This window comes from Hyaena hyaena, unplaced genomic scaffold (assembly GCF_003009895.1).
Source record: "Hyaena hyaena isolate Hyena2069 unplaced genomic scaffold, ASM300989v1 scaffold_626, whole genome shotgun sequence".
NCBI classification, from domain to species: domain Eukaryota; kingdom Metazoa; phylum Chordata; class Mammalia; order Carnivora; family Hyaenidae; genus Hyaena; species Hyaena hyaena.
Genome location: NW_024081259.1, coordinates 771,922 through 844,010, shown reverse-complemented (window position 1 = coordinate 844,010; position 72,089 = coordinate 771,922).

Here is a 72,089-nt window from a genome sequence, read left to right as displayed (position 1 = left end):
CTCCCCTGCTCATGCTGTCTCTTTCTCTCTCTCTCAGAAATAAATAAAACATTTTAAAAATTTTTTAAATAAAAAATAAAAATAATAAAAATGTAAAACCAATGACTCTACTTTTTGGAAGCATCTGCAGTGTTGCTCTCATTCAGAGCCTGTCAGTCTTGATAACATTTGCATTTGGGGTGGGATAATTCTTGGTCTCCTTTGTTGCAGAAGCTGTAGTATAGAATGTCCACCCATAAATGTCAGTAGCAACTCGAGAGCCTGTACAATTAAACATGTTTCCAAGCACTGCCCAGTGCCCCCTATGGGACAAAATCACCCTAGGTGGCCATCACTGATTTACATGAGGGTTTTATCCACTGTAGGAACTCATCCTTTCATGTACACGCCATTTCCAGGCTTAAAAAAATTCTGCACTTTGAGACACTCAATCTCCTATCTGGAGAGCCCTCATCATTTGCTACTTTACCTTATGGACCTATAATCTGCTCTTGCCTCTTTCCCTGCCAACCAGATACATTTTTCCCTCTTACGAAATGTTCATCCCTTTTCTGCTCCCAATTATTTGTGATCACCCACCATGTTCCCTTTCATGGTCTCTTCTCCACCTTCAACTTTCTCAATCCCTTAAACTCACCTTTTTTTTTTTTTTTTTTTTTACACCATTCCTAGGTTTCTCATCTTTGTCTTCAGCTTCTAGGTGCTTTGTACTGGGTCAGTCCCCCTCCTATCAGTGTTACTTCCCTTCCCTTGCAGGTAAGAAATTTGTGAAGCTGTGTGGTCGTGGATTTGCTCATGTTCACATCAGTCGTGAGTGCAAAGGCTGGGACCAGGGCCACATTCCCTACTTCCTGGTGGAGAATCCCTTCACCACACACCATCAGGTTCTCCCATGCAAACAACGCTGAATCAGAGAGTTGCTCCAAGTGGGAACAGATGCCCCTCAACCTAAGCATGGGTTCTTGCTTCCTAACCAGAGGTTATGTCAAAACCAACATGAAACTGACAGGTGGAAATAGCACCCCTCTTCCATTAAGATTCTCCTAATGGTAAACACGTAGTACCTGGGTCAAGTTGTGTCAACAAAGTACATAAAGCCATTCACCTACATTATTCCTCAAGCTCCTCACCTCTAAATTAGAACTGTGGCACCTGGCCCTCAGTGCAGTGTGAAAAGTAAGATCAATGTTAAATAAAGGTTATTACTTAATTCTAATGATAGATCAAAAATATTCTTTTTCTGGTTTCTTCTCAGCCACTACACTGTGTATCATGGGCATAACATGAATGACCGAGTATCAGAACCCACACAATGTATTCAATTAAGTCCAGGGTTACTGGAAGCCAGGATTTCCCTGATACACATCCTCAGTGGAAATAAAGTTGTTCCCTTAAATGGCTGTCAAAGAGAAGCAAGGAATTTAGGAAAAATTTTAAATACAATGGGAATCATGTGTCCCTTAACAGCCATTTCTACTGCTGTTATTTTCTTGATCCCAAGTGTGTGGGGTGGGAAGGGTAAGTCACAATCTCCCCCAAACGAGAAAACAAGGACAAACAGCCCATGCTTGCAATCACTTCATTTTATCTCTGACTTGGGAATCTCCTTTATGACACTTTCTGGATTCGCCAAGTATGGTACTACTTCTGTGGATCACTGATAGCTATTTTTCAGCTCGTTTGCTTCATTGCAAATTTTCACACACTTACACAGAAGGTTCTCCAGGGTCACAGTCTCCTCTATACCCCTTGTCTTGGGAAATATTTTTGTTCTCTACTGGAATTAAACTGGTTTATGCATGAATTTCTTTTAAGCTTTTAAAATGTTGATTCGTTTTCAAGAGAGAGGCAGAGCACAAGTGGGAGAGGAGCAGAGAGAGAGAGGGAGACACAGAATCTGAAGCAGGCTCCAGGCTCTGAGCTGTCAGCACAGAGCCTGATTTGGGGCTCGAACTCACAAACTGTGAGATCATGACCAGAACATGCATGAATCACTTAAGACAACAACCTGGGCCCAAGTGCCTTGAGAATATTTTCTCCAGGGCCCTCTTTGTTTTAGTACATTGTCTTATTTTAAAGCCTCCAATATATCACGGAGGCAGTTCTTGATTCCTGTGCTCAACAAGTAACTTCCCTGCTGTGACCTTCCATGCAGGAGGATCAGGTATAGCCTCAGGAAAGAATGCACGAGCATCATCCGACTCCAAACCATGATTTTTCCCACTTTGCCATGTGACTGAGGAACAGACCCAGGTGGGTTAATCCCAGGCCTGGGTGCTTCTTAATCTGGTCACCAGTTCTCTTCTATGGCTAGAGATCTTGCGAGTTATGCACAGCATGCTTTATGATGCTCCCAGAAAGCAGCCATGTGAATGCTGCACATCAGCAGTACAACAGGATGTGTGTCTGCAGGCATGTGACAAAATCAAGAGACAGCGAAGCGCATCAGAGGACTAGATGGGCACAACTGTAGCTGCCCATTTTAGAACCCCCTTCTAACTTGCATTAACTGCCCACCATGTCTGGAGTCTTGGTGGGAGGCAGGGTCTTCACTCTGACTCATCTGTGACAGCTATGTGGCCTAGAATCAACAAAGAAGGAGCACCTGTTTAGTACTTGTGACCTAGGAAGCATGTTGCAAAAAGAGAAATTGTTCACAGAGTTGACAAGTCAGCCATGGGTATGAATGATGTCCTAGGGCAGCAAAGTCACATGTGTCCCTTAAAACAACCTTTCCTGGATCTTGACCCTGGCAGTGTCTTCCTGCTCTATACACACACTCAACCTTGCTACCAGTCTCCTTCTCCAATCTTCTGATCAGTTTTGTGAGTGTTTCAATATCCTAATAAATACCTATCTCCAACAGGCTGTGGGTACTTGACCAGGTCATCAACCCATCCTCATTAATGAACTAAGACAATAATAGTATACCCACCCATGAGATTCATCTTAAGAATGAAATGAGGTGCTTCTCAAGTGCTCGGCACAATGTCTGAGACAGTACATCCTAAAAGTTACCTGCAATTATTTCTTTTACTATTCAAGCCCTCATTTTTTTAAATTTACATATATATGTATATATGGGGTTTCTCTTTTGTCCATATATGTCAACAAAAAGCAATTTAGAGAGAAGATCACACACCCCTGAAATGTATTCATACATCCAGTTATATAATACACATTAATTTGAGAAACTATTGGGCTTTACAAGGAGGTACCAAAGTAAGCAAAACACACCACAGTTCCTTTCCTCCAGGCAAAGGGGGTGTCAATTCAAAAAATCTCACCTATTGATGCAGGGCTGTGAAGCACCCCCCTCCAAAAAAGGCAGAGAGATTGTATTTAACCAGGCCAGAGAGGGCATCCACAAGGCAGAGTGGGGATCATTGAGCTGGGATCCCAAGAATGAATGAATAAGCCAGCAAAGATGGATAAGCAGAGCATGACAGACCAAAGACCACATGGCCGAAGACCTGGTGCTAAGAGAGAACATGGCATGTTTGAGAACACAGAAGTGAGTGCCGAGGGGACAGTGGTGCCCCATAGGGCTGGGAAGGCTGCCAGGGCCAGGGCCCTGCAAGTGAGGTCAGTGTATATGAAATAACCTAAAAGCGATAAGAAAGCCTGGAAGAAGCCAAGTAGTTAGTTTGCCTTACATTTTGTCTCTGAGGGCGCCAGGGTGGCTCAGTAGGTTAAGCGTCGATCTGTTGACTTCAGCTCAGGTCATGATCTCACAGTTTGTGAGTTCAAGCCCCACGCTGAGCTCTGTGCTATCAGAGCAGAGCCTGCATTGGATTCTCTCCTTCTCTGTTCCTCTGCTCCCCTCTCAAATATAAACAAACATTAAGAAAATAATAAAGTTTAGGGGCGCCTGGGTGGCTCAGTCAGTTAAGTGTCCGACTTTGGCTCAGGTCATGATCTTGCAGTTTGTGGGTTCCAGCCCCATGTCGGGGTCTGTGCTGACAGCTCAGAGCCTGGAGTCTGCTTCAGATTCTGTGCCTCCCTCTCTCTCTCTGTCCCTCCTCTGCTCACACTCACTCTCAAAAATAAACAAATGTTTAAAAAAATTAAACAATAAATAAGTAAATAATAAAAAAATAAAGTTAAAAAATAAAAGAAATGTTTCCTCTGACCACCATCAGAAAAATGGGTTGGAGGGAGAAATAAATGGCTGCAGGAAGATGACTTAGGAGGCTAGGAGAGGGGTCCAGTTGTAAGCTAACCAGAGGAATTAGGGACAGGGTGTTGGGAGAGAGAGAACTGGATTTTAGAATATAATGTCGACCAGAACTCTGGGCAGGCTCATCATAAGGAGTGAAGGAAGGTGATGAGAAGAATGTTCATCTCCCTCCAAGATGCAGGATCACTGTGCTTGAGGAGAGAACCCAGTACATTTTACGCTCAGGTACTTCTGAAATAACAATGCTCCTAAGACATTAATATGTAGCCTGCTTCAGCATTTATCTAGTATGTTCATATTCATTTTCTATTTCATCCTCAGGGAGCCGCAAAAGAGCAAGATAAATGGCCTGTGTCTAGATGACAAAGCTAGTATGTTAGGAAAAGGCAATGAGAGCCTAACATCTGTGCTTCCGGGTCCAGGTATGTTCTGTTACACACAGCTGACATTTGTCCCAATCTGAATGCCTCAAAGCATCCCACCAGATGTCTGGGGCAATTTCTCCTCTGGCACTGCTTGGCTTTCCACTAAGTGGATTGTATTCAGTGAGCATGGGTGTTATCTGAAATTCCCCAGGTTTCCTGATACCACAGAGACCCTAACCAGATTCTAAGTTCTGCATGCCCTCTACGAAATGAAGAGAAAGGAAGAACTTGCAAGGTAAACAACCCAAAAGAGCAGGGTTTGCAGTGAGTGTTAACCCACTGTTTTCCTGTAAATACAATAAAGATCAATGTCCACCAGTAAGTAACACAGCAAACTTTGGGATCAGAACAATCTCTATCACTTCCAGTTTCGCCCCTTACTAGTAGCAGAATGCTGCACAGAAATTCTGAGTTTTCCTTGAACCTGAAAAAGGAGAACACTATCAGCAATCTTTTAAGCATATTTTAAGGATTAAGTTTGATTATATACATACAGCTCCTTACAGTGGCTTCCAAGACCAAAGTCTCAAGAAATGGTAGTTAAAATGAGGGCTCACATCTTTTGTGGGAAACCAGGGTTCAACCAAGAACTGCGTGTCACATGGACAAAGGACAAGGACAGGGAGAGAACATATCCAGTCATTTTGAAAGAATTTGGGGAGGTCTCAGGGTCAGTTATGAGACAGAGAAAGAGGCCTCGGAGTTTCTGAGGGACCCAGAGTTACTGATTTTGTCTCCCCTTTCTTCGGGTACCAATTCCTACACTATTTGGGGCTATTTTGGAGACACAGAGCCAGAATCCCCAGTCCATGTGAAAGAATTGTTAGTCACCACAATACAACCTCTAAACTGGACAGCCTACACAGAGATCAAAAGATCATCTGGGATAGGTCTCACTTTTTTTTTTTTTATAATTACACCATGTCAACATAGGCTACTGTATCAGTATAGAAAAGAAACAGCCTTCAGAATTTCAAAGAACCTGAAACCACCACTGTCAATAGGCATTACTGTCATTTTTAATGTTTGTTTATTCATTTTGAGAGCCAGACAAAGAGGCAGGGAGAGAGAGGGAGAAAGAATCCCAAGCAGGCTCCACACTATCAGTGCAGAGCCCAATGTGGGACTCGAACTCACAAACTGTGGGATCATAACCTGTGCTGAAACCAAGAGGTGGACACTGAACCAATGGAGCCACCCAGGTGCCCCTTGACATTACTGTCATTTTTATCTTCTGATTACTAATCTCAAAGTAATAATCTTTGAGGCACAATAATCTATCCCGTACTGATTGAATTAATTTATCAAGGTAGAAGTAAAAACCTGTATTCTCAATTGTCTGTTATAGTCATTAGCTAGAAAGTAACTTGATGCAGCAGCACATAAAACTACAATATTAAGATTTCTTTAATAATTCAGAATCCAAGCTTTCAAGATTTATTCATGAATTCATTTCCACAAAATATTTAATGAGCATAAAGATACCAGGAATTGTGTTAATACAAATTAGCACTAATTGTGATAATACAAAAGAGTAAGACGTTATTTTTGCCATCAAGGAGCTCCCAGTCTAGTGGATAAAATAGAGACTTGGAAATGTTTAGTTACAATACAACTCATTTGGAATTTTGCTTTTGATTTTTTACTATATCTGGCTCTGTGCCCTCTACCTACCTTGTAAACACTTTGTAAGTAACAGAGTAAAAGTAACTTCATCTCCGGGGCACTTAGGTGGTTCAGGGGATCAGGCATCCAACTTCAGCTCAGGTAATGATCTCGTGGTCCTTGAGTTCAAGCCCAGTGTCGGGCTCTGTGTGACAGCTCAGAGCCTGGAGCCTGCTTCGGATTCTGTGTCTCCCTCTCTCTCTGCCCCTCCCCCAATCGTGCTCACTTGCTAGCGTGCTCTCCCCCCCCCCAAAAAAAAAAATAAATGTTTTTTTAAAAACGTTTTAAAGAGTAACTTTATCTCACCCTTTAGCTCCTGCTATTGATTCTAGGCTAATGCTTTCCAAACCTAGGTCTCCTGCCTGAAAAAATAATAAAAGCAATCCTCCAAGCTTGAAACAATGTGAGAACAGGAAACATTTATTTGTTTTGTCTCTTCAAAGTTCCACAGAGTACAGCCCATACAGCACATGCTCAATACAGGTGCGTTGAATGAATACATGCATGAATAAATGAAATGCAGTAACTGGAGCACCAGGCAGGAAAAATGCACAATGGGTCTAAGCCTTCAAGACCACAGACTACAAAGCCTAAGAAGTTTTGTCTGGGGTTAGAACCCATAGATTCCAGGGTTATCTCTACTAAGTTGATTTGCTGGTGCCTTTCTTGGTGTTGGCAAAAAACTCCTTCCTCTCCATGTCTAGACCATGTGAGCCACAATTTCCAGCCACTGAGTAAAACACGTGGCCAACAGCTTGGAGGAGCGGTCTTGTCACCCGATACCTCCTAACTCAAATAGCTGATAGAGAAATATCTGTGGAAACTAGACCAAATGTATGGTACTAAACATTTGCCTTTTAATATTAAATCATTTCCCTAGCACCTGGCTAGATCACTCAGTAGACCATGAGACTCTTAGTATTAGGTAATTCCTTTATATCATTAAATACATATATATATATATATATATATATATGGAGTGCCTGGGTGGTTTAGTTGGTTCAATGTCAGGCTTCAGTTCAGGTCATGACCTCACAGTTCTTGAGTTTGAGCCCCACAATGGGCTCTCTGCTGTTAGCTCAGAGCCCACCTTGGGTCCTACACCCTTCTTTCTGTCCCTACCTCGCTCGTGTTCTCTCTCACTCTCTCTCAAAAATAAATAAGTATTAACATTTTTTTTTAAAAAAGAACAAAAGAAAAAATATACATTTGGTCCATATTGAGCCTGGTCTAGTTTTCCATCTTGAAGGGACAAGAAAATGGTCACCTTTTCATACCGAGAGAGGGAGAAAGCAGATGCGAGGCCCAATTTTATACTATGAACATTAAGTCTTTTCTATCCATTATACTGTTTGTGACATTGAGGAGAGTCTTTTTAATGTAATGAAGATGAAATCAATTAATGAATAGACAAAGAATATATGAAGGATACCTGGGTGTTGGAACAAAGTTTCATGCAGGAGGTCACTTATCCAGTATATGAGAGGGAATTTTAACTCCTCTTTCCCTCAGACTCACAACATATAATAGCAGATCCTTTCCAGTCATCTTAGCTTTCTGTGTTAAATAGATTATGCATAAAACTACCATGTATACAAAATGTTCCATTCAAAGTTGTCACATGTACTGGTTGCTTAATTTTTCTGAAAGTATATTTATTAGAGTAGCCTGAAGCCGACTTTAATTTTCAATCCCAGTGGCAAACTTAAATAAACCTTCTGTGTGGTCCTGTCATTTGTCCCCCTAGATAAAAATAAATTCTATCTACTTAAGTTACATCAGATAGAGATGGGTTATCCTTAACCCAGGCTACACAGACAATCACCTAATAAGATTTTAAAGAACATTTAATAATTATTATTATATTATATTATGTTATGTTATATTATATTATATCATATTATATTATATTATAATTACCATATCATATAATAATTATTGTCTGGGCCCCAAACCAGACAAATGAAATTAGATTCTCATGGAATAAGAACTAGTCATGGGTATTTTTTTTAATGCATCCCAGTGCTTCCAATCTGGCATCTGCATTAAAAACCACTAAACTCCTCTAGACCTCCTGGCCAGACTGAATGCAGGTGCTAAGCGATGCCTCTCACACTTTAGTGGGTGCACAGATACCCAGGGATCTTGTGAAAATGCAGATTCTGAGTCTGTAGGTCTGAGCTCCAGCCTGAGATTCTGTTGTGCTAACGAGCTCTCTGTAGTGCTAATGACATTGCCCATGGGTCCACATGCCACACTTAGAGGAGCTAGGTGCTAACCCATTCATGAACCATGGCCTCTGCAAGCAGCCAAGGAAGGAACAGTCTCTGTAAGGACATCCTCAGGGGGACATATGGTTGACACATACTGAAATACAGGGTCATTTCAGTTGTTAATGAAAGCCTTTTGTCCAGATTGCAAAAGAGCCTTGCTGTGAGCTCCTCTCCCCAGCTAGCCTGCACCTTCTCTCTGGAAGCTTGACAGGCCACCATCAATTCAGCAACTCAAATGTTCATGCCTGGCCTGAGAGGGGACCTCCAGGACTCTGCTTCATCAGTGATGGCTTCTTTTCCATTCTGATTAGCCAGAGCTTTTGCTCAGTTGGCTATTGAATCTTTCAAACATTACTCTTGAGCACCATACCAAGATACAACCCCTAAATGGGTCAGATGGAGAAAACTGTACAATTGCTGTCTTGAAGTTGTGTTAAGTTGAAAGATGACCCTTCTGTCACTAATGTGGGTGATTTTTCATAAAAGAAGACATGAGATCAGCAAGGCCCCAGGACAACAGACAGGTTAAGTGAGAAAACAAACGATCGTGAGTTGAGGGTGAGAATAGGATCTAAGAAATAGGCAAAAATAACAGTGATTCATTATACAAGCTCATAACGAACAGGGAGACTGAAAGAAAGGAAAATCGTGGGTTTTGTTAGAGGTTCTGGGAACTGAAAAGTCTTGTTTTACTATCCTCAACATAAATCAGAGGCCCACTAAAAAATTATTACAGATCATTCATAACCTATTATTATATGGCTTTGCCTTGCTTTTACAAGTAAGTCATCACAAAACACCACTGCAACAATCAGTTCCTATAAATCAAAGTGGAATATTTAAACATTTTTATGTTGATAATCATGTTCACTTAATTAAAAGAAAACAATTTTCCAGAGTAGTTATAACTCAGTGTCTCTAATATGTAGAAATGGGTAGCTCAGTTGGTTGAGTGTCCGACTCAATTTCATCTCAGGTTGTGATCTCACGGGTCATGAGATTGAGCCTCGATTTGGGCTGCAGGCTGGGCATGGAGTCTGCTTGAGAATTTTGAGAGAAATTGGACAAAATCCTACATTTTTCCTTTCTGTATCTGTTCTTCTCAGTCCAATCAGAAACAAAATTAGTAACAGTAAGAAAACATGAAGCTAATGAAAGATGTGTGCCTGGGTTCTAACAAGACATATCTGAGAACAACAATTTTGAGAATCCTTGACAATTCTACAATGCCACTTTAATAGAATAAACCTACTTCATAGGTCCCTTGTCCTAATGCTGAGTATTCTCATTAGTTTTAATTTCTAATGTACCTATGGGACTACTAAGTCATTTCAACATATTATGTGAAAATTGTGTTGTTGTTTTTTAATGTTTGAGTGAGTGTGTGTGTGTGTGTGTGCATGAGAGAGAGAGAGAGAGAGAGAGAGAGAGAGAGAGAGAGAATCCCAAGCAGGCTCCGAGCTGTCAGAGAAGATTGCAACGTGGGACTCTAACTCCTCAACTGTGAGATCACGAGCTGAGCCGAAATCAAGTCAGATGCTCAACTGACTGAGCCACCCAGGTGTCCCAGAAGGTTGTGGGTTTTTAAAACACTTTGAAATCTCTGCATTAGGGTTGACAACTTACACTTGCAGCCAGTCCCCTGACACTTCCGAGCACAAAGCTTTAACAACTGCATCTGCCATATGCATTCTTCTGACTAATCTTTGTTTTACTTACATTTACCTCAAGGTGTACTTTCTCTCCACTTTATGAAGCACAACAGAATTGCCAATGCGATTTCTCACCTTACTGTTCCTTTTTCCTGTGCATCTCAATCAAATACTGTGTTATTCTTAATGACTTTGACAAAGGAGGCTTCTGAAACTCGGAAACACATATGGCAAATGATCTGTCTCCAAAAAACAGTTTTCCACATCTTTCTCTCCTCTCCTGCAAGGGGCAGCCCTTCGCCACCCCCTCCCCCTTGCTAGCACTTCTAATATCAAGGCCTGAAAATCACTGCTACCATATGTCAGAGATATTTGATCTTTTTCTGTCTAAGCCTGTGGTAGGGCTTACAGTTCACACTGTCTGCTATGTCTGATTCCTCCTCTGGGGAGTCTGATTTCACATTCTAACCGCCCTAAATAGACTTTAGAGAGTGGGCCTCCTTCCTAGTCTCAGAAGAGAACACTGCGAGGAATAAAAATACATAAGCAGTGTCCCCCTAAGTAACAGACATTGATCTCTAGGTGGCCAGCTCAGCTATTAGACCATGCTACAGCACTTCCTCCTCTTGTGTGATAACCAGCCTCGAATACAAGCAAAGTGCAGGATCAGTCTTGCCAAGCATGGACAGATGGGGTACAGAAACAGGTATTTCCAGCCCTCTGCTTATTGTAGACAGACATTTCTGCAAGGCCTAAAAATGGGAAGTTTTTCTAGTAAGGCTAATAGCAAAATGTTTTTTAACAATGGAATGTAGTAGAAAAAACAAAATTCTGTTTGATCATGGATCCAGATCCCAAAGACACACGACATCCGTGCAATGTGTCCAAGAGCAATTTTCATTTTCCCCTCCACTTGGCTGCTGACTGATGTTCCTCTTGGCAGTGGGGAGGAGGGGTGAGGGAGGGGGACTGGCAGGTGGTTTCCCTCCTACTGCCATGTGCAATGAATGACCTCGTGATGGCAGATGAGATCTTTGTGGATGCTGGTATGAAATGTTCTTGCTAGGTCTTCGCCCTCACAGAGGCTCATTTCACTGCACCTTGCCATCTTGAAATTGCAGCTCTAGTGAATAAAATCCCTTTTGTGCACATCAGGAAGCCCAACTACCTCCCTGTACAAATTTTAAAGTGTATATTTTCATCCCCAGGCAAGAGAAACTGACTGACCAAGGTAGTATTCAGGAGAGACCACGAATGTGCAAGAGAACACACCTCCACTCAAGCCAGAGGGCTCTCTGCCAGCACAGAGATGAGATCATGTCAAAGATAATAAAGAAAATAGCTGGGTCTTAAGGACAGATGGCCAAGTATAATCAAATTGGTTGGGGAGTGGGGGGAGGTGGGTACTAGAGAGGCTGGCTGGACCTGCCCTCAACTAGGCTTTTAGAGTCAAGGTCACTTTGCACCCTACTTCCTTCTTCCTCCCCACCCGCCTCACCAGCCACCCCTCAAGCAGTCAGTACTGAAAGGTACAAAATATAGGACCAGGCATTTTCATGTAGAACAGGTTTCTATTGTTCCCCAAGAATAGACAGCAAAGAAAGCAAAGAAGGAAAGCACGTGACTGACCCTTACTCGGACAACACTCACTTTATCTATTTTTTTTTTAAATGTTTATTTATTTCTAGGAGACAGAGAGAGAGACAGCGTGAGCAGGGGAGGGTCAGAGAGAGAGGGAGTCACAGACTGAAACAGGCTCCAGGCTCTGAGCTGGCAGTCAGCACAGAGCCTGACGCAGGGCTCGAACCCACGAAACGTGAGATCATGACCTAAGCGAAAGTCGGACGCTTAACCAACTAAGCCACCCAGGCATCCCTCACTTTATTTTTGATCAGTGTCTTAGAAGTATGACCTGTGATAATAAAATAGCCTTTTTCACAATAAACAAGAAGAAATGAGCTGACTATAAAGCCAAGCTAACCTCTCTCTTCACCCTGAATGTGGCCCCTTGGGAGGCATAAGTAACAAGAATAACACGAGTGCTCAACGTTTTCTGTTTTAATTTGTGTTGAACCGCCTCTATTTGTCCAAGCTACTTCTCTTGGAGAAGCAATGGATGTCAGAGCAATTTGTACAATTCCCTTATCCATGGGGGCCAACTGGGGTAAAATGTTCCTGGAAAGGAAGAAATGATTTAGAAGACCAGAGAGATAAAGAAGAAACAGAAAAGCAATAGATACTATGCCTATTCCTTACCACACACATAGATCAAAGGAACAAGACTTTCTAGGGACTTCCCCAGAGGGACATACAGGCACGTTTAAAGCCAAAATGCATTTGCATTACTGTATTCTTTTTATGTTTACTACATCCTCACCTTAAGACCTACTTTGGTGGGTACAAGTGGTGATAACAAAGGAAATTGCCGTGGGTGACAAGATCGCTCTATCACATCAATCTCAAGTTCCTGAATTTCCATGTCAGTTACTGGATATCATAAAGCAATAAATTGGCATTTGTAATGGGATAGAGCCTCCCTAACATCTATAGGAAGAGATTGGGCTGGCCCATAATCGAGCTATTCTAATTCCTTTGATAGTTTTCTCTCTCATCATATAATAACCAGATGAACCTTTTACACACTGTATTCTTAAACTCTGGGTTATATAATGGAATATTTATATATATTTACCAGAAGAAAATACAGTAGGACTTAAGACTCCAAGGACAGAACCAGGTCATTCTAGGCAAGTGGTCACTTAGTGCAACCTCCTGAAAGACACTCCTTTGGTCTTCCCCCTCGTTGATCATTCCCTGGGACCAATTTGGTTTAACACAGTGTTCCTGTGCTCACATTTTTTTTGCCTGTTTTTGCCATGTGCTTAGTAACACACTTAAAATGTCAAGTCAAAGACAATGCACAGATATATAGAGCAAGGGTCAAGTCAAAATGGCTTTAGAGGCCAGGCAAGCAACATAAATATGTGAAGCAAGTCAGCGCTGGTGAGGGTCCTTCCAGCTCTTGGAGAACATGCACAGCCTCAAGGCTTGGAATTTCAACTGAGCAAACCCAACTGATCGTGTGTAGATGAATGGATAAAGAAATGTGGTATGTACACACAATGGGCCATGACTCAGTCATAAAAAGAATGAGATCTTGGGGCACCTGATAGCTCAGTTGGTTAAGTGTCTGACTTTGGCTAAGGTAAGGATCTCACTGTTTGTGGGTTCAAACCCCATGTCGGGCTCTGTGCTGACAGCTCAGAGCCTGGAGCCTGATTTGGATTCTGTGTCTCCCTCTTTCTCTTCCCCTTTCCCACTCATATTCTCTGTCTCTTTCTCTCTCTCTCTCTCAAAAATAAATAAACATTAAACAGATTTTTTTGTAGAATGAGATCTTACCACTTGTAACAACATGGATGGACCTAGAGGGTATTATACTAAGTGAAATAAGTCAGAGCAAGATGAATACTATGTGATTTCACTTGCACACAGAATCTAAAGAGGCAAATGGACAAACAAAAGAACAGAAACAGATCCAAAAATACAGAGAACAAAATGGTGGTTGCAAGGTGGAGAATAGAGGTACATTCACAATTCCCATTCTAAATAAGTAAATCACAGGGAATGAAACATACAGCATAGTGAATATAGTCAGTGACATTAGAACAACACTGTATGGTGACAGATGGTAACTATACTTATCCTGGGAAGCATTCCTAATGCACAGAAGTGTTGAATCACTGGGTTGTACACCTGACCTAATCAAATACTGTATGCCAAGTAAACTTCAATTAAAAATTTAAAAGTAACAAAATACTGAAAGAAAAAAAATTTAAAAAGCCACACACATGAAAGCGCTGAAAATCGGCCAAATCTTAAAAAATAAAAAAGCAACACAGCAGTGACATCACTTTTGCCCCAACTGTGTCTAAGAAGCCACAGGCTATCAATTTCAGCAAAATGACGGGAATCTCCTTCACATCCGTGCCCACAATGGCACGTTACATCATTTCAGAACATTATCTATTCACTCTTTGTATGTCTACTTGCTGTGTGTGACTATGCTAACTCTGTGTTTTCTCAGATGGCATCAGACCATTCAAATGCCATCAGGCATTAAGAAATAAATAGCAGGACAGCATATAAGAGAATGTTCACATGTGACCAACGCACATTGCCTCAGATGCCTTGACAAGGAGAAAATGAACTGATTAAGATTTGTGTAGGTTTGCAAATATCACAGTGACTCAGGACATTAAATATGGAAGTATGTAGGAACTAGAGCTTGAAGCAGAAGTATGTGCCCCCAAAAGGCAGCTGCAAACTGTTGGGTAAGGTGGCTCAGAAGCTGACATGAGTTTCAGTGGGACAGAGAATTTTGGACAGTCAGGTCAGCGAAAATGAATGGACTCTGTTTATAAGAGAGAAATGCATCATGGCGCCAAGTCTGTAGGATGAGAGAGAATCGCTGATTTTTCTGTTCTAGGACGACAGTGTGTCGAAGTAAGAGAAGGAGAGAGCAAAGCAAATCTGATGTTAAATCAAGACGACGGACTTGAATTTATGAGCAAGGAAGACTGAAACTTTAGAAGTGGATGCTTTCAGAAAAGAAGTAAATCCTAAGGAAAAGCCAAACTATTCAACAGCTCAAGAGCGGATGGCTTCAGACAATCTTAGATACACTTTAAATCACATGCCTTATGAATATTCAGATATATATACTCCAACCCCATATAAAAAAGTTAATTCTTTTTTCATTTCCACAGGAAGCTCTTTTTCTCTCCGTCTCCCCCATTCCCTTCCCAAGAAACATATGCTTATATCCACTAATAAAAAGTGTTCACTGTTCCCAAGGCATGTCAGCCATGAAGCTGGGCTTCATAAAGATCTTCCTAGTTGTTCCCCATATGGAAAGATCTGACTCTACTTCCTGCATTGAAAAAAAATCCATCAAGTTCTTACAAATGGCATGCTCGTTGTAATCCTTACACCAGAGAGCATTAGTCCTCCTTTAGATATGCTGGGGGAGAAAATCATCTTATTTCGCTTTCACCCTAACTGTCCCAAGATTAACGTGTCAGAACCACCCCGGAAGCAAAGTGCAGATCAGGTTTTGTCTCCAATCCCTGCTTGGGAGGGCTGTTTCTAGGACATCATAAAGCTCGGGTTAATCTGTAATTTAGTCTAGAGCCATGTTGTAACTTTACAGGTTGTGCCGCCTTGAAAGTGATCCATGAATCCATGTTTGAACCATAAACCTTAAATGTTGTACATCTGCATTCTAATCTAAAGCAGCTTTAAATACAGCAGCTGGCGGCAGCCTATACTTCACCATGCCTGCCAAGGAAGCCAGTCACTGGTGTGTTCCCAGCCATGGAATTATTGCTGCTTCTAACAACTGAATTCACGGCGCTTCTTAACTTCAAGCTGATTGGTTTACTTGGCTGCACTTGTGTTTATTTCTTTCCCAGCTTTTGTTATATTTATTTGACAGCCTCTTATTTGGCATTTTCTTCAAGGAACCAACAAGTCAACATACATAATTTCATGGGCTCATTTTGACTTTCTGTATAGTATCAATATAAAAGGCAAACTGCATCTGGGTAGTATTTAGAGCTGTGATATGTCACCTAAGGACAGGGAATTAAGTTAGGGTAATCACTCAGCTCTAACACGCTCTGCTGTACTTAGGTATCGAAGCACAAAACACGAGGCATTTTGCTCCTCACCACTCTCTCTCCTTATCTTTCCTTCTTGTTACTTTAGGTGGTTAACTAGATTCCATATTGTCCTATTAGGCAAATCGTCTTAACAGATCTGTTCTCCTTTCCACCTCCATTTCCTCTTGTTAACACAAATAGCTCCTTTGCTGCACTGTTGCTTCTCTGATGTATCCCACACAATTCCACTCAACTCATTTTCCTATCATCTGTTTTGAAACCCTTTCCTTGAGAACTCCCATGGGCCCCTGACTTTCCCGCAAAGTAGCTCCTTCCACAATCTTCCCAATCTCACCAAGCAGGTCTCATCCCTTTTGAGACTCACTCCAGCCACACGCGAACCCTGACTCTTCACTGACTCTCTCTTCAATTCCCTTTTGCTAATTCAATACAGCCTCACTTCGAGGATAAATTCAACTCAGTCTGCAAAGGGTTTCCAGGATCCTCAGATATAAGCCTATGAGCCAAGAGTCTCATTCCTATTCATGTTCAATAACATTATCTAAGCACGTTGTACACGTACCTCATGTAGGAATCACAAAATACCTACAAGGAAAGCATTATCCACCATCCTACTATATGGATGAAGAAACACTCATTTGTGTGATTAACTCACTTGGACATTGTTATATGGCTATTAGGTCGTGAAGCCAGTGTTTAAGCCCTCATGTCTTCATTTTACCACCTCCTCCTCCTCAGGACTTCTTAGAGATGTCCCTAGTTCACTAACTTGACCAGTTTCTACCTGCTTATAAGTTGCATACAACTTCCATTACCTAGTACTAATTCCTTTAAAGGCAGATACCCTTTCTGACTGCCTCATATGTAAAAAGTAGGTGGGATACGGGTGCCTGGATGGCTCAGCCAGTTAAGCATCCGACTTTAGTTCAGGTCATGATCTCACAGTTCATGAGTTTGAGCCCCACATCAGGCTCTATGCTGACAGCTCGGAGTCTGGAGCCTGCTTCAGATTCCATGTCTCCCCCTATCTTTGCTTCTCCTCACACTTGTGCTCTGTCTCTGTCTCTTACAAAAATAAACATTAAATTTTTTTAATTAAAAAAATAGAAGTAGGTGGGATAGCTATTTGTACCATACTCTCCATCAAAGACATCTAGTTCTCTTGAGCTCATAGGACAATTAAACCTCAGCTCCTTTGCATGTTGGCAGGACTAATCGAGGCCAATGACTTGAGAGGAAGTGATTAATCTTCCATGTGAATATTTTAAGAAGCAGAATGCAATTCACCACAACCTCTCTTTCCCTTTGCTGTGGCCTTTGGAGAAGATCCACAGAAAGGCCATTCCAAGAGCCTGGGTCCTCCTGCACACAGAGCAGAGTACCCAACGGACCTATGCTGGACTGAAGAGAAAACACCAAACTTTGATTTTTATCTTAGAGTTTGAGGAATCTGTTTGTTACTGTAGCACAACCAGCCAATCTAACTAAGAGTGATGGACAACAGGTATCTATGGTGAATCATGACAGTGAATCCTGTATAAGCACAAGTCACAAAGATCTCACCAATTATCCATGAAACAGCCAGTAAATGTCTGCATGAAAGGTGAGAAAGTATAGAAGCTTTTTACCCAGGAGAGTTTGATCCTTAAGAACTTTCCACTCAAATGGGGTCCCAGACTGGTGCTGGATCATAAAAGATCCTAACAAAGTCAGTTCTGTCTCTGTCTGTCTGTCTGTCTGTCTGTCTCTCTCTCCTTTTTGTATTAAGTAGGCTTCATGCCCAGTGCAGAGCCCAACACAGGGCCTGAATTCACGATCCTGAGATCAAAACCTCAGCTGAGATCAAGACCTGAGCTGAGATCAAGATTTGGGGGCTCAAGTGATAGAGCCACCTACGTGTCCACCCCAACAAGGCCAGTTTTGATTTCAAACTCTTTTTAAAACTTACGTCTGTTTCACTGTTCTCCTAAGTAGAGCACCTCTTACTTTTCTGTTTTCCCTTTAGCCTAACAACTGTTCTCCACTCTTACATCTGTTCTTCTTTCCTTTGATGTGTTTTATTCTTAGGGTTTTAAGAGTCTCTAAGCCAAGTACAATGAACTTTATCATCACTGAGACAATACCCAGAACAGTATTCTCTATCACAGTTCAATCCTCAATCTCTCCAGCTGTTAAAATAATAATAATAATAACAACAACAACAACAACCCTGAGTTCAGGGTACTCAGCCCTGTTTAACCAAGGAGAGTGGGATTCTCAAAACAACTGCATTTTCTCATTTAAGGATGGAGATGATGGGCGTTCATTTCAACTTAGGTAGAAAAGATATTGTTTCACTTCCTGAGTTTAGCTTATAGTTTGTAGTTAATCATGTAACCATTAGTTTTTCATATGATCAAAAGGTCTCCAGATCACAGCTGCATATTACTGAATATTATATAGTGCTATAGCTAGAGCTCCAAATAGTGTAGGCAAGATATATTGATTATATCTTATTTCATGGCAATCCTCAAAGAGCAAAGATAAAACCTCAGATGCAAAATACAGTCTGTAATTTACAGATTAGAGAGTATGTTGAATCCAAATAAAAATGGCATTGCCGAAGAGTCGTAATTTTAAGAGTCCTATTTAAGGGGCACCTGGGTGGTTCAGCTGGTTAAGAATTTGACTCTTGGTTTTGGCTCAGATCACAATCTCATGGTTTCATGGGTTCAAGCCCTGCATCGGGCTCAGAGCTGACAGTGCAGAGCCTGCTTGGGCTTCTCTCTCTCTCTCTTTCTCTCTCTGCCTCCCCACTCATGCCATCTCTCTCTGAAAATAAATAAACTTAAAAAAAACTTTTTTAAGAAATCCTACTTAAGTGAGGCCCTCTTGTATTCATGTTGAGACAGACATTCGCTAAATATTGGCCCATCGGAAAGTTCATAGAACTCATCCTAGTAATGACTTACAAAGCCTCTTCTACAGGGGACATGTATGCAGACTGGACACTTTAGAATTCCAAATTCATTCCATAATTAAAAGCTTGCAGATTACAATGCATGGGTGAGTGGTGAGAAAAATAAGGAAGAAGCCCAGAAGAGGTTCCCAGGAGAAAACAATAAATACCACTGAATGTGCACTCCAGAGCCAAAAACGGGAATGCCTTTGTCTTTTTCTCACCGAGGACCCACATCGGATTTGAAACCTTCCTAGCTAAGGGTCACTATAAACTAGAAGAACTGGCTCTCATGACTAACCAATTTAATTTGGACTATCTCAGCTGACCTTATTAAATTCTCCCGAAGCTCCCAGAGGCAAAAAAGATACTGCTATACTTAGTTTTTCAATCAGGTTTACTTTTAGGGCTCGCTGGTGCAGCCTGGTTGTACATTCACCATCATCTAGTTTAAACATATTGAGCAATCAATTTAAACTTGTTATTGTCATTGGAGTTTGAAAATTTAATAAGCAATTACCTGAACACATTCCTTTATGTTTTTAATTTCTACAGAGATGTTGTTCCATTTTCTGGCCTAAAGCAATCATGCCCTCCAGAATGTTTAATTGAATGAGTCCATAACATAAGCCTTTCTCTTGCCTAGATTTTTCTAGTGTGATTGATGAATATGAATGAAGCAGTGTCTTCATAAGGAAGGAGCCAGGAGTAAGTGCAAATTTCAATGATCTGACATGGATTGATGACAGGACTCATCTTTCTCAGGCAGAAGGAACCAGCAGACCCTCCTTGATATGGAAATGCCTTCCTTGTAAGGTCATTGAGAAACCCTTCTCTTATTTTCTGACACATTGCTGAAGAATTGTGTGCACACACACAATTATATAAGTGTGCATATATTTTATACACATATAATGTGTATATATAAGCATATATAACATATAATCTGTATGCTTACATATACATAATTTTCCATTGATCCTACCACACGTGAAGTGGTGGTCTTTCATTTACACAAGTCTTCATTTAAGATCTGTTGTAGAATATTGTTCTGCAAGTTCATGCAGAAAGTTCCTTTTAACTATTATTTCTATTTCCTCTTGTTTATATCTCACACAGGGGTCGGCATACTTTTTCTGTAAAGGACCAGATGGTAAATATTTTAGGATTTGCAGCCATACGGTCCCTGTCTCCACTATCCAACTCTGCATGTTTGAATGCAAGCACAGCCAGAGACAATACATAAATGAGCGGGTGCGGCTTTGTTCCAGTCCAACTGGATTTCTAAAAACAGATGGCAGGCCAGTTAGAGCTCACAGGCCATAGTTTGCAAACCTCTGGCCTAGAATATTCAATAGAACAGATTTTTTTCTATGTGTGCTTCTGTTGTTTCATTGGTTGGTTGGTGTTTGCCAAAAACGTGAATTTCTTCCCAGGCACCCTTAGAAGGCTGTTCTCCATCTTCCCCCATAAATGCTGATATTTCAAAGGGGGTTTACCCTTGGCCTACTTTGGGGAGAGGGCAATGAATTTTTTTAAACTTTCTCCATGACTTAGTTTATCAGTGAAGAGGATCTCAGAAAAAAAATAAACCTCTCTCAAAATTCTCCTTCAGTCTAGACCTTTCCCCTAAATCCCAGAGCACCATCCTGAAGTCTATATAAAATTGTCAACCCAACACCCACCAATAGACATCTTAAAGGTGCATCAACCTAAATATGTTCCCATTAGAATTTGTTTTCTTTCCTACCCATTTGCCACACCTCCTATTTAGCTGTCGGAATGAAGCTACTTCCTGAGTTACCCTACTTCTTTCCTTCCAATCTCCTATCACCTTGTGGGCTCCATCTCATAAATGGCTTCCCCCTACCTCCACCATCTGGACTCATCATTTTTAAGTCTTGTGGCCTCCTTCCTGAAATGTTCTTGAAAACAGAGCCATTAATTGCCCCACTCTCCAGTCCTTTTCCTTCTTCACAAGTACTTCATATTGCTCTCATCTATGGTTCTAAGATAGAACCCTTCTACTGAACACCTGAAATTATTTCTTTTCCTCCAAGAAGATCATCATAGAATAAAAAGTCTTCCTAGTCTCAATCTAGCAACCCTGTCTTACTTCCTTTTGCCTCTATGCACTCCAACCCCACCTTCACTGGAATTCTGTTTTGGGGTAGCACCTCTCCTTCCAAGACAGCCTAACACTCAGGTATTTTTCTGTGTTAGATAGTACCTCTTCTTCCCCTCCCCACTTTTAATTGTTTATTTATTTATTTTTGAGAGAGAATGTATGACTGGGGAGAGGGGTAGAGAGAGAGAAAGGGAGAAAGAGAGAATCCCAAACAGACTCCTTGTTGTCAGCACAGAACCCGATGCAGGGCTCAACCTCACAACCCTGAGTTCATGACCTGAGCTGAAGTCGAGTCAGACGCTTAACTGACTGAGCCACCTGGGTGCCCCTAGGTTAGACCTTTTCTACACTGTACCTACTCTCTTATATTCTGGGCAAATATGAAAAAGCCAAAAAGCTTCTAAGATTGCAGTATACCTGAGACAACCAAACCAAATAAACAATTATCAAGAAATGATTTGAGAAGGGACAAAGTATAGTGATATAAACATGGACTAGGGAATGACATCTGAATTTGAATCCCACTGTGCCACTTGGCTGAGATACCTTATGTAGGTTGCCTAGCCTACCTGTGCTGTAGTAACATCATCAGTCAATAGTGATATAAAACAACCTACCTTAGAAAATTACTGTAAGGACTGAATAAGTGAATAGTTTACTGGAAGGTAACTAGGATTGTAGGACCTCCAAACAATGGTATTCTGTGGGCCTCAATATTGACAACAGTGCCTAAATATAAAAGGAGCTTTTTAAAGCCTGGGATCTCCAGATTGGTGGAATCAAACCCTGTGTTAGGCTCCATGCTGAGCACAGAGGCACCTTAAGATTCTTTCTCTTCCTGCCTCTCTCCTCTTTTTGTACATGCTCTCTCTCTCTAAAACAATTAAATAAATAAAACTAAAAAATAGTTTATAAATTACTTAGAACAATGCCTGGTGCATATACATATACATAGGTACACCCAATATACATACGTACACATATATACCCATAGATATGCATGCATATGTGCATATATTTATCTCTAGCCATATACACACCTATGCCCATAAATATATATTATTGTGTGTATACATATTTGTGTGTATGCACATATCTACTTATAATTTTTCCAAAATTTTAAACGTTTATTTATTTTGAGAGAGACAGAGAGGGTGAAAGCAGGGAAGGGACACAGAAATGGAGAGAATCCCAAGCAGGCTCCACTCTGTCAGTGCAGAGCCCAATGCAGGGCCTGAACTCATGAACCATCAGATCATGACCTGAGCCTAAACCAAGAGTCGGACACTTAAATGACTGAACCACTCTGGTGCCCCCGTATCCATATATAATTATTAACGAACTAAATTTATAATAGGAAAACTGAGGATTAATGAGATATTTATGTATGCAGAAGTGAAGACAAGCCATAGGAAAAAAGGGGACATTCCCATGGAACTTGAGAAAGAAACTGACAATTAAGAAGCAGAACCAGGCTTAACTCAAGTCACTCTGTCTCCTATTACTATCAACTCTAAACATTTACTGTCTGTACTACTGAGTGCTGAGATAATCCTTAATAACAAGCCTTTTACTTTTCTTATATAACTGTTTTATAATTTAATAGTTTATACATGTGTAATTTTTACCCAAGTAGCCTGAGAACACCTAAATGATATACAGTGTATGTATGTGTGTGTGTGTGTGTGGGGGGGGGTGTTCCACTATTTTGAAAACTGTGTCTAACATATAGTAAGGTCAATAAATACTAATAAGAGGAATACAGATGACAGAATAATGTAGTCTTAAATGTAATCTTAACTTTTAAATGTAAACATAATCTTAAATAATGAAACACGTCTATCAGGTCAAATTAATGTTGGATCTACTCTTTGTTATTACAGGATTTACAAGCTCTATTATTCACTTGTTTATAGAAACCATTAGTCACCATTCTGGAATTCTGGAATAAAAACTGGGTGAGCACTTACTGGGTGCCAATACTCAGGTTTATACAAGCAAACAAGGTGACAGGCTTAGGAATTCATGAAGACAATGACTCAGGTGACCCTAGTCTTAACCCAAAGCCCATCTTCTTTATTAAATCTGCTCTCTGTAGGCAAGAGTGAGGACTCGGAAGCCTAAAGAAATACCTAACACACAATAGGTACTTGGTTGATAAAGGTGTTTAATATCATGTGCAACATATAGGAAAAGTGTAGTCAGGAGTCAGAGAACAAGAGAAAAATTACTGGATATGGAGAGCAAACTTGAATTGGGTAGAAAATTAAACTCAAGTAATATTCCCTTGAAGACTATGACTCAGAGAAAGACATTGAAAAGACAGAAAGAAAAATCTTAAGTTCAGACCTAAGGAACTCTTTTCTAGCAAAAGTTTTCACCCAGGGCTTTCTGTGTATTTCTATGGCACTTGTCAGGTGGTAGTTAAACACTATCATTATACATTCAGATCTGAGCTGAGCACACCCTCTCCCCGTAACTCTTCCTTGTAAGACCAAGACTCATTCTCGCATTAGTATTTTGATAGAGTAGGAGTTTTTATTTTCTTTCCCCTGATACACCTTAGTTTTCATGAACATAGAAATCATGTGCCTTAAGAGAAAACATAAATATGTCATGTCTGTAAATTAAAAAAAAAAGGAAATGGAGATTTATTTGGTTTAATTATGAACCTAGTATATGTAATCAGTATTTGGATATACTATTTATAGCTGTGCTTTTAACTCATTTTATATATGGCTAAACATCCAACAAACTGGAAGGTGGCTAGGATTGTAGGACCTCCAAACAGTGGTATTCTGTCGGCCTTAAGATTGACAACAGTGCTCAAATATACAAAGAATGTTTTAAAGCCTGGGATCCTCAGAGTGTGGAATCAAGCCCTGTGTTAGGCTCTGTGCTGATAATGGAGCCAGCTTAAGATTCTTTCTCTTTCTAGAGGTGCCTGGGTGGCTCAGTTGGTTAAGCGTCTGACTTTGGCTCAGGTCATGACCTCTCGGTTTTTGAGTTCAAGCCCCGCATTGGGCTCTGTGCTGACAGCTCAGAGCCGGCAGCCTACTTCAAATTCTGTGTGTGTGTGTGTCTCTCTCTGCCCCTGCCCCTTCCTTGCTCACTCGCTCTCTCTGTCCCTCTCTCTCTCAAAAATAAATATTTAAAAAATAAAGAAATAAAAAAAGAGTTGGGGAGGAAAAAATACTTAAATTTTTTTTTTTCTTTCTCACCCTCTCCCCTGGTTGCACACACACTCTCTCTCTCTACTAAAAATAAATAAATAAAACTAAAAAAGGGGCACCTGGGTGGCTCAGTTGGTTTAGTGTCCAACTCTTGATTTTGGCTCAGGTCATGATCTCTTTGTTCATGGGATCAAACCCTGCATCAAGCTCTGCACTGACAGTGTGGAGCCTGCTTGAGATTCTCCCTCTCAGCCCTCTTTCTCTCTCAATTTCTCTGTGTCTCAAAATATATAAATAAACGAGCTTTTTTTTTTTTTTTTAAATGGGGGGGGGGAAGCAACAAGTTGTTTTAGGAAAAAAAATTTAACTTCTACCCTTCTACCCGTTTTTTAATTTAAAGGTGCACATTGCTTTAAAAGGCAAATAATCACTCAGTAATTTAAAAGAATGCAAGAGCTCTGCTCCTCTTTCTAAGCTCTTTTCCTTCCATTATTTTATTGCTTTAGATATTTGTACTGCAGAAGGGTGATCAATTAGATGAATAGGTCCCATTACTTTGTGGTTAATAAAAGATTTTATATTCTGAGATACAAAAATAAGTCAGAGTCAGCAGTGGATTTATGGGATGGGGAACAGAAGGAAAACTGTTTATCTAACAGATCACAGTCTTGAAAAAGCTTTTATTGTCTTCACAGGCTTGATTCCATCGCCTTCACCTTCTGAGCCACAGAGAACCTGTCCCGATTACAGATGTGAAGACCAAAAAGTACTTACAACCTAGGCCCACCTCCTCCCTACAATGTTATTTCTGACTAGGTGGCATTCTGGAAATGCCTCTTTCAATAATAAGAAAGATGCTATCCAGAGATCAGAACCTCCACTTAAGGCCAGCTTTGTTTTACTTGTGCTCTGAGCAATGCTGGGCTAGCAAATCTAAGCCCACCCTCTGTTTGCTCTCAGTACAGCCCATCTCCATGCCTGATTACCCCTATAATAAATCGTTTTCCTTCAACATAAAGCTCCAAAAAAACTGCAAGTCAATCTTTTTACTGCTCCTTATGTGGTGTTTATTTTTCTCTACTTGCCAATTGAAATGGCTCTAATATGCCCCAAAGGGCACTCTTCCCATCAAGCTCTGAGGTACATCAGTTCCAATGTAGGCAGGTGAGCTCAAAAGGCCCTGGAGACTCAGAGAGACCTGTAATGTGTAAAGGAGAGAGCAGAGTGCCCTTGGGAGGCAATTCTATGCAGAGGGAGCCAAAGAACCTTGAACTAATAGAGAAAAGGAAGAAATGTGAAGGCAAAGATGGCAGCCCCGCCATGTGGCTGTACAATCAAAGCAAGATCCCTCAGCACCCAACAAATTGCCCCCATTTGGAGCCAAGGAATGTGGTGGCAACATTCCCTGACTTCCTCTTCCAATAACGAGGAGGATGTGAATTAATATGACTTTTTATTCAACAGCACTGGAGAAAAGCTAACGAGCCAATTCCTGTCCTAACTCTTGAACTGTTTACTGTAATTGCTTCCCAGGCAGTCCAAAGTATATACTTGTTCACTACACAAGTGTGTCAGCTTCCTCCGCAGGCATGCCCTGTGACTGGGCTAATTTTGTACCTATATTGACATCGGGTTACAAAAACTCAAATTCCCTTCAACCCCCAATAGAAACATCTTTTCTTAAAAGAAACCAGGAGAAAGCCTAAAGGCTCCCTCACTTGTGAGGTCATGTGGAAGTCCAGGGTAAGATTGGGCATCTTCATGCAAAGAGTACTTCCTGCAGTTAGAAGGCAAACCTCCCAAGGAAATCTCAAAACAAAATGAGGAAAGAAAAAGAGGAAAAGGGAAAAATATGATTGTAGAAGAAAATACAGATGGCCATAAACACCTTCGAAGAGAACTCTCAAGACTGGTACCTTTTTTTTTTTTTTTAATTTTTTAATGTTTATTTATTTTTGAGAGAGACAGAGGTGGGGAGGTGGAATCGGAAGCAACCTTTAGGCTCTGAGCTGACAGCACAGAGCCTGATGTGGGGCTCGAACTCATGAGCTGTGAGATCATGACCTAAGTCAAAGTCAGACGCTTAACCAACTGAGTCACCCAGGCACCCCTCAAGACTGGTATCTTTTTATGACTTTTTTAAATGTTTTATTTATTTTTGAGAGAGAGATAGAGACAGCGTGAGCAGGAAAGGGTCAGAGAGAGAGGGAGACACAGAATCCGAAGCAGGCTCCAGGCTCTGAGCTAGCTGTCAGCACAGAGCCCGATGCGGGTCTCAAACCCACGAACCATGAGATCATAACCTGAGCTGAAGTAGGATGCTTAACTGACTGAGCCATCCAGGAGCCCTGAGACTGGTATTTTTCAAGGAGCTTTGAAGTTCATTCATTATCTTTTCCTGGGTCTGTCAAGGAAGAGAATAGGAGTTGGCTTTTTATGTGTACCAAATGTCCTAGGCATTCGTATCTGTGTCATTATGAGAGTAAAGTGAGCAGAAAAGACCCAACCATCCCTAAAGTTACAGCACTGGAGAATTGTCCACACAGGTCTTCCCACCTCAACCCACAATTAGCAGGTTCGAGTCTGTGACATGATAATTATCTTTATGGCAAAAGTGTGCTCCCAAAACAAATACCATACTTTCTACTTGTATTTAATGTCTTCAGATCCCAGTATGTCTGGGGTAGTTTGGGTCACTGATGTGGATGTTCTTTCCAATCTGTTCAAGCAAACAGAAGTTTTAAAGGGATGGAATTCCACTAATCTGTACTTCCTCTTGGTAATCCCAAAGACAGGTACTTTATCACTGCACAAATCCTTCTCTGAACATATTTCCTAACTGTGTACTCTTTTAAATGAATAACCATGAGGCAGTCTTTCATTCTGAAATATAACCAAAATAAATACCTCAGTTAATGTTCACATATTAACATTCCAGACTATCTGTCTCAACGATCTCTCATAGTTGAACCCTAAGCGCTCTCATTAAAATCTATCTAACCCCCGGATTTTGTTTTGCAAGATCCTGAGCTGAGCCGTGAAAAACTTTCTAGGAACATCAATATTCTCTCCTTTCTGTACAGCTTCCAGCACTATGGGGAACTAACTGTAAATAATGAAAGAGGAAGCTTGCAATCCATGCCGCCTTTTTTCTGAGGCCTAGGATCCCTATCTGCAAAAATGATTAAGGTGACAGTGGGGGTTCAAGTTAAAAGTTAATGACAAAAGGTAAGTAGGTCTTTATGAACAGTATCCTGGCCACCCTGGCCTCTGAGTCTTTGGAATACAGCTCCAGCTTGCAACAATGAGCAAAACACTTGAAGGAGCTCAAAAAGAATAAACGAAGCTAGACTTACTATTTTTTTTATTTTTTTTTCATACACGTCAACAAGGATATTCTTAAGGAGTGCAAAGACTGAGAATACACTGATTCTCTGCTGCTGTGGCCCAGAACTGGAAACAAAGATGATAGAGAGAGAAAAGGGAGCTGATTCTGGCTGACCATAGAAAGATAGATGGGTGTTTTTTTGTTTTTTTTTTTTTTGACAACTGCAGCCAACTATCTGAGAGCAAAATTAGCAACTTGGGGGAACTCATCATTAGAAAGAATGAACCAGAGGCAGATGTCTATCATTCACGATACCCTTTGAAGGATTCCCACCACCAGCAGAGCAGGCGTACCATGTCATGTATGCTCCAACCAGATCAGGGGGAGACTCCCGACTCCTCCATTTACTTTCACCAGCCCAGCACCCACTCCTACAACTCCTGTCTTAAGAGAATCACGTAAAAGTCCTCTGGAACGTTCACAAACTCAGAACGTGTGTATGCATCCAGAAAACACCACCAATGGAATCCATTTAATACAACATCAATAGCTTCAATGTAAGAATGTGGAAAAATCGGCCAGCTCATCATATACCCTTGAATAGTACTTTCCATTGAATAATACAAAAATATTTTTTCTAAAGACAAACTTTGAAAGAACAGAGCTGCTCTCCAGTTTGGAAACCGGTGGTAATGATGGGATACACTCGGAGCACCAGATGTCTCAGTGTGGTCTGGTTAATTGAAAGCCATAGACCCCACATCTACAATCAGCTTCACACACGGCCTGTTAATTTGATTGTCTTATTGGTTTGCTCATTCATGTTCCTGGAGCTTTGCATATTCCCTTTGTCTTCACGCCCAGCAATTAAGCATCTTTTTTTTTTCTGTCTCCAAAGGCATGCAAATCTGCAGGATCTCTGTAAACTGGGGTTTTTAACAAACACTGACCTGAAAAGTTCCAGAAGCTTCTATGTTTAAGTTTCTTTAATTTGTCAAAGATGGAGCAGACTTGATGAATAATGGATAATATCAGTTTGTTGAGAAGATAATCTTCCTACTCACAAATAATCTTACTTCTAGCTATTTCAATGCAGTTATGTATTAACAAGTGTCTAGAAATGAACACAACACACATATACATACATATGTGTGCATGCACGCACACGTGCATACACACCTACACACAGCTCTCAGCACCTGGACTGTAGGTCATGGGGACTCACAAATAAGCCATTAATGTGATGTCACAAAGGATGTAGTCTCTCATCTAAATTGACAAAACTCTCAAACATTCAATTCCAACATGCCTGTGCATCTGGTTTCCCAGCCCTAAGTGAATTAGAACAAACCAACTAAGGGGGTATGGAAAGACTTCAGAAGGATATGAGAGGCAAAAAGCAAAAGAAGAAGAACAGAGAGAAGTCAATTGGCATTGTCTGACTGCACAGAAAAGGGAATATCTGAACAGCATGAGCAGAATCATAAAAATGTTATAGCACAGAAGACTCATGGATGTTCAATAATGTTACAATAATTTGTTTGACAGGGATGACATTATTGAGCTAGCAAATCAACATTTTGTTCATCACAGTGCCTCCTTTACAACAGTACCTTGGGAATCAATGCTATCTATTGCTTCAAGGGGCAGCCATACTCAGCCAAGTTCAGGAGGGTCAATGCTTGGCTTGAAATTTCAAAACAGAATTTCTGGGCCAATATGCAACATTAGGTTGAAACTAGCATTTTTTCAAAATTTGACAGGAGCTAGGCTTTACTGAAAGAGAAAATCATTTTCTTAAAAATACAGAGACAGGTTTTTTGAATACATGGTGTCATGCCATAGGGGATTTAAGATCACAGGATTTCTTTTCTAAGCCACAGAGCAAAGCAGAAGAAAGATTTGTTACAACGATGATTCCTGAAAAGAAAATGAAAAGCCCTCAGGTGCTGGGATCAACTGAAAAAGAGTTAGGAGCTGCAGAAAAGGTGGATGTTAGTGATGTTGTCTGATTGCCTCCTCTCTCCAAACCTCAGGGTTGACCATGAAGGGGAGTGAAATCCTGGAAACACCCAGATTGGTTTGGGGGAACATAAAAACACTGTGTGCTGGAACTTTGTTTTCCTAGGGGTACTGCTGCACACCATCTCAGAGGATCTCCAGTGGCCTTTCTTGGTGCTCCATTCAGACTTTCCCTGATTTCTTTCAATGCTTTCCTATCCCCTAGACTGTGTGTGCTTTGCTGCATTCAGTTTCCATCAGAGGACCATCCCAATGGAGAGAGAAGACTGCCCAGAATTTTATGAACCCTTAAGGGTGGCTTGGGGCAGATGACGATTGCCAGTGGAGAAGCACATCCAGTTCTCCTGCCCAAAGATGAAATAAATTCTAAGGTCAAATGTATACTGCCTCATAGGATCAGGTTGAGCCATGAAGTTCACAGAGATTTCCTATCTCTCTCACCTGCTTCTTTTCCTGTATTCAAAATTTCCCAATTCCTCATTGCTCTCTCCAAGAAACTTTTTTTTTTTTTTTTTTTTTTTTTTTAGTAAATCACATTCCAATTGCATTCCAATTCCTGAATCAGGATCTGCTCCTCAGGAAACTTACCTAAAACATTTGGTATGTGAAGTGGTTTTAGAAATTAGACTCTACATATGGGATTCTAGAGTCAGGTCACACACAGGACAGGTATCAATGAGGATCTTATCATGGTAGTATATGGCATGTCATTAAAACGCTGGCATGTTGCAATTATGTTTTTTTTTTTAATTTATTTATTTTGAGTGAGAGAGAGAGAGAATATCCCAACCAGGCCCTGCACTGTCAGCACAGAGCCAGACACAGGGCTCAATCCCACAAACCATGAGATCATGACCTGAGCTGAAATCAAGAGTCAGATACTTAACCAAATGAGCCACCCAGGTGCTCCTGCAATCATGTTCTTTTTGCACAAGCAAAAAGGTGAACTGGGAAGACATACAGGTAGGACAAGAGGTCATGGCTTTTTCACCTTGGCATGTGAGAGGTAGAAGGGAAATAGCATGTTGTAAGTACTGTAAAATTAGTTGGTTGTTGCTAAGTGGCAATGAGGCACTGAGAAGAGAAAATGACAGGCTCATGTTATCCAGTTAGCAACCTAAAGCATTTTGTGAGAACCAGAGAGCCTCCAAGGCAGCATTTAAAAAAAGAAAAAGAAAAACAAAACAAAACAAAACTCTTATCAACTATAGCCAGAGAAGAAACCAAACTGATGGCCAAGTGTAAGACTTCACTGTAAAGTACTAGAACTTCAGTGAAGAATGAATTTATAAGCTGGCAAGTCTCCTACTCTAAAGCCAGCTGCTTGATAGGCAAACAGTGGCAGCTTGAGACGGGATATAAGAATATGCACAGAATGTTCTAGTACCCACAGATTCATTAGCAACTACTAAGCCTGTTAGAGATCAGAACAAACTACGCTCATGCTTAAAGACTATGAAGATGTCTCAATCAAGACAGAAATCTTCAGGAAAATGCTATTATCCTCAAAATTTGCTCCTATCTCCCACCCTGGGCACCAAACCAAGAACGAAGAGCAAGGATGACTCGACTGAAGAAAATTATCCTGTTAAAGAAAGAAAAGGAATATACACGGAATGACCTTCAGGGCATAATGTATATCAGTATAAACTGGAAAAGTAGGCCTTAGAGTGACCCTGGAGGGTCTTGAATGGGGAAAGAGGTAAAGTTATAATAGAGAGCTGGATAAGGGAAAGTTTGCTCATACAGGGAAAACTTCCTCTGACTCTGGATTTAACTTCCCAGAAAACCTCAAGCTGGATCTAATAAGCAGCTTGAATTGCTTTTGCAGTTTCGTAAAAAGAACAACAGGCCTCTAGCTAATTCAGTAAGAAAAGGAAATAAAAGGTACACAGATTAAGAAGGGAGAAATACAACTATGTTTGTTTACAGATGACATGATCATCTCTGTCAAAAATCTGAAAGAACTGACATAAAACCCCCCTAGAACTATTAAGTAATCATAGCAAGGTTGCATACTATAAGGTTAATGTATACAAATTAATCACTTTTCTGTGGCAATAACCAAATGGGAACTAAATTAAAAAGGCAATAGTATTTACATGCCAAAAATTAAATACTTAAATATAAATCTAACAAAATATATACATAATCTGTATAAATAAAACTGCAAAAATGTGATGATCAAAATCAAAGATCTAAATAAACAGAGTAATTGTGGCACCTGGGTGGCTTAGTTAAGTGTCTGACTCTTGATTTCATCAAAGGTCATGAATTCACAGTTCATAGGTTTGAGCCCTGCATCAGGTTCTGGGCTGTATGGAGCCTGTTTAGGACTTTCTATCTCTCCCTCTGCCCTCCCACATGCATGTGATCTCTCTCTCTCAAAATAAATTAACTTAAATAAATAATAAATAAATAAAGAGATATTCTATGTTCATGGATAAGAAGACCCAATATCGTTACAATGTCAACCCTCCTGAACTTGACCTACAGATTTAATGCAATTCCAATAGAAATCCCATTAAGTTATATTATGGGTATCAACAAACTCATTCTGAAGTTTATGTGGAGAAGCAAAAGACCCAGAATAGCAAACACAATACAGAAGAACAAAGTTGGAAAAGTGACATTTTTCTGACTTTACGACTTACTATAAAGCTACATTAATCAAGATAGAGTGATATTGGCAAAAGAGGAGAAAAACATATCAATGCAATAGAATAGATAGCCCAAAAATAAACTCCTCAAAAATATAGTCTATTGATCTTTAACAATGAAGTAAAGGCAACACAATGGAGCCAAGAGTGTCTTTTCAACAAACGGTAACTTGACATTAATATGCAAAAAATAAAAAATGTATGTAGATATAGACTTTTACCTGTCACATAAAATAACTCAAATAGATGACAGACCTAAATGTAAAATGCAAGACTATAAAATCCCTAGAAGATATTAGGGAAAAACTAAATGATATTGGGTATAATGATGGCTTTTTAAATATAACATCAAAGTCAAAATCTGTGAAACAACTGATAAGCTTGACTTCATTCAAATTACAAAACTTCTGCCTTGTCAAATACAAGGTCAAGAGAGTAAAAAGACAATCCAGCAACTACGAAAAACAAAGATTTGCAAAAGACACATCTGATAAAGGACTGTTGAGCAAAATATACAAAGAATCCCTAAAGCTCAATAAGAAAACGTTTTCTTAGATAGAGAAAAATAATTTTCCCTAATTAAAAAAAACAACTTAATTTTTTAAAAATGGCCACTAAAGACCTTAAAAGGCACCTCACCAGACGAGATACACAAAGGACAATTAAGTGTATGAAAAACGATCAATGTCTCACATCATCAAGGAAATGCAAATTACGATGCGATACCATCACATAACTCTTCGAATGGTTGAAATTGGGATCATCAAAACATTAAGAGCCAGTGAGCACCATGGAGCAACAGTACCACTCACCCATTGCTAGTGACAATGTAACAGTACAGCCACCTTCAAAGACAGTTTGGTGGTGTCTCACAAAACCAAACATATGCTCAGTATATGACCTAGCGATCATGTTGCTTGGAATTTACCCAAAAGAGTTTTAAAATTAATCCACACCCAAAGCTGCACAAAATGTTTATAGTAACTTTATTCATAAGTGCCACAATTTGAAGACAACCAAGATGTCCTTCAGCAGGCGAATAGATAAACAACGGTACACCCAGACAATTAAATACTATTTAGGAGTGAATAAAAATATGAGATATCAAGCCATTAAAAGTCATGGATAAATCTTAAATGCATATTACCATGTCAAAGAAGCCAGTCTAAAAAGGCTACCTAGTATATCATTCCAACTATACAACATTCTGGATAAAATAAAACTATAGAGACAGTAAAAATATCAGTAGTTTCCAGGGAGATGGGAAGGAATGAATAAGCAGCGTACAGAGGATTTTTAGGGCAGTAAAAATATTCTATGAGTTATCATATGGTAAATATTTGTCATTATATGTTCGTTCAAATCCAGAGAATGTACAACACAAAGAGTGTACTATCAAGTCATCAACTGTGGACTCTGGGTGATCATGACATGTCAATGTAGTTTCATGACTATAGTGAACTCTGGTGGGGAATGTTAGTAATAGGGAGGTTGTCCATATGTGAGGGCATAGGGTATAGGACTAATCTCTGTACCTTCTTAATTTTTCTGTGAACTTTAAATTTCTTTTTAAAAAATGTCTCAACATTTTTAAAATTTTTATCAGACTGGTTGTTACTAACCCATGACCTTCTGGATGATGTCCCCATAAATTCACCCCCAACCCCATTAAACCAAGTAAAAATTCTAGAACTGACCTGATACAGTAGGAAAGAGAACAAAAGGTTCAGAGAAGGGGGCATGTTGGTATACATCTGATACATGAAATTAAATGACCAAAAAATTACCATTCGACTATTTTCAGGAAGGTCTAGGGGAAACTCCATTTAGTAAGACAATAAAAAATGAATTGGTAGGGGTCACTGATATCACTGAGAAGTTTATAATGACTGTGTTCTAAAGAGATGGACCGGTAGTATGAGATGCTCTTAGGGAACTAGGCTTCCCGGTAACTAAAGTTATCAAAGATTTCAGCAGCAGACTTTAACCATTAGAGGCAAAGTAAATCTGATTACCATAATGGAGACTAAGGTGGAAATAATAACCAGGGGCACTAGCTCTGAGAGATTTATGTCAATAGCTAAAAAATATGGAAATTCTGGGACCAACAGAGATGGGTAACTAACATGAGTACACGCACACGTGTGTGTGTGTGAGAGAGAGAGAGTGAGCGCACATGCAGGCATATATCAAGAATGTTGCTATCGGGGCATCTGAGTGGCTCAGTCAGTTAAGCATCTAACTTAAACTCAGGTCATGATCTCACTGTTGGTGAGTTCGAGCGCCACATCAGGCTCTGTGCTGGAAGCCTGGAGCTTGCTTTGGATTCCGTTTCTCCCTCTCTCTCTGCCCCTCCTCTACTCATTGCTCTTCTCTTCTCTTCTCTGCTCTTCTCTTCTCTCTTTCTCTCTCAAAAATAAACATTAAAAATGTTTTTTTATAAAAGAACATTGCTGTCCACCACCTCAACTACAAATTATGTTATTTTACTCAGTTTCTATACTTGAATAATTTTGACATCTAGAATCCAAAGATGAAAAAAACATCAGGTTCCTGAGAAAGGAAGACGCAGTGCCACACCACCTTTTAACAGTAGTGATTCTCTTTGCCCTTTCTCAATGGGACTTGCAGCCATTCACCTCAGTACCTGCATATTCAAGAAAGAAAAACATGTAGATATGTTGAAGCAGGGTGAGTCTGACTGATCCTCTTACCAGGGACGGAAATCATTATCCTGATCTCCTGTTACAGTATGGGCATGTGGATATCTAGTGGTAGAGGGCTGGCTTATGTTCAACACATAGAGTGTTCCATGGATCCACAGACTCATCCAATGACTACTCTGGTTCTTGAATGTGGGAATGGAATGTACAGACTAACGATCTGATAAAACCCTCACTCTGCTTCTTTGGTCTGTGGAATAAGAGCAACCATAGTCGAAAAGGATACCTGTATCACATTTATGATACCTGTGATAGAGAATCCATTGCAGAAGGTATACTAAATAATAAGGTGACCAGAGTGACTCATCAAATCACTGTCAGGTGGCATTTGTCCTTGGCTACCTAAGGGCTTATGTGTTGGATTGATAAACAAATTAGCCATGGTGTTAGAGATGGAAGCTACTCACATGCCTCTCTCATCAAAAGGGTGTAATTTTTGGTACTCAGTTATTTTGTCCAATATGTCAACAAAAGAGATCAAGACAGATTACTTGATAAACTATCAAGTTGGTCTCTTGAAGAGACCAACAGGCCACTCTGTGACAAGTTGATTACACTGGACCCTACTCATCTTGATAAAGAAAAGTAACTTCTCTTTATCAAGATGAGAAAAGAAGAGATTGCCTCCCTTGGCAATGTATTTGCTTGGCATGTACCCTGTCTGAGGGCTCACAGAATGTCTTATTTACTAATACAGTTTCCTTAAAAATTTGCCTTGGACCAACAGACCTACTTTATTTGGAAGGACATCCATCAGGAGGCATATGAGCAGAACATCTTTTGGCTTAACCACATACGACACAATCTAGAATCTGCTCACCTAGCAGAGCAGTGGAATAACCTCCAAGATGTCATCGAAGAGGTGAGCTTCTATAAAGGTAGGGGGTTATTCTTTAAGATACAGTAGAAACCTTAAGGTTACAGCCATTATGTGGTGCTGTGTCCCCACCCAGTATAATTTATGGGTCCCCAGACCAAGGGGTAGAGAGTGTCCTCACTAATGGCAGCCAATGATATATGTATGAAAAAAAAATCAATGCTTCCCATCTCTGTATCTTTCAGCTGTGTGTCTAAAGCTCCTAGTTCCTAGAGAGAAATGAATCCAGCATGGCCTAGGGTGGAGTCCTACTAAATGTAAAGCCTTGATGGCCATTGGGTCTCTTGGACTCCTCACACCAATAAACCAATAGGCAAAGGAAGGAATTACCATCTCCAAAGGTAACATTGATGCTGATCGTTAAAAAGATTTAGTGTTACTATTATATATCAGAGCTAGGGTTTGCATCTCAGCATCTCTTAGTGTTCCAATGACCAGCTTTATTTCAGATGGTGTATGTTTTTAGTGTTTCCATTTGATTCTTTATTATAGTTTCTAACTTTTTGCTGAATTTTCCTATTTTTCAATTCATCATGAGCATATTTTCCTACCATTATTATAATAGCTTCTGTAAAACCTTTGCCTGCTAATTCTAAACTTTGTTTTATCTCTGGAATGGTCTCCACTGACTGTCTTTAGTCAGGATAATGGGGCATGGTTTCCTATTTCTCCATATGCCAAACTAGTTTGGACTGTATCACAGACATTTGGAATCCTGTGTTGCGGACACTCTGAATTCTGTGATACAGCTCCAAAAAATGTTGATCTTCGCTGTTTGCATTATCAGGTAATTAACTGGACTGAACTAACACTAGAAACTGTCAGCTGCATAACAGCTCAAATATTAGGTCTGTTTTTTGTCTTTAACATGGTAGCTTAGATGATACTTTTCCAAATGTATCTAGCTCATGAGTTATCTAAGAGAGTGTTAGAGTTTATACACAGAATTTGTGGGAAATGTGAGGGTTTCTCTCTCTGGTTCCATTCTTTCTGTGTTCCCCCATACATGATGGGCTGTTACAGGTCCCTTCAATCTTGTCCTTGGGTTCTTTAGGAAGAGAAAATGCAGGTTTTTTTATGACCATTTTATATGCTCCATATAACTCCTAAAGAGGCTTACACTTAGGCTAGAAGCTACAAAAAGGAGAAAATCCTTTTATACCCCCCCATCCCCTTTACCCAACTGCTGGATCCTCTCCACCATCTTCAGTCTTTAAGTTTCCTCCAATGCCTTCAAGTAGCTGTTTTTGTTTTTTCCCGTTTTGTCCAGAGTACATACTTGTCATGTGTAGGAGTATTGCCTAATATCAGTTATTGGTCACACATGGCAGTGATTTCCAAGAGGAATTTTACCTGTGGGGGATGAATGCCGATGACCAGAGCTCAGACTCCTCAGATGTTGGTGGAGTTCACCCCACTAGGCTATCTTCTAGAACAGCAGAGGTGTCAACCAAGGGTAAGTTTGATACAGGTGTAGCGGGAAGATTAGGACAATCACTGTGGGTCTTGGGACCAACTCTAGCAATGGAGATTAAAGCTTGTCATACCAAGGGCGCCTGGGTGGCTTAGTTGGTTGAGCGTCCGACTTTCGCTTAGGTCATGATCTCGCGGTTCGTGGGTTTGAGCCCCGCGTCGGACTCTGTGCTGACTGCCAGCTCAGAGCCTGGAGCCTGTTTCAGTCTGTGACTCCCTCTCTCTCTGACCCTCCCCTGCTCACGCTGTCTCTCTCTCTCTCTCTCTCTCTCTCTCCCCCCTAGAAATAAATAAAACATTAAAAAAAAAAATCTTGTCATACCAAATCATCTTCCAAAGTTTGTCTGCAGAAGTTGTGACCCACCAGATTTTTGAAAAAGCTGTAAACTTAATGGAAAAGTAGCACAAGATTGACTATAATATACACTCCTGGCTTCCTGTCCAAATATCTCCATGTTTCATCATGCCGGGTGTATCCACCCCTCAGCCTCTGCTGTTCCACCCAAGACTTGCATCAATGACCTTTTTACAGAGGAATGCCATTGGGTGGCTGGAACCACCATGCCTTAAGTGCCAGAGAGCAACCATTCCCTCTCCCCACCACAGGCTTATGAGCCACTGAGTTAACTAGTGCAGAGGCAGAAGTGAAGAACTTCAGCCCCCTTAGTGCAAGATGAAAGAAGATAGGAGGTATACTTGGTGCTACAGAATCTGGCTGATACTAGAACTTTCCCTGACCTTGAATCCTTGCTTGCTTTTTTCCCCTTCCATACCCACTTCTTCATCAGTTTCTTATAGGAATAATTCCTTAAGAATTCACATGTACTCAAATCCCTGGCTCTGGGGGACAACATCCTGAAACACTCCTTATTCGCTGTGTTGCTTCCTCCAACAGGACATGAGCACAGCAGGGTATTGAAGACTGAGGGGAGATCTGAGGACAGGCTCACAGAGCCTTGCACCTGCATGACAGCAAGTGCCACACCCGAGCACAATGTCCTAAATGACAAGGTGGGACCAGCTGCATGTTGGATATAAAAATGTGTCCACACCAGCAGATCCAGCCATCTGCTGAAAAGTATCAGAGAGAGAGTGATGTTATGAAGGAAGATTCAGACAGAAAAAGCCTCTGGCCAACTGTCCACAATGCTCCAGAAGCTTCTCTCATTCAAGACAACCCTGAAAGGAAAAGCAGAAAAAGGAATGAAACAAACCATAATGGTTGAGAATTTCCCTCAAAGTGACTGTGCTTTGAACCACACAGTGCCTGAGATCAGATATAAATGCAAACAGGAAATAGTGAGATGAGACTGAATGTGCTAAAATCTGAGAAAGAAGTTATTTATTCTTGGAAGATTTATATCTTCAAAGCAAAGGCAAGTTCAGTTATATAAAACTCATTAATATTTTAGATTTCTGCATATCTACATATTAGGGTTTAAATTTCTGATCCAATTTAACTTCTGTTAGAGTATAGTTTTCAAAATGATTTCTCCTACCTCATGAGAAAAAAGGAATTTTTATCTCATTAACAGGAAAGGAAACAAAATGAGACTTCAGTGGTTAAATGTCTGGCCTAACGTCACAAATGAACCAGTTACCGTGGAACAAATATTCAAAATAATTTTCTGACCTTGAAGTCCAATTCAGTTTATTGTCGAAACTTGGAAGTAGCCTAGGACTTAGTATTTGAAACCTAGCCATGACAGTTAATCATTTTGAGTCAGCCAAATTTTATCATCTAGATGGTTGCAGGCATATTCATGAGAAATAACACTCACTTCTTCAGAGAGTAACTTTAAAACTCACCCAATATACCAGAGAGGTCTGGGCATTCCCAACATCAAAGTTTTCTATGCATTAGAATTACCTAAAAATATTAAGTAACACCAGCAACTAGAACCCGTATCATCCCAGAGTTTAGATTTGGTGAATCAGAGGTAGAATGGTAGCTTACGTATTTTTAACATTTGCTGGAGATAATTCCCATGCAAAGCCAAGTTTGAAAATTCCTCTTCCTACCTGATTTTTGCCTGTATAGTTCTTCACTCTGGTGTTACATTGTTTTGTTCTCTTCTTTGACCCAAGGAAACTTGTTTAGCTTCTCCTTTCCTGACTCCCATAATCCTGTCTAGTTCATCACTGGATTTGATTTACTATCTCCTCAGTGAGTCTGCCTCTTTAGTGTCATATTACTTGCGACTATATTCAGCTCCTGTAACTCCCCTGTTGGTTTGTATTAATTCAGGTGCTTGGATCTCCTTAGCATCCCACCATAGAGGCATCTTGCTTTCTTCTTCATTCTCAGGGGAAAAAGTTACTATCACAAACTAAAGTAGCCTGTGTCATGATCATTTAACCTCTGATTGGCTTTGATTCTCAAACTCAGTATAATTCTGATGTAGCTTTTCTACTTTGTTAAACAATTTGATGTTAATTCACATTCCAAAATGTTCATCTTCTTAATATATGGGGGCATAGGGACAGAACAGCATTGCCATGAGTAACACTCTTCCTCTCTGAATCTTAAGTGTAGCTAAGTTCCCATAAAACTATGACAATGGCCTCTTGAAAGTGATGTCAATCTTCAATTTGTGATTCTATTTGGCCTCTTCCATGTTGGTAGTTCTGGAGATTTTCTTATTTATCAGAAAAGTAAATTAGAATGCTGTATCAGTGCTCTGTTCCCAACATATAGAAGAATGATCAAGTTAAAAAGAATTCCATCACAAACCAACAGCTATTTGATGGAAACTTTATGGCAGCTATGTAACATACAGGCCATTTCCAATAGGAGGCAGGCATTCCTAGACAAAAGGCAGAGACATGGGCCCAGTCTTCCAAACACTCATCATTTCTGACAACTTCATCTATGAACCTTTCATACAAGGTATGTCTCTCTTATTCCTATCTGCAATCAACATAGTCCCTCTATTTGTGTGTCATGAAGGGAATGCTAGACTATGCTTATAAATGAATCCCAGAGTAAACCAGAAACCTTTATGTAGCCCTGCTAGGAAGAGGGCACGAATCAAGGAAAAAGCACATCAATACACTCCCAACAGCAATTTCATACCTGGTGTCAAGTTTAACCTCATGATATCTCTAAGAAAGTACCTCCAAAGTGCATTTGAATAGTTCTTCAGAAACATTCCCTTAAATGATAAGAGATAAAGAATAGATTCAGAATGTGTACCAAACACCCAGATTCTTCATGTATTGATCAATGTCTCAGACCTATTAAAATAATAGTTCTACCTCTAACAATAGAACTCCCTTATGACCCAGCAATAGCACTGCTAGGAATTTACCCAAGGGATACAGAAATGCTGAGGCATAGGAGCACATGTACCCCAATGTTCATAGCAGCACTCTCCACAATAGCTAAAACATGGAAAGAGCCTAAGTGTCCATCAACAGATGAATGGATCAAGAAGATGTGGTTTATCTATACCATGGAATACTCCATGGCAATGAGAAACAATGAAATCTGGCCATGTGTAGCAACATGGATGGACCTTGACGGTGTTATGCTGAGCGAAATAAGTCAGGCAGAGAAAGACAAATATCATATGTTTGCACGTATAGGAGGATTAGGAGGAACTTGACGGAGGAACAAGGGGGAGAAGAAGGGCGGAAATGGTGGGGGAAAGGGAGAGAGGCAAACCATGAGAGACTCTTGAATGCTGACAAAAACTGAGGACTGATGGATGGGGGGGGGAGGGGGGATGGGCATGAAGGAGGGCACTTTGGGGATGAGCACTGAGTGTTATGTAGAAACTAATTTGACAATAAACTATTTGTAAAAAAAGAAAAATTATGCAACATATTTAAAAATAAAATAAAATAAAATAAAATAATAGTTCTACCTCATCTAAACAAAATTTATTGAACATATCCACATGCATCCTTAACTCAGTCTAGATTCAAAAACTGAAAATAAAAGGAATTCCGTACATGCAGAGATCACTATCATGATCTTAGAATAAGAAGCAGAGAAGGTAATTTAACAGACTGGCTTCCCCTGAGAAGCCATACACATACTACTAAATTGAAGCACAGCATTGGAAGATATTTTCAGATTTGACACATTTCTTTAAAGGTGACTCTTCCAAAGAAGTAAACTTAATGTTTACAGTTCTTGAAGAGCTGATGTTGAAAGGTGCTGGCTGGACAGGTAGTCTGACTCAACAATGGTGGATATGGTCAGAGGTATAGGAACAGACCATTAGGAAAAGTCAGTGACTTTAGGAAGGATGATGTCAAGGTATCACAAAATTCTCATCAGCACACAGCATTTCTGCAAGACTATCATTTACCAATGGAGTGGGTTATACTTCAAGGCAGCTCTGTGACCCACGGCCTTAGGCTAATCATTTGTAAATATACCATTTCCTACCTCCTCTTTACCAGAAATCGAAAAATCTTGTATCTCAAAAAGTTAAAAGCCCAGTATTATGTGAAATCTGAAACTGTCCCAGATACAGTTCAGTAATGCTCCTATATAATTGTACTACTTCAAAGACAATTCAGGGTCAGATCAAGTTCTTCATAATTTTGTCCAAGATGATCCAGTCTTCACCCTGTACCCTGTACCTTGTGGTGTGATGAGAATGTGTAAATACATCTCTAGCTTGTCTGCCATAAAGAGAACCCAATAGTTTCTAATAGGATGGTCATCAATAACCAGGCCACTTGATTGAAAGGTGTTTATAACTTCCTACTTTGTATTTAACAAAATATTTTGAAGTTGGAGTAACTCAAAAGACAGAAGATAGCCTTGTGGGTCTAATTTGTTGATTCATGTTGCCTTGTGTCAAAACTATGGATAGTGTCTTCAAAGAGGTTAGTTTTACCCAGTGGAGACTATGCATAGTAGAGGGAAGATGCAAAGACCTCTCACTGTGGTGTCAAGATCTGTCTGTGGTTCTACACTTTCAGTGTTCCACTTGTCTGAATTTCTTGATAATATCATCAACAAGGAATTCTGAGTGAGACGGCATGATGTGAAACAATGCCAGCCCAGTGAGATAAAGTTGACCATTTACTCACTTTGGAGTTCCTGGTTCTTATCTGCTATGGCATTGATTAGTGCCTGAATGTACAACCAGAAGGCAAGACCAAAAAGAAATAAACGTTTATGAAGACAAATATCCTTGTATTAGAACACTGAAAAGATGACTTACATCTCTGAAAATTAAAATAAAGAACAAAAGAAGTCCAGGCAGTTGCAAGGCTACTGTCAGCACTACAAGGTAGAAGAATTAAATGGGACATGGGGTGGGGAGCGTGAGAGAAGAGGCAGCATGCATCAAAGCTATCACTTCCCAACTCAATCTCCACATACAAGTAAAAAATTATGATTTAGAATATCAGTCCACAAAATCAAAGGTTAAAATAAACCCAACTTTTGAAAGTGCTCTATTAATTCTTCGTTTCTATTCTTGGGCTTCTATTACACTAATGAGCAGAGATCAGTCTACTTTGAGTCTCCTGCCCCATTTTCTCTGGGCTTTGTCAAATGTGAGGTGCCCAAAACAAAGGGGGATGGGGAGTGGACAATGGTCCTCCTTTATTTATTTATTTGGGGGGCTGTCTACTGAAGTACTAAAGATACTCCTCGCATCTGTTCATAAAGCACCTTCAAGTCCTGTGACTCTATCTAATATTTATCAAAGCAGAGCATTCTTTCCTCCCATACCATCCCCAAACCAGGAATTTCACTTACTTTCTATAGAGTCTACTCAGCTGATTCAAAAATACATGGCTGGTGCCTTCCTAAGGTTTTGTTGTCACCCTAAGAACAACACAGAATGTAGGTTCAGTGTAGCATTCAAGAATGAATACAGAAGACAAAGTCTGGGGCATGTCTTGAAAGACAGTGAGAAGCAAACATGAAGAGCAGAAGACTTCTTAAGCCAATTTGCACGAGAAAAGGCACATGGGAGTAATGTAGGTTGGCGTGTCTTGGAAACTAGAAGACCTAACAGGAAATGAAGTTGAAGGATGAAGCATGAAGCCTTAAAAGACATCTAAGGGGTTTATACTTGGTTAACATCAGGGTACCTCAAGAATGGTGCATGCAGTGAGAAAAAGGGAACGCAAATCCAGAGGAATGGATTTCATTGTCCTGTCAACATAGCCATGGCTATAGAGCAACGGTGTAACCTACACAAATTCAACTCTATATTGAAAAGGAAGATTTTCATCAAGTGTCTTCTTGCTTCTGTAGGTCAACAATCATACTTATCATCAATTTTTAGAGTTGTCTTCTACTATATCTTAACCGTGGTCTATAATAACCTCGATAGTCTCTAAAAGACTCCATTATACATTTCTTTACCAAATAAAAGCTGCTGTGAATATATGAATATATAAATTTTATTTTCACTTTTAAGTAAAAAAATTCCATTTATAACGCCATTATGATATATGAAGTGAAAAAAGTAATTGGAACTTATAGAAATACAAAACTTGGCAATTAGCATCTGACTGATATGAGAAAATGCAATGTTAAATAAAATTATGACATCGTGAAATATGAAATTATGTATCATTTTTATTACAACGCATTTCAAAAGTATGGATGAGTGAACCAAATGGAAGACTTATTTATTCACCATGCGCATTTGACAAATGTTACTTTTCCAACAAATGTAACTTTTGTTAACAAAAGATGATTTCATCATCTCTACATTTTTTGAAGAACTACAACTTCCAGATATACCTGAACCCTCATTTCTGGAATTGCTTCCTCAAGTTCCTGTGTACCTTTCTACTTCACATTTTTCTGTCAATGTGTGTATCTAATAAGCATATATAGCATACTGTTATTTACATATATACCATCATAATGTAGTTTACCTTTTTCCCTAAAAACTGTTTTGAAATTAATCCATCATGATATATATAAACTGTTTAGTCATTATCTAAATAACTCCTAATTTATTCATCCGGTCCTCTGTTGATAGATTTTTTCTTTCTTTTTTTTTTTTTTTTTTTAACCAGTGCACACAATGCTGCAAAACATCCATCTGTATGGTTTATTTCCACTCTGTTTTCAGGAGATACTTCTAGGTCTACACCAAAAAAAAGGAATTGATAAAGCACTGCTGGTGCTTGGTCAATTTTACAACAAAAATATTAATAAATAGCTCTTTAAAATTATTGCAAACTTCATAGTCGCTTGGATAGAATATAAGCTTAATAGTCCCTTACATTCTCATCAATGATGGTAATGGCAGTCTTATTTTTTGCCAATCTCACGAGTCACAATACATCTCACTGTGATTTCAATACACATTTCCTTCATTATTAGTGAGGGTGAGCACCTGTACATGTATGAATTGGTGATCCTTTCTTCTGTGAATTGCCTGTTCATACCTTTCACTCTTATGTCAATGAGTTGTTTCTACTTTTCTTGTTTATGTATTCTTTATCAATTTTGGATTCTATCTCTTTGTTAGGTTGTAGGTTCTACAAGTATTTGCTCCAGCCTGTGGCTTTATTTTTCATGAAAACTTGTAATGTTACACAAAAATAAACTCAAAGTGGATAAAGGACCTGAATGTGAGACAGGAAACCATCAAAACTCTAGAGGAGAAAGCAGGAAGCAAACTCCTTGACCTCCACCGCAGCAATTTCTTACTTGACACATCCCCAAAAGCAAGGGAATCAAGAGAAAAATAAACTATTGGGACCTCATCAAGATTAAAAGCTTCTGCAAGGCAAAGGAGACAATCCATAAAACTAATAGACAACCAATGGAATGGGAAAAGATAGTTGCAAATGACATATCAGATAAAGGGTTGATATCCAGAATCTATAAGGAACTCACCAAAATCCACACCCGAAAAACAAACAACCCAGTGAAGAAATGGGCAGAAGATATGAACAGACACTTCTCCAAAGAGGACATCCAGATGGCCAACAGATACATGAAACAATGCTCAGCATCCCTCCTCATCAGGGAAATACAAATCAATACCACACTGAGATACCACCTCACGCCAGTCAGAGTGGCTAAAATGAGCTAATCAGAGAACTCTAGATGCTGGCGAGGATGTGGAGAAACGGGCACCCTCCTACACTGTTGGTGGGAATGTAAACTAGTGCAGCCCCTCTGGAAAACAGTGTGGAGGTTCCTCAGGAAATTAACACTAGAATTCCCCTATGACCCAGCAATAGCACTGCTAGGAATTTACCCAAGGGATATAGGAGTACTGATGCATAGGAGCACATGTACCTCAATGTTCATAGCAGCACTCTCAACAATAGCCAAAACATGGAAAGAGCCTAAGTGTCCATCAACAGACAAATGGATCAAGAAGATGTGGTTTACCTATACCATGGAATACTACATGGCAATGAGAAAGAATGAAATCGGGCCATGTGTAGCAACATGGATGGACCTTGAGGGTGTTATGCTGAGTGAAGTAAGTCAGGCAGAGAAGGACAAATACCATATGTTTGCACATATAGGAGAATTAGGAGGAACTTAACGGAGGACCCTGGGGGAGAAGAAGGATGGAAATAGTGGGGGAGAGGGAGAGAGGCAAACCATGAGAGACTCTTGAATGCTGAGAACAAACTGAGGACTAATGGGGGGGAATGGAGGAGATGGACATGGAGGAGGGCACTTGTGGGGATGAGCACTGGGTGTTATATGGAAACCAACTTGACAATAAACTATTAAAAAAGAAAAGAAAACTTGTAATGTGCTCCCATTATCAATATTTTGCTTTATCTTTTGCATTTTGTAACTTAAGAATCCTTTACTGACTCAGTATCATTAAAAATGTCTTTGTTTCCATAAAAATTTTATAGTTATGTTTTTCAACTTTTTTATTTTATTTTTGTGCATCATGTCAGTAGAGGTCAAATTTTGTTGTTTCCAAATGAATAATTAACTGCCTCAGTGCCTTTTAGTTAGTCCTTTTATTTTTTTTTAAATTTTTTTTAATGTTTTATTTATTTCTAGGAGAGAGAGAGAGAGACAGCGTAAGCAGGGGAGGGTCAGAGAGAGATGGAGTCACAGTCTGAAACAGTCTCCAGGCTCTGAGCTGGCAGTCAGCACAGAGCCCGACTCGGGGCTCAAACCCACGAACCGCGAGATCATGACCTAAGCGAAAGTCGGACGCTTAACCGACTAAGCCACCCAGGCGCCCTAGTTAGTCCTTTTAGACTTTTTAGAATAATCAGTCCTTTAGCCATTGTTTTCTGAAGGCATACTTGCTATGTGTCAAGCCTTCATATGCTTCTCTCTGAATTCTGCTGTTTTATCAATACATTGTTCTCTGTGAGCTAATGATACAGACGATGATTTTTGTAAGGTATAACAAGGTTTTAAAAAGTGGTTTAGCTCAGGGCACCTGGGTGGCTCAGTTAGTGAGGCATCAGACTTCTGCTCAGGTCATAGTCTTGCAATTCCTGGGCTTCTCCCACTATCAGTGGGGAGTCAGCTGGGAACTCTCTCTCTGCCCAACCCGCCTTGTGCTCGCTTGCGCGCGCTCTCTCTCTCTCTCTCAAAATAAATAAACTTTAAAAATAATAAAAACTGATTTAGCTCAAATTCCTTACATCAGAATTCAGTTGCCACAGGAGTAAATAGTCACTGAATTTTCTTTAGCCTCAGCACACAGTAGAGGGAACATGTGTGGGTTTCAGACTTTAATAGCCAGCTAAGCTCTGCTGGCCAGGGGCCATAAACATGTGGTTAACTATTCTCAGCTCCCATGTCTTTATAAAATGGAGGGAAAAAAACAGTCCCCCACCTGCTTACAATCAATTATTCTGGTGATGTCCTCCTTTCACAGCCACTGTCATAAGCCATAATAATTTTCCTGACTTGTTTACCCATTTATCTGTCCATATAAACAAGAATATAGAACAACTGTCCATTTGCTATCAGGTTCTCAGGACCCTACGATAGTGCAGAATATGATATATAGTTTATAAGTAGACAGTAAATGGTGAATGAATGAATCAAGTGCTAGATTTAAAGGAAGAAGTTTAAAACAAAAACCTCTGAAAAAATGAGTAAGATCTAGCCATGTAGAAAGCACCAGCAGAGACATTACCAATAAAAGAAAAGCAAGACAACAAGCTTTGAACTGGGAATGTACAAAGAATAGCTGAAATGAGAATCTTTTAAAAAAAAAAGGTTTATTGATTTTGAGAGAGGGAGAAAGGGGAAAGAGAGAGAGGAAGAGCAGAGAGGGAGGGAGACAGAGAAACCCAAACAGGATCTACACTATCAGCGCAGAGCTCCACACAGGGCTCAATGTCATGAATCATGAGATCATGACCTGAGCTAAAATCAAGAGATGGACACAACCAACTGAGCCACCCAGGTGCCCCGAAATGAGAATCTAACTAAAAGGTCAGTATATATGGAAAGATGCAAAGTGAAATTTATCATTGTGCCCACTAACATACCTCCGATTTTGCTGCTGAACAAAAATAAACACTAAGAGTGCCCTTAAAATATTTCTTTGTGGTGCACAAATTAGGTGAGAGGTTGCAATTTTGTATTCCTACAGGAGCAGGATACATACACAACATTCAAACCTGGTTGACCCACAGTGTTAGAGAAACCAGCCCCCTGATGGATATCCACTACTTCCCACTTCCTGAGAGGATGTGGTCTGAGTATTGTGACAGTGCTGTCAAAATCAAGGGATAACTGCATTTCTCTTATTATTTTAACACTTTAATTATCACAGTAAAATAACACTGATTTTAAATACCTAATTAAATTAGCCTAATAGGGCAGAATTTTTTGTGAAACCAAAAATTTATTTCCAAGCTTAAGTCTCCCTAAACTGAGTCTGATTTTCACAAAAATTCCTATGTTAGCTCAAATTTTAGTTCTTTTTTTTTAATTTTTAATGGTTTTTCATCTTTGAGAGAGAAAGAGACTGAGTGTGAGGAGGCAAGGGGCAGAGAGAGAGGGAGACACAGAATCCAAAGGAGGGTCCAGGCTCTGAGCTGTCAGCACAGAGCTCGATGCAGAACTCAAGCCCAGGAACTTAGAGATCATGACCTGAGCCAAAGGCTCATGCTCAATCCACTGAGTCACCCAGGGGTCCCCAAAAGTTAGCTCTTTACTCAATGCAACATCAAGCTAAATTTTATTTGTGTTTAACATTAAGAACACTGTGGTATTTCATCCAAGTAAACGGATGAAGATTACATGACAAACTGTCACCTGATTCATTAACAATTTGTCAATATCATTAGCATTTGCATTTTTGCTGACAATTTAAGTCCAACCATTTTTTTTTATTTAAAGAGAGGGAGAGAGAACAAGAACATGAGTGGGGAAGAGGAGCAGTGGGGAGGAGGGAGAGGGAGAGGGAGAGGGAGAGGGAGAGGGAGGGAGGGAGAGAGAGAGAGAGAGAGAGAGAGAGAGAGAGAGATCCCTAAGCAGTCTCCATGCTAAACAAGGAGCTTGACATGGGGCTTGCTCTCATGACCTGAGTCAAAAACAAGAGTTGGACACTCAACCAACTGAACAAGCCAGGTGCCCCAAGTCCAGCCACTGGCCAGCTGAAACTGGCCTTTCTGGGTTCTGTCTGTATCATTAGTTTAGTGGTCACATGACCAAAGCATTTTGCTTACACCAAAACAGTAGTCTGCTGCAAGTTCAAGTTTGAAAAAAAATTAATAAAGACCTATTGATAGAGGCAAAGAAACTTTGAAAGTTTAATTTTGTTGTGTTGTTAAGGATTTTGATTCTAGCAATATTTTGAAGAATCTCATGATATTAATAAAAGGTCAATTCTTGAAAAACCCATCTAACCCATCTAAAATACATGTAACCAATCAAATGCCACTAGAGGGCAATGAAAAAGATTTAAGCAGAAAATATAGTCAGGCTAAAGTTCTCATCTCTATATACTGAAAATATTTTCATTATCAGGCATATTTAAATAAAATTATGAAATATACCAATTTCCTTGTTTTAGGAAATGAAATGAGTGAAGGGGAGAAAAATATTTTGTATGCCTTCACTAGAGATAGAACTCTGTATGAAGAGGAGATAAAACTCCCTTCATGGCTAATTTTCCTCCCCAACCTCTTATTAAGGCTCTGGTAAGGACTAGAACCCAAATCTCCTGACCACATTTCATGTTCTTTCCACTATACCAGAAAGCATTTGTATCTGATCGAAGTGGTCACTTCATTTTCTATTGATGTATCAAGAGTGTTCAAAGTCAGAAAGTAGTTGGGACTATGACTCAAAGATGATAGAAGCGGAACTTTCAGGAGGCAACTGGGTGGCTCAGTCGGTTGAGGGTCGGACACTTGATTTCAACTCAGGTCATGATCACACAGTCCTGAGATAGTTCCTTGCATCGGGCTCTGTGCTAACAGTGCAAAGCCTGCTTGGAATTCTCTCTTCTGCCCCTCCCCACTTGTGCTCTTCCTTTCTCTCTCTCTCTCTCTCTCTCTCTCTCTCCTCTCAAAATACCCACTCTATGAAAATACTTTAAGTACTTCCAAAATTAGCCAAAGATGAATGACTGACACTTGTGGACTCTAACATGTGCTCTCTTTAGAAGGCAACAGGTTTTGTTTTTTTTTTTAGTTTTCGTCTTCAAAGAGGTATTCAGAGATAAAGTTACATGTAATGCCTTCAGTTGGCTGAGGTTATTAATTAGCAAAGTGCTTTCATATTTATTAAATCATTTTGTTTTTCCAACAACTTTAAGAACTGGTATGGGTTACACATAGCAGTGTTCACATAACCTCTTTGAACTCAACAAGGACAACAATAACAACACTACCTAGATTGCAGGATGTGTCACTCACCAGGGTGTACAAACTCCTACCATGGCTGACTACAAGTTACCATAACCATGAGGTCATCAAATGTGGAGTTGGAAGAGATGCCTATCATCAGCTATGTCTTCAGATCGAGCTCCAGTACATGACAGCCTTAAAAATAGGAAGATCTGAGAGCCTAAGTGGCTTGTGCAAAGTCACACAACTAGCAACAGGTCAGGGCTCAGATCCACATTTTCTGGATTCAAGTTCAGGGGTTGTTCTCTTATAGCAAATACCCCTCAGGTGTCTTAATCCTCTCACTGCCATGCAGTGTGTAAAGTAAAATTTTAAACTGAGGGTACATCTTCTTCCAAAGCTAACAGATAGCAGGGCTTTACCCCTCTCTGCCTCGTTCAGCATCAACTTTCTTCCGTTCTCCTATGGCAAGATTTTAACTTTCTTTAAAAAATTTAAATTTTACTATGGTTTTAAAGGTTATTTTAGAATGACTTGGAAAGTGAACAAGTGAGTAAGATATACTTTCTGACATATGCCTCCCTTATTACTAACACTTTCTTATTAGTCAGTCCTGAAGCTTGCTAACTCCCTATCAATGTTCAGAACTGTGATTATCCAATTGTCCTACTCTGCTGATCTCTTATTGATTAGCTGCTCCCTCTCATCTCAGGAGTTTCTGTTTCCTCTTAATGAGAATTATCTCAACTAACCTTAGACAAGTCTTAGCCTTTGAAAAACCTTAGTGTTATCCAAGATCTTGCTTTCTCTTAACTTAAACAAAGGAAAGGAAATTTAAAAAGGAGGAAAGAGAAAAAAATAAACCTCAGACAAGTTCTGTCCTGTAGAAGCATGAGAAGTTTCATGACTTATTTTCCTCTTATGACTGAATGAAGTAAAATAAAACGTCTGTTGTGGGAGACATATGCAAACTCTTTGGGAAACCTCTTCTATTCTGAAAGGGGACACAAACCATCAAGGACATGCCTTACCAAATGAAAAAACAGATTAGAAAGGTGCATGCATTAAAAGATCTTGGCACTAGCCAATAAAAATGAATGGATTGGGTGGGCGCCTGCATGGCTCAGGCAGTAGAGCATCTGACTCTTGACTCTGGCTCAGGTCATGATCTCATGGCTTGTGAGTTTGAGCCTTGCATAGAGCTCTGTGCTCATAGTGCAGAGCCTGCTTGGGTTTCTCTCTCTCTCCCTCTCTTTCTCTCCCTCCCTCTCTCTCTGCCCATCCCGCTTTCTATCTTTCTCTCAAAATAAATAAACTTTAAAAAATAATAAAAAGAACGGATTCGGTTTGCCAAAGTATGAACACTTGAAATCCTTCCCAAAAAAGTCTCCATGCGCAAATAGCCATCATCAAAAATTGAAGCTTCTTTCTTCGTGTCTACCTCTTAGAGTTTTATCATCTATTTTCACATATTAAAGAATCCAAAAGTACTGTTCTATGGAAACCTTTCTAAACTTATATAACCTCAAGTTTTCCAGACTTGTGTGATGATGAATTTTTTCCCAAGAGAATTCCTAAAATTACCTTCCCAAGAACACTCTTTAGAACATGTTGAAATGGAGAATCAGCTAATGGATCCCAGTATGTATGGAAATACAGAATGTGGGAGGGAAATGTGAGAATTGATCAGCTAGAGATGGTAAGAAGAAAGTGGATACTAGAAAAACTGATATTTTTAAAAGTTAAATAAAAAGAAGGTAGTTCTCTACCTTATTTCTTATAATGAAATGAATTACAAAGAAATAAAATTGTAAACATGAAGGCTGAAGCTTTAAAAGAAATACGACACAACATTAGTTAATGAGCTTCAAATATCAGGAAAAGAAAATGCTTTCTAGAGCTAACACTGAAGAAAGCATCAAAGAAAGCTATAAATAATACCAGATAAAAATTTTAACTTCTATAGAGCACACAAACATTAGTTAATGAAAATTAAATAAAAATGAAAAGTGGCTGAAAATAGGGGCACCTGGGTATCTCCATTGGTTAAGCATCCAACTCTTGGTTTCTGCTAAGGTCATGATCACACAGTTTGTGAGTTCGAGCCCCACATCAGGCTCTGCGCTGACAATGTGGAGCCTGCTTGGAATTCTCTCTCTCCTTCTCTCTACCTCTCTCTGTCCTTCTCTGTCTCTCTCTCTCCCTCTCAAAATAAGTAAGCTTTTAAAAAGTGGTTGAAAATAATAAAGTTTTAAAAAGAAAATAGGAAATTTAAAATGTGGCTGAAATTATTTGCAATCCTGTAATGACTCTCACCTATCAAAAGTAAGAAAAAATTCACATACATGTGTGCTCACACAGACATGAATAGGCACTGTAATTTAACAGAGAATCCATAAAAGAAGAAATGTTAAAGGCATTTAAATTTCAAAATGATGTTTATCCTAACTGCTAATGAAGTAAACACAAACTCAAACAATAGTGAAATACCATTTTTCACCTTTCAAATCAGTAAAAATTGAAAAAAAAATTCAACAATACCCACGGTTGATGAGAGAACAGAGGAATGGAAATTCTTATGCACTCTTGGTAAGCAGTAAGTTTCTCAGAGCCAAATCTTCAATGCCTATCATTAGCACCTTTTGACTAAATTCCACATCTAGAAGTGTACTTCAAAGAAAATATGCAAAGATGTGTGCAGTGGCCCATAGAGCATGTTGGTCAAATGGTGGATGTTCGAGTGTGATGGCATGAAATTTTCTTGTTTGGATGTGTCTGATTATGACTAACATTCACGAAGCCCCTGTGAGTACATATATAACCAAGATGGGCAAAGCACTTGACTCATGGAACCCCTGTTCTTGCAGAAAATAAAATAACCCAATGTGTAAGAAAAATCATCAGGATGGAACTTGAGGGTGTTATGCTGAGCAAAATAAGTCAGGCAGAGAAGGACAAATACAATATGTTTGCACATATAGGTGGATTAGGAGGAACTTAACGGAGGACCATGGGGAAGGAGAAGGGAAAAAATAGTTGGGGAGAGGGAGGGAGGCAAACTATGAGAGACTCTTGAATGCTGAGAACAAATTGAGAGCTGATGGGGGGGGAGGGGAAGGGGGGTGATGGGCATGGAGGAGGGCACTGTTGGGATGAGCACTGAGTGTTATATGGAAACCAACTTGACAATAAACTATTTAAGAATAAATAAATAAATGCATTTTAAATTAAAAAAACACAACAAAAAATAAAAGTCATCAGTAGTAGTACTGATCTGCAAGTAACAGGGTGCCTACTTTTACAATATATGTTGGGAAGAGTGTCCCTGAATGTCACTCAAGCCTTAGCTTGGTAACAAGTATCACTCAGATGAGAAGGTAATGAAAAAGGAGCTTTTATTTTATCCTAAGTGTGATGGGAATCCACTGCAGAATTATTTTAAATGTAATTTTCATTCTAGAAGTGTCACTGTAACTATTGGGTTGAGAGTGGACCACATAGGAGTAGTTATGGAATCAAGGAGACTTATGTGAAGCCTCCTACTGTAGACCAGTAAAATACAACGAAAACTTGGACTAGAGTTTCAATACAAAATATGGAGAAAAGTGAGAGGATTTGGAATATACTGTAGGGATAAAACTGACAGCGTTTATTGACTGATTAAAAAGAGGAATGTGAAAAAGACAGGAACAAAAAGAGATCAATAATTTTGATTTGAACAAGTAGGAAGATGTTTGTGATATTGATCTAGGCAGAAAGAAGTTCATTGCAGGACATAGGATATTAATAATCAATACATCCGCTTTGAGTAGTTACATTTGAGAAGCCTACTTCTTTATCCAAGTAAAGATTATTAACCAGCCAAGTACATATATGATGTCAGAATTCGAGAAAAGCTTAGGTCTGAAAAATATATTTTGGAATACATGATTAATATCTAGACCAAGAAACCTGAATGATTACCAAGGAAGCAGAACAAAGGGGATGGGCCTCCATCTTGGGCATGCCCAACATTAGAGACAGAACAAGAGTCTGAAACCTAGTTCTGTCATCTTCCAGCTATACAATTATACACATGTTAGCATCTTTCCTTCTCAGTTTTATCATCTGTAAAATGGACATAATCATAATAAAAACCCCCCAGGTCCGTTGGAGGATTAAGGGAAGTAACCATAATTCAAGTACAGAGCCTCATGTCCAACACCCAGTAAGGGCTCAACCACTGTTATGTGTTTTACTGCAAAGACGTACTGTTTCCCTAAATTATTAGGTAACACAATTGTTTCACAATCGGTGAAAACAAAGTTATGTACAAAGTGAGGTAAAGAAAAAGATACAAACACAGATGGTCCCCAATATATGGTGGTTTGACTTATGTTTTTTTTATTTTATGATGGTACAAAGGTGATCCATGTTCAGTAGAAACCATACTTCAAATTTTGCATTTTGATCTTTTCTGAGGCTATTTGTTTGTGTCCGTTGCCGGGCAATGGCATAAGCTGCATCTTCCAGGCAGCCATGTAATTGCAAGGGTCAATAACCAATAGACTTATCACCATTCTGGTTTTCACTTTGTATAATCAATTACCTGGGGTGTTTGACACATTATAATAAAATAAGCCTTAGGTTAGCTTCTATTGTCCAGCTGTAGGCTAATGTACGTCTTCTGGGTACATTTATGGTAGGCTAAGCTAAGCTATGCTGTTCAGTAGGTTGGGTGTATTACATGCATTTTTGACTCACGATCTTTTCAACTGAAGTTAGGTTTACTGACATGTAACCCCACAGTAAAAGAATGCAGGACTATGTAATTGTAAGATGGTATGAAAGGACTAGTAAGAAAAAGAAATCTATTGGAAAGAATAAAATCAGATAGGTTTGGTTCAAACTAAAGAGTTGAAGAAAATTATAAAAGGGTTAATGTAAAAACAGTTTGGGGGGGGGCGGGGCGGGAAAGGACGTCAGAATGTAAGGAGGAAGTATCCTGAAGGTTTCTAATGATTGCACAGTAGAGATGCTAGAATCTCTGCAAAGGTCAGCCCTGCCCATAAATTGCTTTATCTTCCTGTCACACTGCCCACCACATACGCTTAGCATGTAGCTCCCAAATTCAGACAAGGGGCTCATTTTACAATGTCTGCTGAACTCTTTTTTTAATTAAAACATCCCTTCACTCCCTCTTAATTTTTAATACTACAGAGACTATAGGAAAGAAAGCACTGTTTATTTTAAATAAAAGGGAAAACAATCTTAATTTTCATTTCTTCATTCGGTCACCAGAGGGAAAAATAAGCACTCACAACTAGTCATTTGTTTTCAATATGTACGCAACTTAAGGCCACTAAAAAAATCCAGAGTTGGAGTCTTCTCCATGGCATTAATGAGACAAGTGTAATTAACTGTACCTTGAATCTATAGTTCAACAAAAGGCTGTGAAGGAGGAATTGAATGATCTTGCTTCCTTGATTTGTCTGAACGTTTCAGGAAAACATGGTTTTCCCTCCTGCTATTCAAGGGTAAAATAATATCCCCCACTACCCAGAGTCACATAAGAATTGCAGAAAGGACAATAAAATTCCGTATCTGTGTAGTCACTTCTGTGCAGCTGCTAGTCTGCAAACAACAGCTGGGCAATTATGACTATCACCCTAGTATTCTCCAACAGTCTGAAAATCATTTGTATTGAAGTTAAAGCTTTAATGCTTCTGCTCTGCTTTCATTCTCTCTTCTGCTCCTCTGCCCTTCCCCCTTGGCTTCCCTTGCTTCCCTGTTTCACCATATAAAATTCTATCAAATGCACTCCGCATAATCTTCCCTGAGGGAAAAACAATGCTCAAGTTTATTGCCGGTACCATTATTGTGGCAACTTGGAAAAACTTTCAGCTTGAGTTTTTCTATCAAAAATGGATTTTGGAGGCAGTTAATCCAAGGCTTAATGTGTTTTGAGGAATACTGAGAATTCAATTCTCCCTGTGTATTTTCTAACTCCTTCCATACCTATTTCTTATAAATATTAAAGTGAATGAACATACGGTTCTGAATTGTCTGTAACCAGGGAAATGGCAAACTTCATTAAGAGTTATTTGAAAACTGTATATGACTATGTATGAATTTATTCATATGGATTTTATATTCCTGTCACTTGAAATGAATTTGCAGTCTATGCCATCCTCTCCTTTGATCTTGAAACTGTATCCTCTACAGACTAAACAGGACCAACCTCCTTTTTCGGTACCTCTCTCCAATCATTACACTCCATCCAAACAAACTCACAAAGCTCCCGACTCCAGTTAAGTCATGGAAAGGTTTGTGTCTGGGGCCCATCAAGAGTAGGGGATTGGCTATTAAAGCACAATGGTACCCTCGTTCCCCTGCTGGCATCCCCCATTCATTTCATGTATCCAAATATCTAGACACCTGTCTGTTTCTACTCCCCACCAACAGAACAAAGGAAGGAGAAGGAAAGGAGAGAAACACAAGGAAAGAGAAAGAAAACAAAAAAGAAGAGAGAAAAGAAAAAGACAAAGCACACATTGCATGGCTTCTTGTAAAATCAACAGGGAGATGAAAGAAGAAAGCTAGAGACCTTTACTGGAATACCGTGTTTCATTTCATTCTCATGTCAATCCTTTGACATTTCTTATTCACACGACTCACATGACCGTCAGAGAGCTGGTATGATATACTAAAGTTCATGTACCCAGAAAGCAGGAAGCATAAGGACCAGAGCTGAAAGTCACATCTGATAGATTCCAAGTTGCCAACAATTTTAGTCTGTCTTCCTTGGGATGTTTCCATTGCAAACGAAGGTAAGAATTCTCTCTCATTTGCACAATCATATAGGCCACACCTTGGCAAGTTTGAGCAACACAGCTATCCACCAGATAGTGGAGGGTTACACTGACCAAGGAACATTCCAGAACTATCTGCCTAGAATCTCACCCACAGCCACCCCTCCACTTTTGCTAACAGTTTTGGGCACCAAGCAAAGGAACATGTTTGTAACAAACAAGAGTTTGTATCAACAGACTCTCAAGAGTCAGCCTTTGGTGAGAGTTGGAAGGGGATAGAAGAAGTAAAACATGGAGCCAGAGGAACCGGGGGTTGGAAAATCCTATAGACACAGTGAGAACCATGCAGGAGTACTGGCTGAGAAAGCAAATTTAAAAAAAAAAAAAAAAGATTTTTTAGCATTTATTCTGTTTTGAGAGACAGAGAATGAGTGGGGAAGGGGCAGAGAGAGAGAGGGAGACACAGAATCTGAAACAGGCTCTGAGCCTTCAGCACAGAGCCCAAAATGGGGCTCAAGCCCACAAACTGTGAGATCATGACCTGAGCTGAAGTCAGATGCTTAACCAACTGAGCCACCCAGACACCCCTGAGAAAGCAAACTTTTGATCGTCACAATGAGGACAGTGATGGCAGGCAACTGGTTTTAGCCAGGGGAAGAGCCTGAGAAGACCACTCCAAAGCCAGAGTTAAGTGTCAGTTGTTTTTTGCCCTAATCCTTTCATCCTGCTCCCAGACTGGACTCACAGAAGTGAAGACCACTCCTCATCGTTTGCAAAACCTCAAGTTTTCATTGAAGCTCTAAGCTAAACTATCCTGACATTTTTAAAGGAAACTAGCCACAGAGTAATAAAAAATGCCTCCAACATTAAGGACACAGGAAGATTCAGCCTAGCATGGGTGGGAATACATAATGGGGAAATGTTAAACCTTGTATTTGTCCCCATAAAACTACTACTACAGGACACAGTGTATTACTACTGAATCCTCAGGAAAAGTCAGTGGGATGGGTACAGTGTTATCCCTTTTCAGGTTGGAAAGGTGACATTCAGAGACATAGAAGATTTTGGCAGATTAACGATTAGTATACACCATAATGTCAAGCTTAAAATACACACACACACACACACACACACACACACACACACACACACACACACAGAGTGAATTGAAGGAATTATGTTATTTGGCCAAAAGGTTTAACAATGGGAGGTGGAGTAGGAAATAAGAGTTGTAGTCAACCTTTTTCTGCTTCTTTCAATTCATCGTTGTCCAAATTCCCTAACATGATCTTGAATAACTTTATAATTATGAAAAACAAGGAGATTTGGAGGGGAAACTGTTCTGCTACACTACCACACATTTTGTACGTACTATCTAAGAGCTTTATTTATTGATTCAGCTTATTTTGACATGACTCAAAGCAGCCAAAATTTTACAACTTAGATGTTTGTAGAACACGTAACTGAATCCACTAAAAAGATTCAAAAAGGCAGCTGGGTGATTTCCAGTTGTTTGAGACATTCTAACTTTCTTTCCACCTCTTAAAAAGACAATGCCATTTCTGAACATTTCCCTGATGCCAAATTCTCATTATATGTGTTTCTTTCAGTTAGTAATGAAAAGAATGTTCAGAAATAATCTCACTGTATGGAGTTCTAGAAGAATCCAAAAAAGTGTCAGTGCTATCAGTAGCTTTTTTAAAGTTACAAAGCACGAAAGCCAAACTTCCAAAATTGCCCACGTTACACAGAAGCACAGCCTTCAGTGGGCGTGGAGTGAGCACACATCTCAGACACAGAATTAACCCAGCATCTACTCACACATGTCACAGCCACACAGTAAAGCCAGCTGGGCCTCTTGCAGCTGTCTGGAAGCCACCGAACAGCGATTACAAGTCAGAAAGCAATGGGAGGCACTGAGCTTCTTTTCACACCACATTCCTTTCCAGGGGCTCTCAGATTGATTCTCCCCCACACTGTATTTTTGGGAATGAGCCCTCTGTGTTTAATACCTCTCTGAGGTCAGAAAAGCAATAGAGTAATAAACATTTGGGCAACTGTCTTCTTACAAATTCCCCCATGAAATTCTGCCACCAGACAGACTACAACATCTGGAAAAATCATTTTAATTTTAGGACTCGAACAGACAGAGCATACCTCAGGAAGGCACTGGGTCTGGAGGTCTTTGGGCATTCGGACAGTGCCAGGGAGGTAAGTATGCCTCCAACAGGCTCCTCCTTTCAGCTGCATTTCACTTGAATGTGACTTGGTTTCCCTATGTGAAAATGAGAACACAAAGAGAAACATCAGCCTAAGAGAAAGGTGGAAGGATCATCACAGCATTTGCTGGAGCTTTCTTGAAAGATCTGCCATCACAGGATTAATGGACAGAGAAAGGTCTCAAAATTTGAAGTTCTACGTAATGGAGATAATAATTATATTACTACTACTACTACTACTACTACTACAACATGCTGGGGCCTCCCCAATACTGATATTTATGAAACAGTAACTACAGATTATATTTAAGCATGGTCCCAGAAGTGGTTTTATTCCAACAGCAGTTGTCTGAAATATGATTCTTGGGGGAATTTTCTCTCCGTGACCTATGCTCCATTTCTCTTGAACTCTGTATAGTCTTTGCTTCTTACAGTTTTTTGGTTTCAGTGATGACAGCATTCTGGGGTGGTTTCCTTTTTCTTCCCTTTCTCTAAAGAGTTTCTAATTTAATTATTCTACTTTTTACCTAACCTCGGTGTTTAAACATAGGAAATATAAATGCTAGCTATGGAAATTTATGGTGTTATGTTTAAAATGACCCAACCTCACTGAGATCTGGGGTACTCGTTTTACTAACAGATAACACCTCATATGTTCTGTCCTCCCTTTCTTTTCAGATATAGCTCTTGCTGAATTTCGGGTTGAAAAGGTATTCGGGACAACAAAAGTCAGACAATAGCTCTGATTGAGACGAAGACAAAGAAAAGATTTGGGGAAAGAGAACAGAGAGGGAGCCCAGAGTTTGTGAGCAGAGAAAATAAGAGCTTTGAGGAATCTTTATAAGATGTCACCGCAAAGGCTCCTTCACTCTACCCATGATTAAGGGTGAGAAGGAAATAAAGTGCACTTTTATATACTGGAATCTAGAGGCCAAATGTGAAGCAGCTTGCAAGATGAAAAGTCAGTAGTAAAATTGGCACACCAGTGTATGTTAAATGGATAAGTGGATTTTTTAGACACTACACTGTAGCACTGCTCACCAAATAGTAAAAATAAATAGTCCTATCTTACACTCTTCAACAGTTCAATAGTCTGTCATAAGAAAGACAAAGAAAAGCTGGTTGACCTGGTATGATAACAACTTTTTCTACACGATTAAAGAAACAAATACCCACTCAACATACACCATTTTTCAGAACAGCTGGGTACATTTATAGCCCTCTGTAATTCGCCTTTTAACATGAAGAATGTCTCAAGACTTACAAAAAACAATAAATAGGCTAAATATACAACAGTGAACATGGCCTGTCTAGTAGCAAATCAGACCATTCATCCATAAAGGACTTTATGATCTGTGGGACCAATTTGGGTTCATCCAGGCTCTGAGATTTTAGCTAAGAGCAGCAAACTGAAACCTCAAAGACTCTCCAATATTCTGGCTCTGAAACTGTGAAGGTTCAGTTAAAGTCCATGTGGTGTTTTAACCTTAAGTTGAAATCTTCAGTTGTTGTCTGTTGACTATTTCCATCTCATCAATACCATCTAGTTTTCTTGATTTTTTTGTTTATTTTCTAGCCATGTTTTCACCAATGAATTAGACTCAGTTAAAAGCTTTCCTTTTTATTCTTCCCCTGTGAAAGTAATCCCAACTGAGGTCCTATCAGATTTCCTTATGGATGATCTCTCAAGCTTGTGGCTCTTTTTACTCTGTTTACTATCTGCTTTCCTCACAAATATTTTCTTTCCTCCATAGGACAGATGGATTATTTTACTTTTTACATAAAAAGGTGGGGGGGGACACTTCAAGCCTATGATGAGGGAATTAAATCAAGTCAGGTAATAGCCTAATGCTTATCTACATTTTTTTTTTTAAATTTCAACACTGAAAAGCCTGGGGGGTTGAGGAGATATGTGACATCAGACTCAAAAAACTCCATCACCAAGCAAAGTATCGAAGGCAAAAGATGGCTTAGCATTTCGTTTAAAAAGGATTATCTGGTTCTTCTGGAAAAGGCTATTTTTTAATGTATATCTGAAAAATAAGATGCTGAGGAAAGAGAGAGGTGAGTGATGACAGAGTTACTGCCTGCATGCCGGAAAGCATGGGGATGGGAATTTCAGTGCCAAAATATGTCTGGACCACCCACCACCTACTCCCATCCACCAAGAATAAAGCAGCCTCTTAGGAAGACACAAAGCCCACGATGACTAGGAACTAAGAGAACTCCATTGGGTTGACCCAGACGTGAACTTGGAGGAGATAAAAGGGGAGCTGCAATAGTACCATTCAACCCATTCAATAAAAAGTTAAAAATAGAACTACCCTGGGGTGCCTGGGTGGCTTAGTCGGTTAAACGTCCGACTTTAGCTTAGGTCATGATCTCGCGGTTCATGGGTTCGAGCCCCGCGTCGGGCTATGTGCTGACTGCCGGCTCAGAGCCTGGAGCTTGTTTCGGTCTGTGACTCCCTCTCTCTCTGACCCTCCCCTGCTCACGGTGTCTCTCTCTCTCCTAGAAATAAAAATTAAAAATAAAAATAAAAGAACTACCCTATGATCTAGCAATTGCACCACTAGGTATTTACCCAAAGGATACAAAAACACTAATTCAAAAGGAGACATGCACAGTGATAGCAGCACTATCTACAAGAGCCAAATTATGGAAACAGCCCAAGTGTCTTCCCATCGACTCATGAATGGATAAAGAAGATGTGATGGGTGAGTGTGTGTATATATGTATTACATATAGATATAGATGTGTAGATATACACAAACACACACAAAAGAGTATTATTCAGCCATAAAAAAAGAATGAAATCTTGCCATTTCCAATGATGTGAATAGAAATAGAGAGTATACGGCTAACCGAAATAAGTCAGGGAAAACAAATACCATACGACCTAACTCATAGGTGGAATTTAAGAAATAAAACACATGAATATATGGGGGAAATAAAGAGGAAAACCAAGAAACAAACTCTTTTAAAAAAATGTTTCTTTCTGAGACAGAGAGAGAGAGAGAGGGAGAGGAGAAGAGAGGAGAGGGGAGGGGAGGGGAGGGGAGGGGAGGGGAGTCAGAGAAAGAGGGAGACAAAATCCGAAGCAGGCTCCGTGCTCTTAGTGCAGAATTCAATGCGGGGCTTGAATTCACAAACGCTGAGATCATGACCTGAGATGAAATCAAGAGTCAGATGCTCAACTGCCTGAGCCACCCAGGCACCCTATGAAACAGACTCTTAACTATAGAGAACAAAGTGATGGCTACCAGAGGGGAAGTTGGTGGGCGGATTGGATAAATAGGTGATGGGGATTAAGGAGAGTACTAGTTATGATGAGCACCTCGTGTTGTAGGTAAGAGTTCACTCACTCAATTGTACACTGTAAATTAACAGTACACTGTATGTTCTCTAACTGGAATTTAAATAAAAGCTTTAAAAAATCCATTCAATAATTCCAACTCTAGAAAACAAAATTAACAGAAAGTATCTTCAAGGTCAGGTGTCCTCAAAAGTCTTTATAACAACATTCCTATTAACAGCGAATGATCCTTAGAATGGAAGGTGATCTGACTGGTTAGCTGGTTGGTCCCATATGGTTGTGTTAACTGAAAGGGCAAACAAAAGTGAATAAGGGAACAGATGGCCAGAATAGCCTACATGAGAAGGTATGAACATAGTGTAGAGGTATAAGAAATAGCAAAGAAAAAAAAGAGACAAATAGGAAAGACAAAAGATGAACCGTGATACAATTCAAATGGAACAAAAATGAAAGAAATGTAACAAAACTGAAAATTTGTTCTTATCATTCTTTTTAATGTTTACTTATTTTTTAGATAGAGTGAGAGAGAGACAGAGCACAAGCAGGGGAGATGCAGAGAAAGAGGAAGACACGGAATCTGAAGCAGGCTCCAGGCTCTGAGCTTTCAGCATAGAGCCCAACAACTCACTAACAGGGTGATCATGACCTGAGTCCAAGTCAAACCCTTAACCCACTGAGCCACCCAGGCACCCCAAAACTGAATATCTGTTCTTAAGGCAAGTTAAGAAGAAGTGTCATCTTTGGACAATTGTAACATTAATCTAACTTAATCTAATCTCAAGTATTTATGAGCAGAAATGTTTACAACCCTTTCTCCTATTTTCACCAGCTCGCGTTACCATTTCATAGTCTCACTCTGCAGTTCTACCGGTTAAGGAATGTCCCAGTTTTTATCTCTATTGCTTTAGTTTCTTAAGGAGAAGCTCACTGGAAATCTAAGCTTCCTTTACACATGGATATATATGAAAAGAAAGAACATGAGTTTTCTCAGGGAGTAAGTACTCCAGATGTTCTTGAAAGGAATTGCTTTAGAGCTTGTTGGGTTTTCTTTCTGAAAAAGAACAAGGTTTTAACACATTTTTGTCTCTTTCCTTAAGCTTTGCAGTTGTGTGGTGGCCCCTTAAGCAAATATGTGTAATGGTCATTACCAAAATGAGCGTGAGCTCATTTGAGCTCAAGGGATCAGGAGTGTCTCTTATGATCTAAAAATTAAGTGTCTGACTTTTAGCAACTATCCACCCCCCAGACCTTATTGCCCATCAATTGAAGGCATGGGTCAAACTCATCCAGTCAAAGTAATCCCTGTTCTGCCTTGTGAAAGTTCAGATTCTTGGCCCCATTTAAGAATTAATAATTCTGTTTAAAAAATCTATTAAAAAAAAGAAAAATTCTGAATCTAGAGTAAAGAAGAATTTGTTTTCTTTTGTTTTATTTTTTAGAAAAGGTTCCAGGTGATTCTAAAAGCAAGCATTTGTAAGAACTATTGTAATCAGGAACAGTCCTCAGAATGTAAATAATATATGATTTTATTTTCCCATTTTGAGTGATCTATGACACAAAAATAAATATCATGCCTTGGGAACTATTGCCAAAGACTTATAAAACTTTCACTAAGAAACTTGTTTTAAATTATGTACCAAAGTGTCATTTGATCACCTTCAAAACATCTATAGAGGAGCCAAAGACTACCTCATGGGAGTAAGTTATCTTGGGAAGAAAAAACCATGCAACCCTGACTGCATATTAATCCAACCAAGAGCTAAACGTTCACTCCAGCCACCTGTGAACAATCTATGTTTGACATGTGACATAGAAAGTAGTTATATGTTTTAGACTCCACAGCCAGCACCTATGTAGATTTATGGTGATTGAGATAGAAATTCATTTCCTTAGTTTTTAGTCCAATAGAAGTTAAATTCTCAATTTATTACTTTATGACCTTTACCAAAGAAACCATTTGAATTCAATAAACAGAAAATTCTTTCTTTGGGGGTTAAATAAGCAGCCACAGAAGATGAAGGAATTTACAAAACAAGAAGTATTTTCAATATGATGTCTCACATGGCCTAAGGAAATAAAAAAAATAAATAAAATCTTAGATAATCTAAGAATTGATTCAAGTGGTTTCTAAATTCTTCCCAAGCTAACAGCTACTCTCTAAAGCTTTTTAGACTGGCACCCTAAGAACTAATTGGCTTAATTCTTTGTCAAGTTCATCACCTATAATTAATGGACTAAAAGACTGGGAGCAGGAAGATTCTCAGGTCTCCAAGTATATAATCCTTGGATTTTAAAAGCACTTGACCTCTATCCTCCCCTTCCCTTTAAACATCACATGCATAAAGAAATGGTGGATAATTTGCTACTCATTGTATTGATTAGCTCTGAATCCCAGTAAATAGTTGAAATGTTGTATCCTCATTCTGAGCCTCTTCGTGCTAGGTTTTATTCATTCCTACACAACAGCGGTATCATACTCTTCAACACCATTAATTTTCTTCTTCCTTTTGCCATGATCCCCCACGATAGGCAAGATTGACTAAGGTCCTCCATCGTAATATCCTCATAAAAATTACCAGCTACATGTGACACTGGTCTAGACACTTGAAAATAGTCCTTAGTTAGAAGATTTCTGTTTACTTCTATACTTCAAATATTTATTTACTTATTATTTTTTTATTTACTTGAGAGAGAGAGGGAGAGCTCATGCACATGAGCAGGGGAGTGGGGTAGAGGGAAAAAGAGAGAGAGAATCTTAAGCAGGCTCCTTACTCAGCATGGAGCCCAATGCAAGGCTCAGTCCCACAACCCTGAGATCATGACCTGAACTGAAATCAAGAGTCAGATGCCCAACTGATTCAGTCACTGGGATGCCCCATACTTTCTAATTTTACTAGGAAATAAAATGTAGGGCTATTAGTAATTTTTAGAATGTTGTGGTAGTCTTAAGTATGATGTAACATGTAATACATTAATATTATATGTCTACAATATTATTTATGGAAATTAGTTTTGGATTGCTCTTGTAGAAATGAGTAAAATATACTATTTAAATAAGAAATTTAATATAAAAATAAGATCATTTACTGAGTACATGTTACATGCCAAACAGTGGTCTACAACTTTCTATGTACTATCTCACCTTACACTGTTTTTTATCAATGGAACACTTGCTTTGAGTGGGTAAGTCATTTGCCCAAGGTTATCATGCTAAGTAGTGAAACTCACATGTGGCTCTGACAGCAAAGCTCACCTTCTTAAATAGTACACAAACTCCTCGGTTTTTTAATGTTGACTGATTCTGTTAAACACGTCTTACTGGATTAGAATGATCTTTCTCAAGAAAAACTGCTGGCTTCTCTCCATTTGTGGTAAAGGGAAAAGAAGTTGTATTTGTATTTGGAAGACCTACCTTATTTGGACACTGCACTTGACTCTTTTTTATGACCCAGAACGTCATTTGAGGCATCTCAGGTTTATTTTCCTCTTTTATAACGTCATGAGGATGGGCATGCATTGGCTGACCCATCCACAGGAATGCCCACCCAAGAGCACCCAAAGCCAAACTCAACTGTTAACACCACCACTACCCTACATGAAGCTCATGGCTGATCGTGCTTAACTCTTGACCTCCTATTTAACAGCAAAAGAGAGAGATCAGAGTGCACCGTCTCTGGGATATGAGCTCTTGTCATGGCCCAGGGTGATGGCTGATACTAGGAAAACTATCACATAAGGAATTTTCATGAGGAGAAGAAACCATCCTAAACATTTCTGAGATTTAAGGAAGTTTGACTTGGGTGGTCTTAGAATATGAAACATAAAAATGGCTATAATCTTCATTTATCATTGGGACTAAAAAATGTAAAGAATTCACATGGTATTTGGCTTAGATCTATTCAAATTTGTCTCTTGGCACCATGCAACTGAAATAATGTCTGTCCTCAACTTGTGGTATGGTCACAGCTATATAACATTTAGCTGGGGTAAGCACTTTGACCTTCAAACATACCCTCAATTTACAACATACATGTACACTCTGATCTGACATTCATTGTGCTTTGAAAATCTGGTGGGCTGAATTTGCTATCAGAATCGTCTCCAGGGGCATCTGGGTGGCTCAATCAGTTAAGCATCTGACTTTGGCTCAGGTCATGATCTCATGGTTCATAGGTTGGAGCCCCGCATCAGGCTCTGTGCTGACAGCTCGGGGCCTAGAGCCTACTTTGAATTGTTTATCTCTTTCTCTCTGTCCCTTCTCTCCCTGTATGTTCGTTCTCTCTCTCTCTGTCTCTCTCTCTCTCTCTCTCTGTCTCTCTGTCTCTCTCTCTCTCTTTCTCTCTCTCTCTCCTCTTTCATATATATATACACACACACACACAGAAATAAACAAACATTTTAAAGATATTTAAAGAATCATCTCCAAAAGCAGACTGTCATTATTTGTCAAAGCTGTTGGGTTAGGTCATCTATTAGTAAATGTCCCCAAAAAAACAACTTTTCAGATTTTATATAAGAGAAAATGTCTACTTTGGCTTGTCTATAACAAGGTACCAGTCAGCATGATTACATGCTCAGGAAACACACACACACACACACACACACACACACACACACACACACAGCAAAACAATCTCCAATTTCACAATTTAAAAACTTTCCAGATCACTCTTACATGCTACTGGTAGGAATGTAAATTTGTAACCTTTTAAAAAACAATTCAGTGTGTGCTAGGGGCCTTTAAAAAAATGTCAATTCCCTTTGATCCTACAATGCCACTATTCATAATTTAGTCTAAGAAAATAATTTCTAAGATCAAAAAGAAAGAAAAAGAATGAAAGGGTAAAGAAGGAAGCAGAGAAGTAAAGAGAGCAACTGTGAGGAAGAGAAAAGGACACTTTAAGATGCAAAGTATGGTGTGGTTTTTTGCATTAAAAAGTAATTTACGGGGGTGCCTTGGGTGGCTCAGTTGGTTAATCTGACTTCGGCTCAGGTCATGATCTCACCACTCATGCTCTCAAGCCCCACTTCAGGCTCTGTACTGATGGCTCAGAGCCTGGAGCCTCTTTTGGATTCTGTGTCACCCTCTCTCTCTGCCCCTCTCCCACTCTCACTCTAACTCTCAAAAATGAATAAATGTTTAAAAATTTAAAAAAATAACTTACGACATAGGAAACATTGATACAAGTTTAATATTCATAGAACAATAGCCATATAATCAGTGGCACAGGCACTCAAAAGACTTGATGGGCAGTCAGTAAAAGTGTCTTCATAAAAAGTTTATGATAAAATAGAAAAGTATTTGCTACAAAGTTCAATTTAAAAAAGAGTTATCAAATGAAATAAAAAGAATACATTAAAATAATAATAATAATTGGAAAAGCCTAGGCCAGCACTCATCCTTGTTGATTTGCTGGTATGGTTGATTTTCTTATTTCTCCCACATTTTCAAATAACCCAAAATAATGACATACTCCTTTTTAAAAATTCCTATTTGCTGGTTCACATTTAGTTTTTTTATATGCTAGCAATTTTCCAAATCCTAAATGTAGGCTCTCCCATTAACACCATGTTTCCAAGCTTAAGGAAAAGAACAGGAGATTATTTTTTCTTCTTAATTTAATTTTGAAACTTATATGACCTTTAAAATAATGAAGTTTATGTCTTCATCTAAGGGTGGTATGTCATTAATCAAGAATTGATGAAAGTACAGAATATTAAGAGAAAGGAAAAAAAATCAATAGTACCATGAATGAAAGATAACGATTTTTATTTAATATTTTTTAATGTCTATTCATTTTTGAGAGACAGCGAGCAAGCAGGGGAGGGGCAGAGTGAGAGCAGGAGACACAGAATCTGAAGCAGCTCCAGGCTCTGAGCTGTCAGCACAGAGCCCAACGCGGGGCTTGAACCCACGAACTGTGAGATCAATACCTGAACCAAAGCCAGATGCTCAACCAACTGAGCCACCCAGGCACCCCGAAAGACAACTATTTTTAATAACATCTACATTTGTGTTTTTTTCTGTGTATTTTTCTTCTTTTATTATGTAGTTATAATCACACTAATTTCATTTTTTGTGTGTTTTTCTCTATAAAACGCTTTTTGTTTCTTTGTAGGGAGCATCACATCTTTTTAATTAAAGTGTATATGACACACAGTATCCAACTGGCTTCAGGTGTATATTATAGTTAAAAATCATTTTTAAAGAGCTCTAAATTCAACCAAACAATAGGTATATAATCTAAAATTATGCGAGCTCCCAAAACTGAAATATAAAAAATACTAAAAAAAACAACTTGAAGGGTGCCTGGGTGGCTCAGCTGGTCAAGAGACCATCTTCAGCTCAGGTCATGATCACATGGTTCATGGGTTTGAACCCCGCATCAGGCTCTGTGCTGATGGCTAGCTCAGAGCCTGAAGAATTCTTCAGATTCTGTATCTCCCTGTCTCTCTGACCCTCCCCTGCTCATGCTGTCTCTGTCTCTCTCTCTGAAATAACTAAAACATTAAAAAAATTTTTAAAAAAGGAACTTGAATCATACTGAATTCGGTACACGTTGCTCTCTGAAAATATGACCTTACTAATGAATAGGTGGGTATTTCCACAGAACATGTTTTGACACACAATGGAGTATTCCACATACTTAAGTATCAACTAATTCCTAAGTGGTCCAACAATGACATCACTTGAGTGCTGGAGTGGCCCTACTGTCTGTGGAGCCTGGGTGGACAGAGTTGGGGCTGCCATTTTTCTTACCTTCACTTTAATTCAAGTTTTGGAATATGGACATGAAAACATGTTGAAGTAAACAGACAGGGAGACAAGAATGAGAAGAGGTGGAAGAGGAGAAACTGAACAGAGGACCATGGGGAAGTGGAAGGGGGGAAAAATAGTTGGGGAGAGGGAGGGAGGCAAATCATGAGAGACTCTTGAATACTGAGAACAAACTGAAGGCTGATGTGGGTGGGGAAGCGGGTAATGGGGGTGATGGGCATGGAGGAGGGCACTTGTGGGGATGAGCACTGGGTGTTATATGGAAACCAACTTGACAATAAATTATAAAAGAAAGAAAAGAATGAGGAAGAGGAGGAAAAGTACAAGTTGGCTATATAAATGGTGCCACAGAATAGACTTTAGTTGTTTGAATGAGAATTTAATAAATGAGTGTCAAACTTTGTTGGGAACGGTAATCATCCAGGAGAATGTTTCAAAGACAGATTCCTGGGCCTTGTCACAAACAAGTAATACTCAGCTGCTGGAGGGGAGGGTGCTTCTTTTGAACACTCAGGTTGATACTCAAGACAGCAAGTTGGTACTCTGACTAGTTTTCGAGAAACTCCAATTTAAGATCGCAGAATTATTTCCTATTTTTTTTAAAAAAAAATGCACTTTCAATGGCTATAGACCATGTTTAAGAGGGGTCTGACCAGTTTCATCCAAAGATTTAAAATGAAAATTGAAAAGGAAGAAAAAAGACCAAATAAGGTTGTAAATCAAGATAGCATAAAGGTGGAAAAGTCTAGGAATTCTTTTGAGAATGCAAGACGGGGACCCAGGGACAACTGTTACAGCATCACATACTTGCCTTCGTGCTCATCAGACTGGGTACTGATCTCAGAAAACACAAGCTTTCGTTATTAATAATAACATCCTAAATGTATCATTCAGATATGTTTTGAGTGGCCAGGGGCATATAATTAGAATATAGTTCCAGAAATTTGTGCTTTGTATAAATAATAAATACCTAATAGAAAAAGTAAAGTACTGATACTGTGTATCGTTGAAGTTGTCTGTCTGTCTGTCTACTACCGGTCTTTATCATAGATGGATGGATGGATCATTAGATGAAGAGAAAAAGAGGAGGAGAGAGAAAGACAGAAAGAGATGGAACCAGGGACAGAAAAAGAGAGAAAGCCTGTGTACCAAAATCAACAATATCAGAAGTAATGTGTTTGGGAAAATGTAAATGACTAAATTTGACTTTAAACATGCTAAAAACTCAAATCCAGCAACAAACGTAAGCAAAACTGACAATTTCATTTCAAACTCTACCTCTTACAATTTTAATAGTTACCTATGTTGGTCTTGATTGGACTAAGTGTAAGGAGTAATTATGAAGAAAATATTTTCATAGTCTAATAGGTGTGATTTTGATTACATCATTTATAATGTTAATGGATTTCCTTGATTGCTTCTGTAATAAAAAAATCAAAAACAAAAAATTCCCAGCAATCCTATCTTATGATGATATAGATAAGAGTCGATTAATCACTCCTAAACTCTCATTCCTATATTAACACACCCAATAAACATTTTGGTGTCTTCCCTTCTTTTAATTATATCACTTTATGTAATTTTCTTTCATTATATGTTATTACATTATTTAAACATTTTCATAAATATTTTAATGTTTGCAAAATATTCTATCATGTATGTATGTTCAGTATGTAATATATCTTCCCTTATTTTGAGATTTCATAAATTATTAAATTTTCTTTCTGATGATGTGCTGTTTTACAAGTGAGGAAATCACTGGGGCAACGCATACTATTGTACTAGCTAAGATGAAAAAGATATAATGTGGAGAAGTTTTTAACAATGACTCCAATACCTTAGAAATTAAAGCAGTGCTAGCAAAATTCTTGGTCCGATATGAATTTTGTTATAATTTTATAAAAGTTAATGTTCAAATCAATTGCTCAATAGAATCCCTTTTTGGGAGATTCAGAAAGGCAAGACTTAGTAAGGACAGAATGTTGAATAAAACACAAATAATGTTAATACAATCACAACTGTCTACCAAAAGATGAATGTGGCAACCCAGCAAGCGATTTCTATGACTCTAGTGGTTCCTGTTTTGTTTGGCTTGGGTTGGCATGATAGATGGTAATTATGACAGGACACCCAGGAAACAGAAAGACAATAGTGTCACAAATTTTGTCATGAAACTTAAACATAAATCAAAAGACAAACATTAGCTGTTTTTCTTAAACTAAGGTTAGAGGTAACAACCAGAGAGACTTTGCTTCTATGTTAAGAGCCCAAATCTAAGGATGGGGGAAGGATTTGGCCCACTGCTTGGGGTAAATGGTGAAACACTAACAGGAAGCAGAATGACTTCTTTCCAGGTGGTCTATCAAAGAGAATAATCTTTGCACTTCAAAGTGTAGAGCAGACATGGTTAAAAGGAAATTGGAGCCAAAGATAAGGAAAACAATAGTAGGTAAACACTCAGCTTTGAATGAAGCTGAGTCTCTAGGCCCATAAATATTACTTCTTAGCATATAGAAAAAACTTCAAAGATGTGATTGGCTGTTCTACTCCTGGTTACCTTTGAAGAATGAAGTGAGAGAGCTACCCATGGGCAAATGTTTCCTAGTTCCAAGGGTCATTTTTAAACACACTAATTAGCTTAATACAGAATCCTTACCAAGTTCCAGACTTATTTCTGAGCATTTAGAAAAGGACATAGTAAGCACTAGAGAATTGAACAGCTAGCTCTACTATGACTAAGGACTAGAATTTAAAAACTACGATTACGGATGTAGCAAGGCAGAGGTAGACACAGTGCAATGTATTCCAAAACAAGAATCTGATAATACCTCCAACCATATTTTTCTTACAGGGTGAGGAAACATCGCTGAGACGACATGAGAGTTACTCCTTTCTGCAGTCTTACTCAAGAAGTCGAGGTAGAACAAAAACTCAGGTAATGTGTCCTGTGATTCTGCTATTGACCTCATCTTGATCAATGTTTCATATTCAAAATGTCATAAAAGAAACCTTGGACTTTGACCTTATCTAATTGATG